The sequence below is a fragment of the Mytilus galloprovincialis genome, chromosome 11, assembly GCF_965363235.1.
Source record: "Mytilus galloprovincialis chromosome 11, xbMytGall1.hap1.1, whole genome shotgun sequence".
Taxonomy (NCBI): Eukaryota; Metazoa; Mollusca; class Bivalvia; order Mytilida; family Mytilidae; genus Mytilus; species Mytilus galloprovincialis.
The window spans coordinates 41,137,779-41,209,867 of NC_134848.1; the positions used below are offsets into that span (position 1 = coordinate 41,137,779).

General features: G+C 32.4%; 1 protein-coding gene across 1 annotated transcript; it reads right to left on the reverse strand.

Moving 5' to 3' along the window:
• Positions 1-25,329: 25,329 nt before the first annotated feature.
• LOC143051143 (uncharacterized) lies at positions 25,330-35,963 on the reverse strand. Its single transcript, XM_076224151.1, has 3 exons — positions 35,880-35,963; positions 32,461-32,546; positions 25,330-25,938 (listed from the first exon to the last, which is right to left on the reverse strand). Exons 1-3 carry the CDS (start codon positions 35,941-35,943, stop codon positions 25,651-25,653), a joined length of 438 nt encoding a protein of 145 aa, XP_076080266.1. The 5' UTR covers positions 35,944-35,963; the 3' UTR covers positions 25,330-25,650.
• Between the last annotated feature and the right edge of the window lie 36,126 nt (positions 35,964-72,089).

A 72,089-nucleotide genomic window follows, 5' to 3' on the forward strand; every position in this document is an offset into this window, starting at 1 on the left:
TGACCTTGACCTAATTTTCTAAGTAAGGACCTAGGGACTTCGAATAAAAAGGTTCCAGAGTTATACGGTTACACGTTTATGAGTTAGAAAAACATACCGACAAATTCATTTGGTAAAGGAAGATAACTCCTATAAAATTCAAAATGTACAAAAAAATAGGTAAAAATAATTTGTCGATATCTTATACAGTTTTTCGATATAAGTGAAAATTAGCCAAAATCAAAATTCAAAATATGACCTTGACCTTTGACCATGACAGAATTTGAATTTTTTGGGATTACGGACCTCAAATCAAAAATCGAAGGTCTCTATCACTTTTTGTTTACAAGATAGAAATGCATATCACTTATATCAAATGCATAAGGAGAAATAACTTTGATATAAAGCGTCCATATTGCTTCGGTGATTTGTTAATGTATCTAATTTTTAAAACATATAAATTCCGAGTGCTTTTTCATGAAAAAAAGTGCAAAATAGCTTCTTTCGGTTTATTCAAGGTCACGTCCGGTTGTCATATTTCAAGGTCATAAGTCATTGAACCTTTTGTTAAAAGTCATATGGATTGATAATGAAGTAATAACCAATTAACCTAAGCTTATAATTGAACATTTCTTAAACAATATAAGATGCCATTGGATTGTTTCAAATGTAAGATATCTTCATTACAATAAAGCAAACATTTTGCACTTGTTCTTTTATATATACCTTTCAAAGTGTTTGAGGAAATGCAAAAATAAGCAAAGTCAAAATTTCGAACTTGACCTTGACCTGTACCTTGACCTCATTCTCTAAGTTAGGACCTAGGGACCTCAAATAAAAAGGTTCCAGGGTTATACGGTTTAAAGTGTATGAGTTAAAAAAACAGACCGACTTTATTTTGTAAAGGTAGATAACTCATATGAAATGTCGCTTCGATCTAAATTAGCCAAAAATTCCTGAGGATTTAACGAACAATTAAAAAAACTAATTTTGTCGATATCTTTTTTTTTGTTACAAAAGAGCTGCACACTTTTGATAAACAGGGAATAGGGAGATAACTCTTACAAAGAAAATTGTTCGTCTTATCAGGGTGAAATTTAAAAGCGTATAACTGTACGATATAATATAAAAAAATTCTAAGCGACATACTGGGAAACAAAAATTTCAGAATGTGGCGGAAAAAAACAAAAAAATAATAATAATAATTAAAAACTAATTGTTCAGAGAACAATTGAAGGTCCAATACTAACAATGACCACTGCCCTTTCCTCGATCTTTCACTATATCACTAACGGAAAGCTTAATACTAGAATTTATGATAAAAGAGATGATTTTTCATTTCCTATCGTTAATTATCCATTGTTAGATGGTGACGTTCCCTTGTCACCATCTTATGGTGTTTATATATCTCAACTTGTACGATTCGTTCGTGTGTGTAACAGTGTTTTAGATTTTAAGGAGAGAAATTTATGTATTACTGAACAACTATTACACCAGGGTTATCGATATCACAAACTAGTCAAAACATTTACTAAATTTTATCATCGGTATAAGGACATCATTCGTAAATATAGCTCAACATGCAGACATCTTATACGTTCAGGTATTTCACATCCAATTTTGTATAGAAATATTCGTTATAAAGCACAAAAATGTCAGTATTCACCTCAGAAACTAACATAACCTTTAAATAGACTTATCAAGAAGGGATATAGTTACGATACTGGTGTCAGGTCATTAAAGATTGCATATTTTGGCGTTAATATTGATTCACTTATAGGGTCTTTGTATCGGAACTAAACACATTTATTCAAAAACCAGTTGTTGGCATGACACGGGTTATGTTCTTCTCATATATGTTATGATGGTTAGCTACTAAACCCCTAACGGGAAGGATTATACCTGATATTCATATGATGAAATCATAATCTTCCAATCAGTTTAATTGAAGTCTGAAGCTGGCATGTCAGTTAACTGCTTGTAGTCTGTTGGTATTTATGTATTATTGTCATTTTGTTTATTTTCTTTGGTTACATCTTCTGACATCAGACTCGGACTTCTCTTGAATTGTATTTTAAATGTGCATATTGTTATGCATTTACTTTTCTACATTGGCTAGAGGTATAGGGGGAGGGTTGAGATCTCATAAACATGTTTAACCCCGCCGCATTTTTGCGCCTGTCCCAAGTCAGGAGCCTCTGGCCTTTGTTAGTCTTGTATAATATTAATTTTGGTTTCTTGTGTACAATTTGGAAATTAGTATTGCGTTCATTATATTTTGAACTAGTATATATTTGTTTATGGGCCAGCTGAAGGACGCCTCCGGGTGCGGGAATTTCTCGCTACATTGAAGACCTTCTGCTATTGTTTTTTTCTGTGGTCGGGTTGTTGTCTCTTTGACACATTCCCCATTTCCATTTTCAATTTTATTTCCGCAACAATTGAAATAAATTTTGAACAGAAGCTTATCCATTTTACTCAAAGTTGAAAATGACATCCAATCATAAGTTTTTTCATACTGATGGGATACATTAGTGGTTTATATATACTTTTGAGTGAAATAAGAGAGATAATTTGCTACTTCCGGTTAAGTGAATGTCACTTCCAGTTGCATACGAAAGTCTCTAGTGATAAGAAAATGTATCACAATTACATTAATATGGCTTCCGAGTACTTTTGCTTGAAAAAGGAGAAAAAGAGTCTACATCCTGTTTTCTAAAGGTTAGTTCCGGTTGTCATTTTTCAAGGTCATATGTTTCAAAGCCCTTTTGTAAAAGTTCTTCTGGCTATATAATGAACCATGTTGAAGATATATTCAATTATCTTAAAATTAGACATGTCAGGGGCACTAACTCCTATAAGATTCCTTTGGATTGTTTCATATCAAATTGTACATGTCTTCATTACAATAAGGCAAACATTTTTTACTTGTTCTTTTGTATTTTTAAAAGTGTTTGAGAAATGCAAAAATAAAGAAAAGTCAAAATTTAGAACTTGACCTTGACCTCATTTTCTAAGCTAGGACTCAGGGACCTCAATTAAGGTGTAATACCACCATTGATTTGTCCCTATTAGTCTTTGTTAAATTGGCACTTTTAAAAAAAATTGTACAGTATTTACCTTTATTTCAACCAAAGAAATACTTTGCATGTGTAAAGTTCAATCCTTTCCAGTGATACAGGGAAAATTTCACACTACATTTCATTGCATATAAGAAAGTAACCACCGCCGAAAGTAAACAACCCAATTTTTACACTGTTATTTACTGGTTACCTGCTTTGGTAACTATATAACCTTAACGTTCCAAAATATTTTATAAGACCATCAAATAAGAAAAGAATGATGCTTTCAGACATCCAACATACATATTTACGACTCAGACAAATTTAAGTGCATTGAAATGCAGGGTGAATTTTCTACAACTGTCAAATTCAAGGGAATATTTTTTTAGGCCTACTTTCGTATGCAACCGGATGTGACGTACCATGATTTAGTGGTATTACACCTTAAAAAGGTTCCAGTTTTATACGGTTAAAGGTTAAGGAGTTAAAAAACATAACGACTTGTTTTTTGTAAAGGTAGATAACTCCTATTAATTTTCTTTGTATCGCTTCGATTCATATTACTGGTAGGCAAAAAATCCTGAGGATGTAACGAACAATTTGGTTAAAGAATTTTGACGATATCTTATTTTGTTACGAAGGAGATGCACTTAATAATTAAAAACCAATTGTTCAGAGGACAATAGCAGGTCTTTAGTTTTTTCATTATGATGTGATCAATAATGGTTTAATTATTCTTTTGAGTGAAAAAAGGGAGATAGTATGCAACTTCCAGTGAATTAAAGTCACTTCCGGTCTCATATGATAGGTTCTTTCACATTGATTCCAAAAATATATAGTTTCTCTGTTGTTTTGTATGTAGAACGGGAGATGATTAGCCACTTCCGGTTGGTCGGAGTTTATTTCTATTATTGAGTGAGAAGTCTATGTATGTATATGACAAAACATTTGGATTCTGAGTACTTTTATATGAAAAAATTGCAAAAAATGCTATTTCCAGTTTTCTTAAGTTCACTTCCGGTTGTCATTTTTGAAGGTCATATGTCATCTAACCTTTTGTACAAGAATAAATGGCTTTATAATGATCTAAGTTGAAGTAATAATCAAATAACCTTAAGGATGTTCGTTACTCTGTTAAAAAATAACAAGCTTTTTAAAAGACTATTATAAATTGATAGTATATAAAAAAAGAAACTAAAAAAGTAGAAAAAATGGAGGGTCCGTGTGCTCGTTTTCGAGATATAAGCCATTGAAAATTTGGCGGGAAATTATTCTCTCTAGATTTTTCATTTATTTAACATTTGCACCTTATTTGTTTCAAACACTATGAAAAATAACAAGAATTTTGTAAAATTTTGAAATATGGCTTTTTTAACTTTATGTAATACAATTATAAAAAGAAAAGTAGGGGTTAGTGGGCAACATTTTTTTAATAACAATACATGGACAAAACCAGAGGATTCTGAAAATCTGGCAAAAAGTCAAAAAGTGGAGGAGCAAACATCCTTAAATTAAAACATTTCAGGGCACTTACTCCTATAAAATACCATTAAATTATACCAGACCAAATGTAGCATATCTTCATTACAATAAAGCAGACATTTTGCACTTGTTCTTGTATATGTATCTTTTAAACTGTCGGAGAAAATGTAAGAGCAAGCATAAGTTACAATTAAGAATTTGACCTCGACCTTTGATCTTGACCTCATTTTCTAAGTCAGAACCTAGAGGCATCATAAAAAAATATTCTAGGCTTATACGGTCAATGGTTTATGAATTAAAAAAGCAAATGGACAAATTTATTCCGTAAAAGCAGATAACTCCTATAAAATTTCATGGAATCGCTTCAATCCAAATAAGTCAGAAATTCCCGTGGATGTAACGAACAATTTTTTGAAAGAATTTTATTGATATATTTTTTTGTTACGAAGGAGATGCACACAGATGATTAACAGTGAATAGGGAGATAACTCTTACAAAGAAAACGGTTCGGGTTAGCAGGGTGAAATTTAAAAGCGCATAAACTCTACGACACGATAAGAGAAATATCTAAGCGACATATTGCGAAACAGACATTTATCGCAAGAATGAAATATGGCAGAAAAAAAATTACAACCCAATTGCTCAGAGAACAATTTATGGCCTTTCCACAAAGAAATTTTGAAAAGAAGCTAGTTTCTTCAGACTGATGCAATAAATAATGGTTTTGATATTCTTGACAGTGAGGTATAGGAGATCATATGCTACTTCCGGTTAAATAAATGTTACTTTTGGTCTCGTGTGATAGCTTGTTTCACATTGATTCTAAAAATATATAGTTTCTATATACTTTTGCCTTTAAGCCGGGATATTATTGACCACTTCAGGTTTACAGAAAGTCACTTGTAGTCTTTAGTGACAAGTAAATGTATCTAAATTACAAAATATATGGATTCTGAGTACTTAAATATGAAAAAAGTGCAAAAAAAGGTACTTTCGGTTTTCTCAAGATCACTTCCGGTTGTCATTGTTTAAGGTCGTATGTCACCTAATCTTTTGTACAAGGTCATATGGCTTTATAATGAACTGAGTTGAATTAATTGTATCAGACCTAATGTAACATACCTCCATTACAACAAAGCAAACATTTTGATCTTTAAAAAGAATTTTGTCGATACCTTTTTTTGTTACGAAGGAGATGCACTCTGATGATAAACAGTGAGTGGGGAGATAACTCTTACAAAAAAAAAAAGGTTCGGCTTAGCAGGGTGAAATTTAAAAGCGCATAGACTATACGATACAATGAGAAATATTCAAGCGACATATTGCAAAACAAATATTTATTGCAATAACAAAATTTGGCAGAAGAAGAAAAAAATAAATTAAAAACCAATTGTTCAGAGAACAATTGCAGGTCTTTCCATATCAAAGAAATGTTGAAAAGAAGCTAGGCTACTCATACTGATAAGATGAATAAATGGTTTAAAATTTTTCTTTAGTTAAATAAGGGAGATAATTAGCTACTTCCGGTGAAGTAAATGCCACTTCCGGTCTCATTTGTTGGCTTGGTTCACACTGATTCCGAAAATATATAGTTTCTTTGTACTTTTGCCTTTAAATCAGGAGATATTTTGCGACTTTCGGTTGATCGAAAGTCATTTCTAGTCCTTAGTGATAAGTTAATGTTTCTAATTTACAAAACATATAAATTCCGAGTGAAAAAGTTCTAAAATGGCTATTTCCGGTTTGTTCAAGGTCACTTCTAATATATCATCCAGAATATACCTTCTTTCTAAAATAAAGAAGTTTTTAGATATAAATGCAAGGAAAACATATTACAATGGGTATATTCTTCCCTTAATTGACTACTGCTGTATTATTTGGGGTGAATGTAAAAATGAAGGGAAAACAAGAATTTTAAAACTCCAAAAAAGAGCAGCAAGATTAATTCTAGATGCAGATCCTTTATCCCCCTCAGCCCCCTTATTTAAAAAACTTGGGTGGATGACAGTTGACAATAGAATAAATTACCACAAATATTTACTTCTATATAAATGTATGCGTATGGAAGCACCAATGTACCTAGTTCAAAAGTTTAAACTGAAATCAGATAATAATCCTTACTCCTTAAGAGGTGTCACTCAAGGTAATCTGATAGTTCCTAAGCCAAAAGCTGAACTATTTAAGAAATCCTTTGCTTATTCTGGATCAGTATTATGGAATGGACTACCACACAAAATGCGTAAGGCTCAAAACACTTTTACTTTTAAGCAAAGTATCAAGAAGTACCTAACACAATCCTGATAAGAAATATTTGCTACAATCATGACAATGCATTTGTAATGTATATTTTTTTTTTATTTTCATTTGATTTTTTTGACTACATGTATACTTCTTAAACAGCATTATATCTTATGTTAATAACAATACATTGAACTACATGACTGTAAATTAACTATGTGTAAATATCTGTTTTGATTGTATTGTAATTTGTATGTGAGGGCCTCAGGGAAGATTAGTTGATTGTAACTAACTGAGTTTACCCTCTTTAAATAAAGAATTTATTACTTCGGGCTGTTATTTTTCAAGGTCAAATGTCACCTTAAGTTTAATAAAATGTGTGCATCTCTTTGGTAACAAAAAAATATATCGACAACATTGTTCTTTTAAATTGATCTTTACATCCTCGGGAATTTTTTACTATTTTGGATCGAAGCGATTTGATAAAAAATTATAGGAGTTATCTACCTTTTCAAAATTATCATATGGCTTGATAATGAACCAAGTTGAAGTAATAATTAATAAACCGTATAATTGAACATTTCAGGAACAGTAACTCATATAAGATGCCATAGGATTGTTTCAAACCAAATGTAACAAATCTTCATAACAGTAAAGCAAACAGGTTGCACTTGTTCTTTTATATATATCTTTACAAGTGTTTGAGAAAATGACAAAATAAGCAAAAGTCAAAATTTAGAACTTGACTTTGACTTTTGACCTTGACCTCATTTTCTAAGTTAGGACCTAGGGACCTCAAATAAACTGGTTCCAGGGTTATACAGTGAAAACATAAAGACAATTTGATTTTGAAAAGGTAGATAACTCCTATAATTTTTTATCAAATCGCTTCGATCCAAATTAGTAAAAAATTCCCGAGGATGTAAAGAACAATTTAAAAGAACAATTTTGTCGATATTTTTTTTTTGTTACCAAAGAGATGCACACATTTTATAAACAGTGAATATGGAGATAACTCTTACAAAGAAAAAGGTTTATCTTAGCAGGATGACATTTAAAAGCGCATAAACTGTACGATACAATATAAGAAATATCTAAGCAAAAGAAAAATTTCAGAATGTGACGGAAAAATTAAAATAATAATTAAAAACCAATTGTTCAGAGAACAATTGAAGGTCTTTCCACCAAAAACAATGTATTTTAATATGAAAGTTGTAAAATAAAGTTAAAATGCCATTCAACTCGTCAAATGATAGGATGTTGAACGCTGATTCCAAAGATATATGGTTTCTATACAATACTTTTTAAATAAGGGAGATAATCTGTTACTTCCGGTTTGAAAAATGTTACTTCCGATAATATTTGAATATTTATTTGACACTGATTACAAAAATATCTGGTTCTATATACTTTTATATTAATAAAGTACAAAACAATGCTACTTCCGGTTTATTCAAGGTCACTTCCGGTTGTTTATTTCAAGGTTAAATATTTTGAAACCTATTGCCAAAAGTCTCATGGCTTTATTATGTATACATATGAGGGAAAAGCAAAGGTCAAAATTTAGAACATCAAATGAAGCTATGACCTTGAGATCAATTTCAAGGTCACAAACCAAGGATCTCAAATCAAAAGACTATAGGTGTTAATTATATTTGGTTAAAGAGTTATATCACCATACGCGTATTTTTTAAATACAAAAGGGGAGAAAACTCCCTTTTACGTTCAATTACCCTTGCGGTAAAAATCAATATGTTACACCATGTCGCAACTAACAATTTAGTAAAAATAATTTGTTGATATCTTACACAGTTTTTGGAAATAAGTGAAAATAAGCAAAATTCAAAAATTCAAATATGACCTTGACCTTTGACCTCGACCTAATTTTCAGTTTTTTTGGACCAAGGACCTCATATCAAAAAATCCTAGGTCTCTATCATTTATGGTTAACAAGATAGAAATGCATATCACTTATATCAAATGCATAAGGGGTAATAACTCACATAAGGAGCGTTCATATCTCTTCGGTCAAAATACAACAAATCATGCAAAGGATATATTACAAGCAATTTTATAGAATAAATTTGTCGTAATCTTTTACGGTTGCAAAGAAGTAGTGGACACAAGGAAAACAGTGTTTGGGAGATAACTCCTACAAAGAAAAGTATTCGGTTACTCAAGGTAAAATTCAAAGGCGCATACACTGTTCGATATCATATACCAAATATCTAAGCTACATATTGCAAAACAAATATTTATCGCAAGAACAATTGCAAAATTAGGCGGAAGAAAAAAAAAATATAATCAGATGAAAAACAATAGTTCTTTCCACAGAAAAGTGTAAAGAACTAATAATCAGAAAAATATACAATAGGTCTTTCCACAGAAAAGTGGAAAGACCAATAAAATATCACCAAAGCATATCTATGGTTTTTACATCAAAGGTCATGACACCTTCATACCGAAGGGTAAGCTGAAGATGGTCCATATTCTTTAAACAGAATTATATAATGGTTCATCGACTATTTGCATTGCTAGATGTGGGTCATTGAGACCTTTCTCCTCAAGTTTAACTGAAAAAGGCAGGGAGGAATGTAAATGTCAAGGCTAGGGAAAAAGTTGTATATTTTCATAGTTTCATTTCCGCCTTGCTTATAATAATCCTACAAAATAATACTAATGTTAATATGGGTCCCGTTTGTGAATATTATAAGGGTTTAAGTAGGGCATTTGCTTATCATGGCCCTGTCTCCCTAAGCACATGAACATACAAAGGCAGCTTGTGTTTTCAGTGAGGGGTCATTAACTTTTTATAAGGGGGCACTGACATTCATAATAGGGGCCAGCTACAGTCATGCTTCAGTGATTTCCTGTATAATCAACCATTATTTTTCACGTTCAAAAGGGGGTGGATAGGTCCAATACCCCTGTATTCGCCTACGATTTTATATAAAAAATTAGGAGATGGAGTATGATTTCCAGTGAGACAATTATCTACCGAAATCTAAATACAGTTGATGTATCAATCAAAGGCAACCTTAAAAATGAGAAAACCCAATACTATATAGTCAGCTGTATAATGCATAAAAAATGTTTGAATACATTATTTTTGTTATTTTTAGAATGTTTCTAGATTCTTGTTTCTTGATATTCGAAATTATTCATGACCCATCCGCTGCTTTCAAATTGTACGACACTGTAAAAGAGGGACGAAAGATTCCCGAGGGACAGACAATCTCAGAAATCGAAAATAAACTGACAACGTCATGGCTTATAATGAAAAAGACAAACAGTCAAACAATAGTACATATGACACAACATGAAACAACATAGAAAGAATAAGCAACACGAATCCCACGAAAAACTAAGGGTGATATACGTTGCTCCGGAAGGGTAAGCAGATCCTGCCCCACACGTGGAACCTGTCGTGTGACTCATGTCATAACAAATCCAGTTAGACATTTTCAAAGCATTTTTCCTTTTTGAATAATAATTATTACCATTGCTATTTAAATTTCAAATTAGTACGTATAACACCGTCATAGTACAACAACACGATTTTTAAATAACATTCTAAAATATGTTTCAAATAACTAATACTGTTATTGATTGAGTGTCATGACTAGAGGCATTTTTTTACATCCAACGCTGACAAGATGTGTTTAATGAAAATATAATGCAAGAGATGTAGGTCAGTCTCATTATATTTTGTATATCCATCAGATATTGGTATGTATCGCATATGACGTATGTCTGTCTTTTGTTAAGTTCTTAAGATATTATTTTGTATGGAAGCTTTACCTCCTTCATCACATATTCTTTTCAATTGTCAACATGTAACAATATGCTTTGAAAAACCGGTTAAGTAGCAATTAAAAAAAATGGTCAATATTTATTTTATTTAAAACGTTTCGGATCTACAATCTACAATATTATTATTATTTTGGTGTAATCAGGGGGGTACATAATTTTACACCGTTGTTGAACATCATACACCCCGAGGCGCAGATAACGAATTTATTTCTAGTGAACAATTACTTTGCTCATTGCAAAATTGCAAAATGCTAATAAAAAATTTCTAGTGTAACATTTATTCATTGTCGATGTTGCTGCGTATTGTCGATTTCTTTTTTTTCCTTTGTTTTGGGGAAATTCAGAAGAAATGAAAAATGTTTCTTTTGAATTTTCAGGAGGGGGGAGGGGGCTGGGGCGGTGATATTATTATTTTTATTTTACAACTCGATGAGAAAAAAAAAACACCAAAAAATAGTACACACAACACATCATCATGATCATAGAACACTAAAGATAGATGGGTACGATACCCACGACCATCTAGAGGTTTCGTTAGGTGCTCCCTTATGTTTGCAGATCCGGTTACTCTTGTTTCTCCCGTTGATTATGTAATTACTAACTAGGTGATAAGTCTAATTCGGAATACTACACAAGGAAAGAAGGGTATCAATTATGGCCTCTTCATCTATCCAAAATGCATAATCACAACAACAAAAAAATAACTCCGAGGAAAATTCAAAACGGAAAGTACTTAATCAAGTGTCAAAATCAAATGATAAAACACATCAAACGAATGGACAACAACTGTCAAATTTCTTACCTGGAACAGGCATTTTAAAATATTTAAAATGGTGGATTGAACCTGGTTTTATAGCGCTTAACCTCTCTCTTGTGTGACAGTTCAATCAAATTTCATATTTTTTACAACGATGCGTGAAAAAACCCAGAGATTTTCAATACACTATTCCGATAGATATATAAATGCTAAAGGAATAAATTACTCTGCCAAAACAATATTAAGCCATAACCAGCAAGAAAAACGGCAACGAATTTCCATATTTTTTCAATAATTAGAGAAGATTGCATGAAATGTTGAAGGAATAATTTGCCATTTTTCACAAAACAACTGGAGATACCAACACTGCCTATTTCCTAAATTGGCCGAAAAAAGAGTCAAATCCTGTTTACAATTCCTTCGGTTGCCGATGATACAAACTGTGGATTCCTGTTTACATTTAAAACCAACTGTCCGGGAAACAGGAGGCTGAAAATGCACTGTTTTACCAGAAAAAATAGTATCATAATACTTATTATTCTTTTATATGATAATGAATGAAAAGGAACATCTTTCTAGACTGTAGTATAACATGAGTTAATGAATAATATTAATATAAAATCATAACATAACATAATCGAATGCACCTCTCAACCAGCGTAATATAACATTATAGCATAATAGAATGCACCCCTAAACCATCAATATATGAAATTATAACATAATCAAGTGCACCTCTAAATTATGGATCTTGATCTATCTGTTTTACTCGTCGTGATGCTTATGTTATTTTTCCAATGCAATACTTAAAATTGACAGATACTGTTTTACTAGAGTCGAGTTCAAGGTGTGTGTATCCATTATATGGATAACATGTAGAACCTCAACCCACCCATGATTGTTTCAGATGAACAAGAAATGACAGCTTAAAAATTAGGTTGCAAACGAATACCCTCTCTATAAAGATGCCATGATTTCAGTACATGTACACAAATCTTTTGTAAAACTACACTTCAGGCAGTAAATTATTTTTTAGGATAATATGAGACATTCAACTTGTGAGTAAGTTGTGATCAATGTTAAGCATCTGTTCACAACCTGCATAAAACGTTGATTATTATTATATTATAAAAATATTACTTTATTCTCGATGATTACAGAAAATATGGAAATTTGAAGAGGAGCTAAATTATTATTTAACAATCTATCTTCAGTAGATAGTTTGGAGACTGATTGGACAAAATGTTGTTTGTGTCAGGAAGTCGCAACAGACTTACTGACATCGTCACATGAAGGATATAAAATACTGATCAAAAATGTTCCTTCCTTTCCTTTTAGATACACGGTGATAGAACTACGGAGAGGGTAACGAAAGCACAATGAAAAAGGCAAATGCCAAGTACCATAATTTGAGCTGAATAAAGTTCAATAGTACAAAACTCGAGAGACCTCAGAATCGCCATTTGTCACCGATGCCATCTGGAAGTTCTATTAAATGCAAGTCTCCTTAACTTTTTAGATGTACTCCTCGATCTAAAGACTTACAGCCAGATCCAGTTGCAAATGTGCGTAAATTTATCATTTGTGATACAGAGTCGCCTTCATCTGTCTTCAGATAGGCATTGCCAAATCAACTGAAACTACGACAAGTGGATTGTGCAACAGTTCTTCATGATACACAACTATTGTCAAAGCTGAATAGTGGTGATGTTATGGCACAAGAGATGAAGAGTCATCCGTTTTTTCTCGCAGATGTATACAACAGAGAGAGATCAAAGAAGAGACAAACATAGATCGAAAGCCGTTGAGCACAGGAAGAAAATATAATGAAAGAAACGGCATTAGCTGAGCTAGTTGCATACATCTTTGAAACTCAAATAAACTCTGAAGTTTCCGATTGAAACTCTACCCGCATGCAGGACAATTTTTTTCAGAAGATGCCAGAACTAGAAGCACACACAAAAGGCATATATATATTGTTATCTCTTCGTCTGATGTGTTTAAGCACTTTATATTGCCACTTGATTAGTATGTTTGTCTAAATATTTGACTATGAAAGTTGGTTGAAAACGAAACTTTACGACGAAATAGATGATTTCGGCTACCCAATTGTGAAGTTTTTGGAAGCTGAAATCATCGCTTCGTAAATTGTACGGATGTCATAACGAGTTGGTTCAACGTTATGGAATATCTTTTATATAGATGATATCAGATATGTTACTTATATCGTAACTACAAACCCGTTCCCTTTTCACGAATGTGACCTACCGAATTAGACTTTTTATTTGTATTTTGTGACTTTTTACCGATTGTGTCTATTTGTTTTGTTCACGCATCATTATCAATATTATTAAATTGCCTGCTCCAAGTCAGGAATATGACATTTGTTGTCTATTCGTTAGATGTGTTTTGGCATTTGATTTTGCCATGGGATTATGGACTTTCCGATTGAAATTTCCTCAGAGTTCAGGGTTGAGTTCAATATCGTAGCAGCTACGAAGCGGCTACGTAGCTGCTATCAATATCTATGTAACAACTTGTCTATAGCTACACGTTCAATAGTCAAAATCTACGTAGCACTACGTAGCTGCTACGATATTGAACGCGGCCCTGTTGTTTGTGATTTTTACTTATTTGTGGTACTTATCTATCCCAAATTTTTGTATTTGGTTTTGATGTTATATTTGTTATTCTCGTGGTGTTTTGTCTGTTGCTTGGTCTGTTTCTGTGTGTGTTGCGTTTCGGTGTTGTGTCGTTGTTCTCCTCTTATATTTAATGCGTTTCCCTCGGTTTTAGTTTGTTACCCCGATTTTGTTTTTTGTCCATGGATTTATGAGTTTTGAACAGCGGTATACTACTGTTGCCTTTATTTGAAAACAATAAAGAACCAGCTATCGCGTCTTCTTGTGTTTGGCACCATGTATAAGACGAGGACGACCGAAATGATTCGCTGACAGTTAGCTACTAAGAATTCTCGATTCTGAATCCTTAGTCTCTGAAGATATCGATGATAGCATACCCCCTCCTTTGTTACAGTTGGTGAAAATGATAGAGAAAGGGCCTGGTATTAAATCCTAGTTCGACAACGTTTCTACAAAGTCTGACTTAGCTCTGGCCTAACTTTTAATGTTTAATGATCAGCTAAAAGGTTACAGTACAACACAGGGATTCAGCTAATCGCAAAACACCATTTTGTGTGTATCTCGGACCGTTACTTTTTTCAAAACTAGGAAGAGACAGTTAATGTATCCAGGTTTAATCCACCATTTTCTACATTTGAAAATGCCTGTACCAAGTCAGGAATATGACAGCTTTTTTCCATTCGTTTTTGATGCGTTTTGTTATTTGATTTTGCCATGTGATTATGGACTTTCCCAATTGATCTTCCTCTAAGTTCAGTATTTTTGTGATTTTACTTTTTATTTCAACATGAATTGTGTATCGCTTACGACAGGGTATTGAAAACATCAACTCAACTTGGTGAAGCTGTTGATGAACGTTATTTAAATGAAGGTGTGGTTTGCCCACCTTTATTAAAAGGCAAAGTGTTCACCACAGCTGCAGTCGAATGTTGTACCAATTGGGATATATATACCCCGTGAAATCATCTATTTTGTCGTAAAGTTTTGTTTTCAACCGTAAGTGTTACAAAGATGGATGGACCTGTACAACATTGTGTTCCTGTAGCTGGTTAAACGTAATGCATCGGAAAAGATGGTAGATTATTACATTGATCAATCCTCCTGCATGTCATACATAATTACCGATATATCATTCTAATTGCATATCCTAACCACTATTATTTCACTCGATTGTATAAACTTTTAAGATCCTAAAAAAAAGTGGTGATTTATTTTTACAATTACCTTCTGTTCGACTTATTTTCATGTCATTTTATTGAATTTCAAATAGTTGAAAATGATTAGGGTATGTTTTTAATCTCCCATATTGAGCAAGGTAATGTCAATTTTTAATTCAAGATGGCCGCCATGAAAAAAAATCAAAAACATGTTGGTTACCCCTCTAATATGATAAAGTACACTTTAATAAACGTCTGTGCCAAATCCTATGCTTGTATCACCATTTGCATGATTTTGTCATGATTTTGATTTTATTTGATCTTTTGGTACTTAGCCGCCACACTAGTTCGGGGAGATCATGTACTTCCGGAACACAGCAGTCTACTGTATTGCATAGCTTCGTCGGGACTCATTCATATCGAGTTCTCGGGACTTTTTTTCCGATTTTTTTCACGTTATGTTTCTTAGCGCTGTCTGGTCTGAAATGGGAGCAATGATTAGCACTGTGTGAACGCCGCTTTAAAAGAAACCCATATAATAAAATTAATGATTGAACAGCGGGTTTTTTTCAAGCAATTTTTCCACAAACTTTGAGTTTTATATAGCATGTGTTCTTTGAAGAAAGTTAAACAATATTCTATACTATTCTTACAAAGAATACAGACAAGAATTATGCATTATTTTACCTGCATCGAATATTCTATCTCTGATCATTAAGTACGAATGTTTGGACACATATAAAGGGTTTTCGCCTTTGGCATTTAAAAATGGTGTTGTGATTGACTAAATTTCTTCAATCAAATGTTTGAGAAAGACTTAGGAAATAATTTAGGAATGCATGATATATTTAATACTTGTATTGTTTTGGCTTTTTACCTTTCAGTAATTGTGATAACCATTGATGAACAATTTGTTTCCTTTGACGTGTTTTTGAACTCACTATTGGCATCCCCATGGGAATCAAATGTGCCCCTCTTCTTGCCGACTTGTTCCTCGATTCATATGAGGCTGAATTTATACAAGAACTTTTTAAGGAGAAAGAAAAGCAGTAAACAATATCCTTAACCTCATCCTCCGCTATATAGATGATGTTATCTCAGTAAATAATTCAAAATTTGAAGACCACGTTGAACGTATCTATTTCATCAAACTAGAAACTAGTACAACGGATATAATATATAATATCTTGACTTAAATCTAAACATTGACAATGTGGGTCTGTTGAATGCAAAATGATTCCATAAAAGTGATGATTTCATCTTCCAAGTTGTGAATTGTTCATTTATATGTAAAAACCTTCCAGCAGCACCTGCATACATTCGTGACATTAAAATAAGTCCTTCGAAAATCGTACGGACGCTACAATGAGTTAGTTGACCGTTATGAAATATATGATTTACAGATGATAACGAATATGATCATTTTATCGTAACAACATTCCTATTTCCTTTTTTCGAATGTGACCTGCCGAATTAGATCTACATGTATTTCGAGTTTGTATTAATCTGTGCATTACGACTGGTGCCACGTGTGGAACAGGATTTGCTCACCCCTACCGAGCACCGGATACACCACAGTTTTTGGTTTAATTCGGTTCTTTATTATTCTGTAGGTTGTGTTTTGTACTAGTGCTTATCTGTTTGTCTTTTTTTGTCTATTTAAGCCATGAAGTTGTCAGTTTATTTTGTATTTCTAGGTTTGAATATCCCTTTAGTATGTTTCGCATTTCCGAAAAAGAAAAAAAATGTCTTAAACTTTCCTTTGCCAACAAAAGTCTCTATGGCGTCAACTTATGCAATATCCTCATAAACTAGTTCAGTAGAAAATACTTCCTTATTTTTAAAATTTAGTCTGCACCAATAATTTCTCATACACTTTATACCAAACCCATGGCAGTGTTCAATAACAAACACATAACCCGACATCAACAGTGTCAATTTCAATTCCCTGCGAAATTTGTTATCCAAAGGTCCGAAATATCGTAAGCCTAAATCCATCAATTGGAAATAAAACTTCAAAATACTGATGAATTCAGTCGAGAATTATTCCAGGTAATAGACTAAACGCGAGAATGTAGAGGTAGATACTCTTTCCAAATGGAGTTAGACTATAAGGCCGTTGATACAAATCCGATTTGAGAAACTTAATGAGTGTATCAATACCCAAGCTATGTCAATTAAATAGACCCAACTGATGCAAAACACCTGTACATCCTATCCCCATGTTGTTGTCCCAACATATAAAGCCCCAAACAACATTGTTTTTGTGTTTAAATATCATTACATAAACTGCTTCATATAAGAATCAGGTATTGATCATTCACTTGGAAACTCAACACTTACCCTCACGACACTTACCAAACAGTAAATCCTGGATAATCATAGGTCTGTTCTATGTTCTTTTGGAATTTCAACCACAGATAAAGAACTGGATCTTCTATCACTGTATTTGATACCTAAACTACACAAGTGTCCTTACAAACAGCGGTATATTTCTGGGTCTTCCAAGTTCTCCACGAAACCTTTTTCTTGGTTATTAACATCCATATAATCGGCAATCAAAGATGGGCTTCAAAGTTATTGTAACTATTCTAGAGGTGGCGTGAATCAGATGTGGATACTTAAAACTTCCAAAGATCTTTTATAGAGTACATACAATATAAAACACTCTCATCTTGCAGTATTACAATATTTGACTTTTCTAGACTATACTCAGGTAAACCTCATTCCAAACTAACAGATACATTGAAAGAGTTGGTATTACTTTGTTTCATTAAAAACAAAAAATTGTCTTGGAAAGGGATACTTCCTACTTTATAAAAAAATCACTCTGAGTGAAACAAAAAATTCTCTCAATCTAGTGGAAGATATTAACAACCAAAATCGAGGGAATTGTGCAAATGATGATACAAGCATGACAATTAACAAAAAGCATCATTATTATATACTCTTTAAGAAATAACTCCTGGCCATAAAAAGAAAAAAAAATTTCAAGATGGCCACGGCCATTTTCTAAAATGGCTGTTTTCTTAAGTTTGAAAATACTGACTTTTTTTGGAAAACTTTTCTTTGTACTTCTTTAAGTAAAAAATAATTACCTGGTTAGATGAATACCTTCCTTACATCACATATTTATTATAAAATAATATTTGACATATCCAGTATTTGCGCATGCGCGAAAATGTAACAAAATTCTTTCAAAAACATTTGAACTATTTAACATATATTTAGTGTTTTTGGATTTCTAATGATATTATGAATTGGTTTAATAACATTTTTCAAGGTTATGATACACATGTGTTTGGCACTTTTGCGCATGTGCAAACTATTTATAGACATCAAGAGCGATTTGTATGCACTACCAAGCATTTCTCAGGTATTCGATGGTTAAGGCGAAAATGTGGTTAATCCCGGGGCAACATCAATTTTAACTGCAGATCAGCCACTTTTGGAAATGCCTAATCAAATTCAGTGGGAATGGCCTGATTTGTAAGGAAAAGATAAGTGTATCGTCATGTTTGGTGGATTGCACATTGAAATGACATGTTATAAAACTCTGGATGATATATTGCGTGATAGGGGCTGGACATTTCGTCTTACTGAAGCCAATATTGCAACATCAAGAACAGCAGATGTATTTTTAAATGTACCTAGAACTAGACAGGCGTATCAGACAACCGCATATATTTTGCTTGAATTGTTAATTTCGGATTATGAAAGCTAGCTCAACTGATAATATATAATTGTCATGATTATGTCATGACTTTGTGGCGTTCAATGATTTAAAAGACTGGTGTAAGGAATTAGAATCATCCCGACCACAGTTTAATTCCTGGCGTTCAATTATGAATTAAGAACTTCTTCTGATTTTGGTATTATGCTCATTTCATGAGTGAGATCCCGTACTTTTCAAAAAGTCCATATAAAGCACAAAAGCGTATTGTTTTATGTCTTGATCGTGTAAATTATGCTAGATCGTTACCGACCGTCTCCGAGATATGACTTCCCTTCCCAAACATCATCCACAGGTGGCAATGGAATTTGAAAATGAAAGACCAGCAAATGTCTTTCTTATAACACAATTGATCATGCACAAAAACAGAATAATGCAATTGTGAAGGGCGATGTTGGTGCTATAGGATTATTCGAAGATCCCTTTTAGACAAATTGATGGTAGCAGGACCAGGAGTCAGTATACTAGAAGATGAATTGAAAGATCTGGTGGTTTGGGTCATTCTACAACAGACGAACGACATACTGAAGACTCTACGAAAACACAAAAAGATTTCTTTCAACAGATTTAAAGGCGTTGTAAAGTGATGACGAGTCGTCAGATTTGTAACAACAAAATACTCCATTTAGGAAACTGTTGATTCGGGAACAGGTAAGATATGCAAATAAACTTCAAGATATTGATCCAAGCAAAACGAAGATCTTTTGAAGCAAATGCAAAACGAAGGAGAACCTACTTTTTATAACCAAATAAAAAAGAACAACTTCCTATTTTGGCCACAAAATTAAACTGGAAATGTCTTTGTCAAAAGCTTGAGAACCTTAAAAGGGATTTCAATATCTTTTCTAGACATTTCATTTCTTGTCATAGTAGGCAATTTTACTTTGAATATTTCTTTATCCATAAAAACTAGACTGCTCCTCTGTCTGTATCTCAGGATGTTACTTGAAATAGTGGTATTAAATCGCTGCAAATAGATTTACTTGAAACATTCTGCGATTTGCTGATCCAAATTCGGACGCATTTGTCGTTGGTGGAGCAGCAATGGTTAACCCCAGGGCACTAAGTTGGCTGAAGTATGACGCGAGGCACTATGTGAATTGTTTGCCAGGAAGCAGCGGCATTGTGATGCAATTCCGCCTACAAGAGGTTCTTTTCCAGAGTACATCAAAAGATGAGTATATCAATGAGGAGTTGTATGGGCTCAGCCTGATTCATGTATTCTACAGGTACATGTACCAAGTCATGAACACTTGGGTTGGATGAAAGAATGAATGACAGTTGAAAACCAAAATGGACTTCTTTGACTGCTGTTGTTTCCTCGTTTCAGGAAATTTTTTAAAATGCGGAGGCGAAAATACAGCTATGTTAGTAACTGTAGATGCTACCGTTCTGGCCTCCTTGTACGGGTTGTTGTACAGGCAACTATCAGATAATTAAAAGATAAGCAACTGTCTTTCTAACCAAACTAAGCATTTAAAATTAACAAAGAGTGTTATCACTTGTTAATTTGATGGAAATAATAAAAATATTTTCTACGTATTTGCCGCCCTTTTTTAACCAGAAGTCACCATTTTTTTTTTTTGGAGAAGACGTTACTAAGTTGAAAAACTTGTGTCTAATCCACTTGTCTCTTTTTGGAACAATAAAATATGTTTAAACTAAACCATTTTTTTCCTTTATGTGTTGTTTTGTCGTACTTAGGAACTGTTTTTTAACGTTTAGTCATAATTTACATTGGATTAAACCTATCACACATCTTTCAAGGTTTTACATCACTTGTGAAGTTGCTAGATAGTATAAAAATTGAAATTTTTGACCTTTTGGCCGGCATTCTGAAACCGGAAGTCACCTTTAGTTTCATTAATGTATTGTCTAGTCCTAATTTAGGAACTGTCATTTACTTTTTATCAAATCTAAAATTGGATTTTACATATAATACACCTTTCAAAGGATTAACGAATTATTGCCAATTTGTAATGACGCCATTTCCGAAACGTGTGGTGGCCATTTTGAAAAAAATGATTTTTTTTTGCTGGCCAGCAGCGGATTTTTCTTTAGTATCATTTAGTCAACCTTTATACCAAATTTCATGCTTGTATCACGATTTGCACAATTATGTCCATAATATCTCCCACTAATCCGACATAATCAAGATGCTTGATTTCTTGATTGACACTGTATTTGTTACGTTTGGAGGATGTGTTTTTAACAGACTATCGGAATTCCAATGGGAACCAATTGTGCTCCTCTTCTTGCCGACTTGTTTGTTTGTTATTATGAGGCGGACTTCATACAGGAACTTATTAGAAAGGAAGATAAGAAGTTATTAATATCATTCAACTTTACGTTCCGATATATTGATGATGTAATCTCACTACATTATACAAAATTCGGTGACTGTGCCGAACGAATCTATCCAATTGTACTAGAGATACAGGATACTACAAACATATTTGAGTCTGCCTCGTATCTTGACTAACATCTAGGTATTGACAATGATAGTCGTAACTACAACACCCTTCCCTTTTCATAATGTGACCTACCGAGTAAGATTTTTTATAATAACATTAGCAACACGACCGGAGCCACACGTGGAGCAGGATCTGCTTACCTTTCTGTACTATAATTTGTATGTTTGTCTTTTCATTTTAAGCCATGGCGATTGTCAATTTTTGGGTTTGATTATACCCTTGTTATCTTCCGTCCCTCTTTGTCAAGAATTGCAATTACTCGCAATTTGCACCTTTGTGCTTAATTGACCAGTTGACACAATTTGTAATGAATATCTGTAGTTTTAAATCCGAAACATTGTGTAAAGAGAGAGCCACGCTCTTTGCACGTTAAGAACCCTTGCAACAACTCTGCGCAGTTTGCCCGTTTCTGTCCCTATCCAATATACCTTCATTCCCCAGTGGCAGTCCAAATTTTCCCGATCGTTATACCATATGGCCTCTATTATAACAACACCTACATATTGTATGTATTGTTAACTTGTCCTCGTCCTGAATGTGAATGCAATATTTGCCACTAGACGTTAAGCAAACAACAATCAATCAATATTGTAGTTTTATTTTTAGTATTTTCATTTTATATCTCGTTTCAAAATTGTCAATATATATTTCAGCTTTGATGGGTATTAAGTATGATGATAAATGTACTCGTTTTTCGACCAACAAATTTATAGATTTTTAAAAATTAATGTTAACTTCCGTTCTCCAAACAACACAATTATAATATTTAAACCTACTGAATTTCAAATCCTTTTGTCCAAGGTTACTGACACTTTTCCTACAATGTTTTATGTTAATATTGTATATGAATTGTGTCACAGATCAAACCTAATCGCTCAGAGTATGTTCACTAGTTTTTATCTAAAATTCATTTTGTCGAGTTGAGCGATTTTCATTGATATTAAAAGTAAGTCGTTTTATGTCATAATATCACACTACTGCCCGAGGGTTGGAGCGAAGGTTGACGCCTACTATTACCTTCAAACCCGCTGCATTTGTGTGCATCTGTTCAGAGTCAGGAGCCTAATGCTCAGTAGTTGTCTTTTGATGGTTCAAAAGTGTTTCTCGTTTCTCGAATTTATATGTTTCTGTTTGAATTGATTACACTAGGCATTTTGGGCCCCTTGGTAGCTTGCTGTTCGATGTCAGCCAATGTATCATGTTAAATAACGTTCTTGAATTTTAATTGTTAACCTTTTATACATTGTGTTTTGGATGGGGAGTTGTCTCATTGGTACTCATACCACATCTTCCTATTAATAGTAACTAGTACATTATCTGATCAAAGATTGCATTACCACAAATTGCTTACAACCTTTGCTGTATTTTTCCATAAATATAAAGATTTGGTTTTGAAGCTTCATTGAACCTTTATTCTAACGGGATAAAATATACTCATTTCTATTAGAATATTGTATACCAAGCCCGGAAATTTGTAAACGATGCGAAAAAAGTAATCGACCCTTCCAGTTAAGTTTCTAATGAAGGTTACCAATTCAACACTGTTCTTATATCTTTGAACATTTTTTTTAGATGGTATTAATATTGATTTTGATTTTCGTTAAATTAAGATCAACTAAATATTATTTGTATGTAAATATGCACAGTAAAATGGCTCTAAAATCTGTCGATACCTGTAGCTATGCATTAATCAAGATCATCATTAAAAGTGGATGTGTACTAGTAGATATTCAAGCATGATATGCATGATTATTGTCATTAGCTGAATGTAAAATGAAGTCGATACGATATTAAGAGATGAACAAGCTGGCTTCAGAGAAGAAAAATGATGTGTAGACCCAATAGCCACATTGAGAATTATTATCGAACAAACATTAGAATGGCAGGCGACTCTTCTCCCAAATTTGTGGATTTCCTGAGAGCATTGACCATCAGGTCCTTTGGAACATTTTATTGTATTCAACAAAAAATTATCAAAATCAAAAACTGCTATAACGACCAATTTTCCTGTCAGGTGGTACACTGTGAAACTATGACCGAACCATTCCCCGTTACAACTGGGGTACGTCAAGTTTGTATGGTCTCTCTGCTCCTTTACCTTATTGTAGTTGACTAAGTTGTTAATTCAGCCTACAAAGACATTGGATGGACTCTGAAAACACGTCTTGTCTTGAATACAATTTGCTGATGACATTTGTACACTATCACAATATCAGACCAAAAGTCTTAAAACAGTAGCAAAACAAACAGGCCGATACATCAACCTAAATAAAACCAAATAAATGAGGCTAAATACAAACCAGCAAGATTGTCTTAAGATTGACGACTCTACTGTTAAAGGTGTACAACAATTCATTTACCTTGGAAGTAGTGTCAATATATCAGAAGGCACAGCCAATGACGTATCGGCGAGAAAGAGGAAGCACAGCAGTTATTTTCCGTACATTATCCTATTTGGAGGAATAATGCTTTAAGAACTAGCTGAAAATTAAGGATATTTACCACCAATGCCAACTATGTACTATGCGGATTGGAAACCTGGAGAGACACAACTACAACTATCAAATGAATGTAGGACAAAAAGGCAAACTTTAATCAACTAACTTTTACCAAGGCTTATAAATTATTTCATCAACTTGAAAATCAATAGATGAAATAAAAAGAAAATATTTCAAAACATTTCTCTTAAATATTCTGAAATCGGGCTTGGACGTCTCTGGTATACATATTTGTGTAAGAGTCAGATACAGGTCTCCTCCGGATGCGGGAGTTTCTCGCTGCAATGAAGACCCATAAGTGGCCTTTGGCTGTTGACTGCTCTATGGTCGGGTTGTTGTCTCTATGACACTATCCTCATTTTAATTCTGAATTTTAAAGGATTGTCAAAAAATGATTTGTGGCTTTATGTCCAGTGACTTTTTCTCATTTTTCTCAAATTTGGAACTGTGTGTCCTGTGACTTTTGTCATGTGACTTTCTGTCCGTTTACCTATAAATTGAATCCAAACTTTTACAAAAAAATGTTTCCGAAACATTTTGAACATTAGATGGCCACTCAAAATATCCAACAATGATTTCGTGACAAACAAAAGCCAACAACTCAGATAATAAGAACAAGAAAATGGAAGTGGTTCAGGCATACCCTCAGAATAAAAGACACAAACATTACCAAGCAAGCCCTAGAAGGGAATCCCCTACCAAATCGAAAAAGTTGGAGTTAAAAAAAAATCTTGTTGGAGAGGACTGAGCAACTGAGCTGACCAAATTTTGGAAGACCTGGACAAAAAACGAACATCAATGGCCATGGCCAGGAAGAAATTGAGAGGAACTGTAGTTGTCCTATTCTCCCCTCCCCTTTGGACGAAGTGGATTAAGTCAATTTATGTCAGTTATTGGCTTTGAACTAGCTGCCAGGAATTCTGAGTACTCTCGAGTTTGGTGTATGGATGTATAAATACCTGTCCATGTCTACACTGTGTTTTGTTAGATGTATTTCTATGTATATCCATATGATGAATGATTCTTCACTAGATGATTTGTATAATTTTTTCTATGTTGTACTTTAAAACCACTGTCTCAGCTTAGCGGATCATTGACCCCTTCAAACTCATTTGAACCCCACTACAAACGTGTGTGCATTTCCTAGATCAGGAGCCTACAACCCAGTGTTTGTCGTTTTTTTTGTGTAACATATTTTTTTCCATTTATTTTTTACATAAAGGCCGTTAGTTTTTGCATTTTTTTACATTTGTATGGTGTTTAATGTCTTATATAGTTGACTATGAGGTATTGGTTTTGCGCATTGTCCATAGCTGTATGGTAACCTAAGTTGTTATTATGCCATTTGGTCTCTTATTGAGAGTTGTCGCATTGGCAATCATTTCACATCTCATTTTTATGCATATATATTATGATCGTAGGGTAATATCAAATCGGATAATAATATGTAATAGTAAATATTCAACGGCGTAAAAACAACACATGTTTGTCGGTAGATTATATTCTTGATAAAAATGCACAAAGTCAATTTTTTTTTTATATCTTTGATAACAAAATGTGTGAAATATTCATTATGCTGATGTCTATTTGGTTGTAACAACTTTAAGCACAGCTACTAAGATTAACAAAAACATTGCAAGTACTTCTTTTTTATATTTGTTTTTAATCCATTTTTGATTTTCTGGAATAAACTCTGGTTTACAGCTTTCAAAAACTTTTTGTATAGCTGCATTTTCATTCAAGAATTTTCTGGTCTTCTCCTCTGTTTCTTCTGCTGTTGTCCCATTTTTGTTCACCATATATATTTTCCTTGTCTTAAATCGTTCTTTTAATTTTGGTAAATAATCTGGAAGATTGTAAATTCTCATTTTCGCTGTGGGTCTTCCCCGTGTAGGCACAGAACAGTAAATGGAATTTGTTATGTTTCAGCAACATATTTTCATACTCCTTATCTTTTTTTAATATTCTAACGTCCAGATCTTCTTTCACACGCCACATTTTTGATAGTACTAATATTTCTACGTTTCTTTCGTGTGCAATCAACCTTTTCACTTTTTTGGTTGCATCGTCATCCCCAACCAAAGCGTATATTTTGTCTCCATCCTTAAATAGGTAAAATATTATGTTACTCATAATCGAATATACTACTAGATAGTGAACTCTTGTAGTGGAAGTTGAATCATAGTAGAATCAAAATATAACTACTTATTATTTATAAATAGCATAATCGATGAAAGGTTATATTTGTTACATGCAAATTCAAAATACAATCAAATATTTTGTAAGATGCAGGTAGTTTATTCACCAATTTGTTTCAAGCATTTTTATGTTGCCTTCCAATTTAAAGACACTGCTAAATTTTACAATTCAGTAAAATATATATACAATGCCATGTAAAATGTGTTATATATGAAACGAGACAGTCGGTCAAATATACAACACACTCTTTTCATTTTGACAAACAAAAAAGACTATAATTTTTTTTGCGTCTACCCTCTGAAATATAACAGATGATGATTTTGAAGCAAAAAAAGCTTTAAAAGGTACGACTGTCAACAATTAGCATATAATAGTTCAAAGACCACACGTTGCAATCTTTGCACACTAAAACTGATTGCACTTGTCTTTTTTTGTATATTTTGTAATGATATAATATCGTGATTTTTTATTTTCCTCTTTGGTTTTTCCTTAAATTAGTATTAACTATAGTTTGTTTGATTGATTTTTTTTTGCTTATACCAAAATATTTTCTTTCTACTGAAATCTTTTCTCAATAAAATTGATCGTTAATTGCTGATTAAAAACAGATTGATTGCTTGATTGTCGGATACTTAACGTCCAGTGGCAAAAATTTCATGCATATTCAGAACGAGAACAAGTTAACAATAAATACAATAGATAGGTCATAATAGAAACCATGATGGTGGGGGGGGGGGGGAATTTGGACTGTCATTTGAAAATGAGGGTATTTTGGATATGGACAGAAATTTTGCATAGCAAAAGACCACCTACGGACGCACCAAAGAGTTGTTGCAAGGGTTCTTAACGTGCAAAGAGCGTGACACTCTAAATACACGAGGCATTGTATTTAACGTCTCCATTCTGACCAGGCGTGACTGCGAACTTGGTACATCCCACACAGCCAAACGGACGCCCCACTTCGGCAAATGTTTTACTGCCGGTCGGGAGCAGACCAAGTGATCATATTGCTATTCCCAAGTAACCCTTGTGGTCGATAAAAAAAAATACCAACAACAACAAAATATGCTCAAAATCACGACCCTTTGAAAACCATCATATTTAGAATGTTGTTTTATAAAAAAAAGTCGACGAGGAAGTGGTTCAGTTTGCGAAAGAAAAAATTAAAAGCGGATGAAAAGTACAGCAACTGACTACAAAAAACACCGAAAACAAACATACAGATTAAGCGACCAGATAGCCAAAATCAAATTTGTCTTATTGTAGATCCTCTGTTAAGTCCCTTATGTGCTGTTGTTCATTAGTAGTACTAATCCATTGTCCGCGTCGCTAGGTAAACTCAATTTGCGACAGTAAAATCTACGTTTGACGAAGGCCAAGCTTAAAATACAATACAGTTATCTCCTAAATTTAAGCGATTTCTCTAATTTAGTTCTTTTTTTAATTCGATATTACCTTTATTTCTTCTATTAGTTCAACAGAAAAAAAGGATATTAACAAAAATGTATGCCTCTTTCGCAGGCAGATTGTGAGCGTAAATGAACGGTGACCCCATTTTTTTATTTCATTTTTCTATTAGGTATAAGATAAAGTTCATTTATAGAAAAATATAGGTCAACGATCAGTTAAAAAAGATATTTTAATTTTAATGCCAAAATTCATTTTTGCACCAAAGGGAGATAATTTGGAGCTTTTTCAATGATATCTACATTTTAAAAGTCACCTTGGGCCAACACGTATTGATTTTTTGGAATGATTTTTGTACCATATTATAAAGTAACAACTTCTTAAGGTAATTAATAAAATTTGTAATGAAAAATAAATGTTTGATTTTTTTCTGAAAATTTTATATCCGCGAGCCTCCTTAAGTTATATTCAATGATGTCATAATTGAGAAAAATAATTTCGGTTACTGCAATTTATCCATGATAGTGCTCATTAGGCCGGTGACCAACGTCAGTATTATGAAATTTTAATCGTCAAAAATGGTAAACGGCTGTATCATATATCATTCGATTCGAAAATATGTGTTCTTGCAGATTATGTTGGTCGTCAAAAGCAAATATGGTGCAGTTTTTAAGAAATCAATATCAAAGGTCAAATGTCGTTTTCTAGGAAAAACAGAATTGAATATTTTATTCTAATTTAAACTTTTACAGTAGAATGATCAAAACCTTGAAGTCATTTTCTTCCTTTATCAATTTTTTAACCAAAAAGGTGGAAACCCATTATTAAATGAGATTTTTGAGTAAACGTATGCGACTTTACAAAAAGGGGTGTAGTTTTCAGTTTAAAACGATGTATTTTGTTCAAGTTATAAGAACAACGACCGTCAAAACTTTACAAAATTTATAGAAAATTATGAACAAATATGTATTTGTTAATAAAACCATTCGGTACATGAACTGGCAACAACAATTATTTCAAAACAAACTTATAATTAAGTTTCAAGAATGTCATGACGATTTCTATGAAATGAAATGTATTTATAAGAATATAAATCATTATTAAATAGATTAACGACGTTAAAAAGAAATGACAGAACCGCCTTTTTTTCGTGTAAAAAATGGAGAACGTTATGGTAGACTATTTCAATCCCAAACTTAGTGACGCAAGATAATATTTTTTTTTCTATTAAGGACAGTTTAACATACCACTAAATATACGTAGCTTTAATCAGAATTTCATACCTCAATGATTTTTGTAATGTGGGAACGTTATTGCGATGTTCTGACCCTTAGCTGTAATACACATGTTCCTACATGGAAGGCTTCGCAAATCTCGAGTCAGTATAGGTTCCAAATGTTTAAAAAAAACGACATTATTCTTAAGCCACAGATCCTATGATAATATTGCGAATATGAATGCTAAACTTCGGACATTAAACCTATGTGCCTTGGAGTAGAGTGGTGGTAAAAGTTTTGTGTAGCACATCATTTTCATATAGCACCATTGGACATTAAATTCAAAACATTTTGTCATTACAAAAATGCACTTTGGCCGTGTTAGTCTATAAATGGGGGATTATATAACAACTGTTAGATCAGTGCACCTATAGGACAAATGTCAAATGAACCCTGGACGGGAAAGGAATAGTGTTTTTTTTTCTTCTGACGATTGCAGATATCTCTTAACAAAGGTAAAATAGCAATCTCCAATCGACAGTATACAATTGCCACGATCACATGACTGTAGTCTGTGGAGTGTGTCCGTTGTCGTGACCATTCTGCCCTAGAGTCAGGTCTACATGATTGATTTGATATCTTAACTTAGATTATCCGATAAATTATTCGTGATATGGTGATTTAAAAACTTGTTTTGTGTCTATATCAAGGGCAGCAGTCTTTTTGTGCCAATTACTGTTTTTCAAGGGTATCGCCGCTCTTCCTCATAATTCAGTTCATGTCGCATAATTTAAATTTCTACGTTCGACACTCATGCAGTTGTCAAAACTGGAACAGAATCTGCTAAACCTTTCTTTCGGGGGTACACCAAATAATCCCTACCGGTTTTCAATTGGTATTGATCTTTAGTTTTGTAAAATAATGTTTGTCATTACGTCGTTCTTCGACTTTTGGCATGACGTTTTGATATTGTTGCCAACTAATAAGTTTGTATCCATTTGAAAACTGGGCCTGTTTTAAATAGTCAGGTGTACACCCCTATTCATGAAGTCTCTACTGACTCGTCATGTACAAGCAGAAAGTATCAATTGAAATATGATGGAGCTGAGGATATGGTACTATTGAGATATAGAGAAATTGACTATTGGAAAATGAAAATCGTGCTTTACAAATTATTATTGTTTGAATTTAATCTGTGTCAATATCAAAGTAATTTATGTCAAGATATGAAGCAAACATGTTTATTTCTGTAGTATCCTTTATCACTAGCCAACTGGGTGATATGAAATGTAATTACAGACCGACTCATTTATCGGTAAGAGACCGGAAATCTCCAGTTTACATCTGAATTTGAAATCAAGAACTAACTACATGTTTTTTTTAGGTCTGTGAAACAAAATGTTCTGCATTTTCATTTGCAGTGGAAACTATAAACACTGTTATATCAATTAGACTTATGCATCATTGATATTACAAAAAACAATTTCCAAGCAAATATATAATGATTGGTCGACCTAAGGTCACAATCATTCGCGCACTTTCTGGTAAATTTCATCATTTCACCTATCAACTGTGTCCAAATATATCTGTTTACTGTACGTGGTGAACACTATGTCCACCTCTGCATTTAACAAAATGACAGTACTAGTATATAAGGGGTTAAGCTAATTGTTTGATCCTTTTAAATGTTATAGACAAGTTTCAACGGACTTTCTGGTTTTGTCATCTTTTGGGGATTTTGTCGGATTCCTATTTCTTAAATAAACAACTGCAAAACTTATTTTGCCTCTTATATAAATAAAACTATATCATTACAACCTATAACGGACACCCAAATGAATCAACCAAAACTATAAAACATCTACAAAAACAAGAAATATCAAAAGTCCAAAATATTTGATGAAAACTATGTCTTCAGCTCAATCTTAGACAGGACACAACTTTCCGGAATTGTTGTAAGTTAATGTTTGAAAAGAATAGATTTTTGAAAGTTTAAAAAATATCGTTTTTTACAATCTTATCTCATAAAAATTTGTGTACATGAATAGAAAAATTGCAGTGTTATTACTTTGTAGTCTTTACGATGTAATCCATTCATCACCGCTTTATTATATGATATTGGAATCAGGTGAACACACAAATCTTTTCCGTTTACAGAAATGTTTACCTTCATAATTTGTTATCAAAAGACTTTTACAATTATCTTTTTCGCCGAATGCAAAGAACATTATGTGTGATGTTTGAATAAAACAGAAAAGAAAGATATGTGAGGGCAGCGTTTGAATAAAAAGCCAAACTGCATGTCACAAATGATCTGCATTTGAAGTCAAATTTGCTTGCAAAAAGCTCAAATAAAAAAAAAACTGCACCATACGACCTTTTGACGACCAATCTTTAATTGAAGTAAAATCATTTTTCTAGGACTGTGCCAATTTTTAGCCGTATACCCTGATGTGAAATTAAACTCTTTTAATAATTGACTTTTTTCCTATTCCGTCACCGCACTACATTTGACACAGCTATTGAATTACGATATATCGTGATGGTGTCCGTAAACGTAGTTGTTAAGGTAACCAAAAACATACTTATTACTATTTTTTGATATATAGTTAATATCATATTTGAAACATTTAATATCATGGTCATAATAAGATTAGATTTGGTTTTGAAATCAAAAATCCTAACGCCTTGGGATGAAAAATTGTTTTACATGTGACATTGTTATTGTGTATGTAAAACAGTAAATGTCTAAAAATTGGGGATTAAAAATTGCTGAAAGAATATTTTTTTTGGGTACCCAACTCCCACAAAAATTGTATGGGGAAAACCCTTGACAATATGTATAAAAGGTAAGTCATTACAGATAACTGCGCTTTAACTTTTTCTATCTTAAAATATTTAGGTGAAAACTATTCCTTGAGAATATAATTAAAGCACATTTGATCGAAGATTTGACAAAAAATCAACGTATAAAAGACGGGAAAAAGAATAAGGACATTTAATCACCTAAACCTCTTGTCGACATATCATTGATACGTTACAAAATTACTTGTAATCTTTAAAAAAAATTCGCTAGGATGACAGTGCTAGACGTATATATGACTGTTCTTATTATGTTTGCTACTATACCTTCTCATGAACTAACTAAGCTAATAAGACAGCTTTTTGTAAATTATGATAGGGGATCTTTTCGTCACCAATTTGTAACTTAGGTTTTACCTCCTAAAAATAAACAGATGATTGATTGATTGTTGGTTACCTAACGCCCAGTGGCAAATATGTCATGCATATTCAGGACGAGAACAAGTTCACAATAAATACAATTGGTAGGTCTTGTCATAATAGAGGCCATCTTGGATGAAAGACGGTGAAATTTTGACTGCCACTGGAAAATTAGGGTTTATTGGATAGGGACAGAAATGTTGCCTTCCAACAGGCCACCTACGGACCCCTATACAAGTTGTTGCAAGGGTTCCTAACTTGCAAAAAACCTGGCACTCTCTTTACACAAGGCATCGGATTTAGCGTTCCCAATCTGACTGGACGTGACTGCGAACTTGATACATCCCGCACAGACAAACATACGTTTTACTGTCGGACGGAAGAAGACAAAGTGACCGTTTTTCTATATAAACAGATGTAGATTTTTGTTAATGTGTTATTCAAATAGGTTTACATATAATTTCTATTTTATATGAAAACAGCAATATAATGTAATTATTGCTGAACATGTTTAAATACATAAAAAAGTCGACAGTAATTGAAACTGACGAAGTAGTGTCTGCTTTAATAAAGCTATTACCTCATCTTGTAAAACCTTGAAAAGACAAAAAGATACAATAGAGAGGCATACCACTGAAATTCTATCCAATAGTTGGTCTTTTTTTTCTACAAAAGAAGTTAGAAAACTAAGTTGTTATTAGCATGTGTGCCATCGAAGCAAATATTTCAAGTAGTCAAAGACGATGTGTCCCACAAAGTTTACGTTTTTTTAACGTGATTAATACATTACGCTCGATTACCTTTCGAATAAAACGACTAGTTAACCAATTAAATACGTGACTGTGAAATAGACAAAGTTCCGGTAGATGTTTTGTAATTGAAATCTCATTAGGAATCGGTAAATACGATGCGATGTGTCAGTGTCCCAACTAAAGTTTTGACATGTGTTTAATGTATTCAAGATCTTTAAATAACAGAGTTATCGTCTCAACTGTAAAAATACTGACTGTTTCATATCTCTGTGTATGACACATTAAGCTTGTAAACAATTCCAAGGCCGATGAAAATATATAGTTTCACATGTTAACCTTGTCGACCCAACCGGTCATGTTTTTAGGTTTCCTTCAGTTTTCATTATATTGCCTTTGTATCTTAATCGATTTATGAAATTTGCATATTGCTAAACTAATGTAAGCTCTTGTTGATGCATGCCATCTCATTTTAATCACATTGGAAAGAAAGTGATAGATAATTTATAGTTACAAGAGGAATTTGGGTAGACTTCCTGCTTTTTATGTTTACGGAGGGCCCAAAGAGCCAGTTTGATGTTCAACATTTATAGTACTAACCTACTAGTGACGGCTTAAATGACAGTGAAACCCCTCAGGTCTTTCAATGTCTATACAATTCGAGAAAACTATAGAATCTGTATATTTAAAGGTTGTAACAAAATTAATCCCAAGTACAATGTCATCTTCGGTATCTACGGAGGGCTTAGATTGTCACTTTTCAGCTAAAGTTTGTTCAAACTTCTTGAACAGTGCAATGGCGACACTCCCTGATATCTCAATCTTCCTAATAATATGCAGACAGTTATACATTTTTAATATCCAACTTGCATTTTTGGCCCTTTATAAACATAGTAGACAGAAAGTCGACCCTAATTACTTCCACTCACGTTTGTGTCTACATATTACCTAGCTTTCTGCATATATACAGAGTAATAATTTCGTCAAATTTCATGGACATTTAAATGCCAGTCTGTTTATGTTGTTTATAAGTGTTTTTCGTTTGTCGTTCTTTTCGTTTCGTTTGAATGGTTTTACACTAATTTTTTTGGGGGGGAACCCTTTACAGCTTGCTGTTCGGTGTGCACCAAGGCTACTTGTTAAAGACCTTACCTGGTTTATTTTTATAAACTGTTTTTGGATGGAGAGTTGTCTCATTAAAAGTCATACCCAAATTCCTATGTCTATTATATTCGAGGACAACGAGAGTTTACGACAGCTTGAAGGAAAACATAATTCCTACGTATCTGTTCACTGCTCTTAACTATGAAAATCATGCTTTTGATGTTATCAAATATTTTAATGTTTTATGATTTTTGAACTGAATTTGATTATCGAACCGACTGTTAGCAGTCTGTTGGATATGAATATCGAATATATAAAAACGAACCGGCCACTAACTTTACACACATTGATAATTACACGAAAAAAACAATCACATGAAATACTAACTATTTAAACAAATGTCCAATAACCTCAGTCTTTATATGTGATAATAACATACTTAGTTTGTGGCAAAAACAAATAAACAAAAACATACATTTAAACACAAAGCAAAAACATTTATATAAGAACTGAACATATTCAATTTTTTTTGAAGGATTTTGCCCTCAGTTCTAATGACTATTTCATAAAGAGCCAACATAATAAACATTTTCCATGATAAATGGGTTTAGCATTTATTTCAAGTGATTGTTCTTGTTTATGAGACCTAAATATTGGAAGATTAACAATTTTTAAATAGATCATTTCTTAGTTTTTTGGTTAATATTAAAATCAAGAAGGAAGCGTTTTTCATCGTGTAACAAGTGTCACAGTTTACACATTCTATCCTTTTTATGAACTTTAAGATATAAACTATTTTTCTAAAGTACAGTCACAATTTATTAACTTAGTGAAACATTTGAGTTTACTTTTTTCAAAATATTATATTTTCAAAAGTGCTATATCTTTATTTAAATCGAGTTTTAATCAAGGACTTTAAAGAGTTTACAACATTATTAAAAATGATGTTAATTAACATTCCATAAAGATGTCACAATCTTAAGAAGTGTACTTAATTTGTTTTGGAGAAAAATTGTGCATGTTAACTGACAAAAAATTAGCCAAACTGAAGATGACATAATTTGGTATACAATGGGTTCAACATACAAAACATATGTTTTCATAAGATTCACTTAATTCATTGATCAGGCAATTTTTTATTATCATTTTTAATGATGGTTTATCAAATTTTGATGATACACTTAAGAGATAACTGTATTGTATTTAAAGCTTTAAGGACGTCCATCGGTAGTTTTACTGTCGCAAATTTAGTTTACCTGGCGACGCGGAGCGGAGACAGGTAAACGGGTATTTGCGACAGTAAAACTACCGATGGACGTCCGCAAAGCTTCAAATACAATACAGTTATCTCTATTCTAAAGCAAAACAAGTTTATAATTAAATTTCAATCATTATTTCAGTGTAAAATGTTCATTAAAGAAAATTCCGCGAAAAGATGTTATGTTCTTTGGTCCCTACACTAGGTGACGTCATAGGTATGCTTCCGGCGTCAAACATAAACACCGGCCGTGTTTTTTGTTAATTATTATAGAAATAACATGTCAATACATTCCGAAATTCAAAATGTCGGCTTCCTTAGTTACAGACAAGGAGATAGAGAATTTTACGCTTGCTGTTATCCAATCAGAACAATTGTTACAAAATAATTGCATTAGAATAATGCATTGAATGTATGACATAAAGTTACTAAACAAACCAATTGTACTAGCTTATCTGCACAAGTTGGGCATTTTTAAAACTAAAGTCTCTGTAGTGGTGACAAACACAAAATTTGAAAGAAAAACAATGAAAAGAAAAAAATGTGTTATCAACATTTATTTTGAAAGGATTGACAATGAACATTGCATTTTATTGTTAGGAAAACAGGCCTGTTAATTAATGCATTCGTGGTGCCTATAAACATATCCTTTGCTTGATTATAATTCAATAATTTCTGATTTAAGAATGATTAATTATCAATTAACTACAATGTACATGATGTACAATTGTGTTTTTTTTAACTTAAAACATATACTATTGCAGGGTGATGTGTTTTGTTTTCACATAGTTATCAATAGCTTATCTTGAGTTTTTATGTTTTGTCGTTGTGGCTTTCTGTCTGATTACCCATATATGTCTTAATATCATGGAACATTGACATACTTACCTATGTTGGTATACTTTCGTAGAGAAAAACCAATATATCGTTTCAGAACTGTCATGCCCAACATTGTTGATTTGGCACAAAAACTTGGCAAAACCACTGCAATTACAGAAACAAAGTGATGATCTCGTACGCATGTAACCTATTATAGTAAGCAAATAAGATTATTAACATATTGATATGAATTCATTTACATGCAAGGAGCCATCCTTTTTCTGCAAGAACTTAAATATAAATCTTTTTTATATGATTTTGGTTTGACGTAACACCCGCGTTTTATTTTTCGAAAATAAATGAGAATGACAGTTTATTGATAGATGTGCGTTATTCTTCTTGTTGCATTTGTGTGCTACCAAAAGATGGATTTTTAAAAATAAACGTAAACATGTTATAAACGCACTCTTATATTATTTTCTGTGACCGTATCTTACATTAATTCGCATATTTTTTGTTCTTCCCTCGCCGGGAATCGAACCCATGCTACTGAGATATCATGACACCAAATCGCCTGCACTATAGCCGTCCCGCTAGACCACACGACCACCTGGGCTTCAAAAACATGACGCTTTCAGTGGTCGGGTGTTACTTTTCCTCGTCAGTTTTAATCTAGCGTCGTACTACAGTACATGATATATAAAACATGGAAGTGTGATTGTTACAGATCAGCTCAATTATCTATAGTTAAGGGTCCTACAAATAAATGCAATATACAGTCATAGAAAATAATTATATCGATAAGTACGTCTGAGTCAGTGACAAATCAACAATAGATTTATCAATCGGATCACCAGCAATGATGGTGATACATGGCTGTGTTCATTATGTATATACAACTCGTCTAAACATCAACCCAACAATGTTAGATCTGTAAATTTGATTTCGCAAATTTTTTGTTCTTCCCTCGCCGAGATTCGAACCCCGATTCAATTGTTGGGTTGGTGTTAAGACGAGTTGTATAATTATATATACATAATGTACACAGCCATGTAGCACCATCATTGCTGGTGATCCAATGGATGAATCTGTTGTAGAGTTGTCACTGACTCAGACGTACTTATACATATAACTATTTTCTGTGAATGTATCTTGCAATAATTTGTAGGATCCTTTACTATAGATAATTGAGCTGATCTGTAACAATGAAATTTTTATGTCTTATATATCATGTACTGTAGTACGAAGCTAGATTAAAACTGACGAGGAAAGGTAACACCCGACCACTGAAAGCTTCATTTATGTGAAGCCCAGGTGGTCGTGTGGTCTAGCGGGACGGCTACAGTGCAGGCGAGTTGGTGTCACGATATCTCAGTTGCATGGGTTCGATTCCCGGAGAGGGAAGAACAAAAACTTTGCGAAAGCAAATTTACAGATCTAACATTGTTGGGTTGATGTTTAGACGAGTTGTATATACATAATGTACACAGCCATGTATCACCATCATTGCTGGTGATCCGATGGATAAATCTGTTGTAGAGTTGTCACTGACTCAGACGTACTTATAAATATAATTATTTTTTGTGACTGTATCTTGCATTAATTTGTAGAATCCTTTACTATAGATAATTGAACTGATCTGTGACAATAACATCTCAATGCCTTATATATCATTTACTGTAGTACGACGCTAGATTAAAACTGACGAAGAAAGGTAACACACGGCCACCGAAAGCTTTATTATTGAAAAGCCCAGGTGGTAGTGTGGTCTAGCGGGACGGCTACAGTGCAGGCGATTTGGTGTCACGATATCTCAGTAGCATGGGTTCGAATCCTGGCGAGGGAAGAACACAAATTTGCGAAAGCACATTTACAGATCTAACATTGTTGGGTCGATGTTTAGACGAGTTGTATATATCAACCCAACAATGTTTGATCTGTAAATTTGCTTTCGCAAATTTGTTGTTGTTCCCTCGCCGGGATTCGAACCCAATCTGCCACTATTTGATTATTTAAATATATGGATAGTTTTGTTTGATATTGTTACATAAAGGTTGTTGATATAAACGAGTTATTGTTATCATTAGTATTTTTGTGCAAACCAATGGAAATAGGTTCTTAAAATTGAACACTCAAACACTTTAATATTAAATTAAGAAGATGTGGAATGATTGCAAATGAGACAACACTTGTCTAAATTCTACAAATAAAGATAGTCGGTAAGATAAATTCGTGACATAGTAATCGTCATTTTGAATGTGATTTACATGTATTGATATTTATTTTCCTGTTACATATACGATTTCGTGCTCCCTTCGTTTCAGTTCTTATCATATTTAACATTTACTCTATCAAATGACCAACTAATAAAATATTATGATAGTCTATTGAATAACATCAACGTACCTCATAATGAGGGTGGGTTTGGGTTTTGGGTTTTGGGTAGAGGTGGAGGTATGAGATAGAATTATATCCTTATTATCTCTTTTAAAGAATGTCCGACTTTATTGTAGTCGGTAAAATAGGATGCTAAATTTTGCAAATCTTTATAAAAATAATATTTTTCGACAGTATATAAGTCAGAGAATGCATGTTTTAAGGTTTTTCTGGTTGTAAAATACACCTCAAGATGTCAGGATTGACCAACAGAAAGAACTCCTTATGGTATGTCTTTCATTTGATCAATCCTGACACACTTCTATGTGTTCTACGACAAGGAAAACTTTAAAATATGCTTATATATCACATAAAGGAAACAGTAGTATACCACTCATTGAAATACATCAATCGATCGAGAGAAAACAATCCAAGTTACAAACTAAAACTTAGGTAAACAAGTCAACTATTAGAGGAAAATAACAAAACAACAAAAAAAACCAAAATAATAATAAAGATACAGGCTTTTAATTTTGTTGAATGAATGTCAGAAGTCACAGGACAAGAAGTGTACACTTCACATGATTAAAATATAATAATTCTTAATTAACTTGCATCTTCATAAAAACTTGAATTGGTTAATTATAATTTTTTTTCTGGGTTAACCCTTCGATTAACCATTTTTTTCGAAACTACTTTGGTAACCTATACTGTTATCTATTCATGCACGTTACACATGCATGCAAATATTTCGGGATCTTCTTTTTCTTATAATGCAAATATATAAATGCCTGGGTGGCAGATAGGTCAAAGTAATGACTACTGTAATCAAAAGCCAGTCAATACTGCGGTTGTGAGTTCGAACCCCACTCGTTTGGGTACACTCGTACTCGTGGCCAATCTTAATTGACTAGGATTGTCAGTTTTCCTATCGAAGGACGGTGCTTTTCTCCGGGCACTCTGACTTCGTCCAGCAATAAAAAATTAACAAAAGCATAAAAGCGATGCTTAAAAGTGGCATTAAAACACCAAAATCAAATCAAAATCTAATACATATATAAAAAAAATATATAATGCATTGTAAAGCTTCCAAAATGTTTAACATTAAATATTAAAATAAATTCCGCGAAATTCGATGAGTGATTTAGCGAATTTACTTCATGGCAAAACACGACGACTATTTCGTTACTTGTACGCTTCAATTTCGGATAATAGCTCATTAAAATGAAGTTATTATGGTACAGTGAAGATCACTTCTAACCTCTCATTCGAATTGTCAGAATAATCTGTCATAGAACTGTTTTAACCTGTTCTAGGGTAGAAATGTCTAAAAATGGTCTAGGTAGAACTGTCCAAATCAGTTCTAACCATAGAACTGTCAACAGACCTGAGTAAATCAGTCAGGACTGTAGAACAGTTCTAAACGACGTCACAGCAGAACGGGCACTTTATAATTTGGACGAAAAAAATTTTTATTTCCAATTACTTTACTATATAATAGAAGATTTTCTATATTTTTTACTGATCAAACGTTACATGTACAAATATCGAAGTGGATAGAAAGGTTATCAAACTCATCGGAGAAATATTTTTACAAGATTGAATATATGTAACATCATTGTTCACTTTACTTCGTTCCCTTTTTTTAACAGTCTCTTCCTAAAGATAACTCTGCATTTAGTTCATTGAATTTTAATCGTAATTTACCTTGCTTGCCTTGGATTTACATTTTTGATTTGATAAATGTTCAAAAGTAAATTCTACAGTGGATAAATTATGGAATTGTAATAACAAAAGTGTTGTATAACGTAAAAAAACTTTGTACATTTGCCATGTTTGCACCATCTCGTCAATTTAGCCAGACTTATCCATAACCATTATAAATAATATCTGGGAGTCTGGAACGTCAGAAAAAAATACTCGATCTGAACATGAATGAAAGATTTGTCCATGTACGTTAAGCTACAAACAAAACCAATCATTTTTCTTTGCCTTCTTCAAATTATATTAACAGTATACTATTCCGAGAAGAGAACTTCTCATACATGTACTTTTCATTTTAAAATAAAGTCTATGAATCAGTCATGTGAGTGCTGGATGATGCCATTAAATTGTTTTTGTTTAAAAATACAAACAATCACGACCTACTGAATTAAAAAGTCACTTTAGTGACGGTTCATTATTATTGATACAGAGGGGAACATGGCACGCTGAATTGATGTGGACAAATTTTTAAGATATGATATACATTGTGTTCCAAAGTTGGTTTCATCTTAATCATACGATCAGTCCTGACATACAAATATTGTTGGTTTACAATAAGGCCATATATATTTACATGATAAAGTGTAAATATGTTCAGTTTTGGTTGATTCGGTGAAATAACTTTGTTAAACGACTCAGTCTGATATATCGAAACTACTGAAATTTGTTTACGATTCAATATTTTGAATAAAAAGAGGACCTGCCTATACTCGAAATTGATGTGGAATTTTTTTGTGGAGTCAATATATTCCAATATTGCTGTCATTTAAATTATACAATTCATTGTGATATGTAACTATAAGTGGTTTACTATGCGGCTATATTTAAATTAAGATTAACATAACAAAGTGTCACATATCATATGGTCAGTTGTTTTGGTTGATGCTGTCAAATATGGTCAGCTTGGTTGATGGGGACACATAATTTTGTTATATGAGTCAGTCTGAGATATCAAAACTACTGAAATTATTTTATAATTTAAAATTTTGAATAAAAAGAGGACATGCTGGTACTATAAACTGATGCGAGCATATTTTTGTAGTCATTTTTTCCAATATTGCTTTCATTTATATTAAACAATCCATCCTGATATAAAAATATAAGTGATTTACTTTGCGGCTATTAAGATTTACATCATGTACATAATAAAGTGCAAATATGGTCAGAGGTATGAAAACTACTGATACAATGTATTTGTTTATGATGCAATATTTGGAATAAAAAAAGGACATGCTGGCACTCTTAATTGATGCAAACGAAATTAGGTAGCATTGTGTTTCCATATTTCTATCATTTGTATTATACAATCCATCCTTACATAAAAATATTACAGATTTACTTTGCGACTATAAGAGTTACATACAAAAAGAGCAAATATGGTCAGTTTTGGTTGATGCGGTCAGATATGGTCAGTTTTGGTTGATGCTGTCAAATATGGTCAGTTTTGATTGATGCAAACATATAATGTTGTTACATGAGTCAGTCTGAGGTATGAAAACTACTGATATTTGTTTCTGATGCGATATTTTGAATAAACATGGGAAATGCTGGCACTCTCAATTGATGCTCGGGGGAAAATGAGGTCATTGATTTCCAATATTGCAGATATTTGTATACTGCAGTCTCTCTTGACCCAAAATTATAACTGAATAACGGTGCAGAGATATAGATTAACATAAAAAAAAGACAAATATGGTCATTTTTAGTTGATGCGGTCAAAAGATGTTATTACGCTCAGTCTGAAGTATGAAAACTACTGAATAAAAAGAGGACAACCTGGCACTGTAAATTGATATGACCAAACTTTTGACCTAAAATTATAACTGAATTACTGTGCACTAATATAAATTAGTAGTAAGAAAGAGCAAATAATGTCAGTTTAGGTTGATACTGTCAATTTTTTTTGTTAAACAGGTCCGTCAGAGGTATGAAAACTACTCGTTAACAGATATAAGATTTGTTTACGATTCAATATTATGAATAAAAAGAGGACATGCTAGTACTATAAATTGAGTCCAAACAAAATTTTGAAGTCATTTTTTCCCAATATAATTGTTGCATTTTTACAATACATCCTTGCCTAAAAATATAACTGGATTACTGCAGTGTGCGGCTAAAATTTTATAGATTTACATGATGAAGAGAAAATATGCTCAGTTTAAGTTTAATTTAAAAACATATTTATTTATCAAAGTGGATCCGGATTGGGAAACAAGTTTTTACATTTGGTTAATGAGGTCAGATGATTGTGTTATGTGAGACGAGCCATCTTCACTCCCAGAATGACAAATGTAACACAATTCAAATCATAATGCCCCCCCCCTCCCCCCGCATATTATACTAACGGCCTAATTTATGAACAAAAAGGAACGAAAAACAAATAATTTATGTAACACATCAACAAAATAAAATCACAGAATGACAGGCTCCTGACTTAAAACAGGGACATACATGCAGAATATGGCGGGATCAAACATGTTCTCTTGATTAAAATCTGAAATAAAACTGGCAAAATAGCAAAACTCTATATAATATTAATCGCTATTTTGCCGAAGCCTCTATATTTAGACAAAGAGTTCTTAAAACTTATAAATCAATTCTAGACGTAGAATTTATAAATTAATTCTAGCCGTAGAATTCGTAATTAATTCTAACCAAAAAGATTCCGTCAGTTCTAGGTAGAACTGTCCAAATCAGTTCGAGGTAGAACTGTCCAAATCAGTTCTAGGTAGAACTGACCAAATCAGTACTAGGTTAGAACTGTTCTACGGTTAACACTGACTAAAAGGTGCCAGGCTGACAGTTCTGCGTACTGTCCTAGAACACTTCTCCTGACAGATTCTGACAGATTGAATGAGATGTTAGAAGTGATCTCCACTGTAAGTGCTATTTCATTTTAGATTATAATGCATTTATCAAACATTAATGGATATTAAAAAGTCAATATGGTTACTCCTTAGTTATGGCCCGTTTGATGGTAATTATAGAAGTCACCACGCACAAAAAGTTTTAAGTAAAAATCGAAAATATTTGACCCAAGAATAATAAAATTAAACACATTTTATCATAGGTTATTGGTGTGTTAAACGGGATTTTTACTCTACAACTTAAAAAATCAAAGCGCTGTAAGCACTGTAGGCAATTAACCAAAAACCAAGGCAAATATATTTATGAAAACTGTGTCAATGTTGCTTCAATTTAAAAAAATTAAAAGAACAAACACTTTAACAATCATATATAATTGAACATTTATGTTCATTCAATGAATTGATCATTAAGGCAAAAAATTCACATTTTATCAAGGTTTTCAAAAGCAACGCATATATCAAGTATGTTTTTTGTCGTGGTCATGAGTCTGCAGTGGTACAAATTCGCAATGATTGCTGTTCTTCTAGTTAATAGTTAGTGTTCGTATTAGTTGACTGTTAGTAGTTCAAGTTGACTTAAGTACAAGCTTGTACAAGTAAGAATGGACTTGCTTCCCTGGAAAGAAAACTGAGTTTGTGTTCTACAGTACAAAAGTTATAAGACACAAATCAGACAAATGTTTACTACTACATGGATCAAGGGTGAGGTCTGACTAACCTGTCCATATTAAATGTAAATGACTCCCACCTTCACCCCAAGTCCATGAAGTCTAAGTTTGAAATAAAATGACAGGTGTTAGGTCTAGCAAAGTGATATGCATATGTGACACCTATGAGATTGACCTTGTATGTCATTCAATCTTTTTGAAATGACAAACAGGAATGAATATGGTTTAGGAGTTGGTATCTCAATCTTTTACAAGTTCTCAAAACACACACTAGAGGGTGTGGGGTGACCCTAGGGACTACCCCTATTTTTCATTCATACATGAATATATATGGTTTAGGGGTGGGGATCCCGATCGTTATCAAGTTCTCAAACAGGAGGAGTCTGGGACCCACAGTGACTCCCCCTATATTTCATTTCATTTATTATATTGTCCCATACATGAATATATATGGTTTAGGGGTGGGGATCTCAACCGTTGTTTCAAAGTTCCCAAACAGTAGGGGTGGGGTGATCCCAGGGACTCCCCCTTTATTTCATTAGATTGATTATATTGTCCCATACATGAAAAAATATGGTTTCGGGGTGGGGATCTAGACTGTTTCCAAGTTCTAAAGCAGGAGGTGGTGGGATGACATTAAGGACCTCACCTAAGTTTCATTTGATTAGTCATATAGTCCCATACATGAATGCATATAGTTGAGAGGTGGCGAACTCATCCGTTTCAAAGCTATGAAACAGGAGGGGGTAGAGTGCCCCAAAGGACTCCACATACATATCATAGGATTTGCTTACATTCAGGTATCATATAATTTAGTTGTACTATTTGTGTAAAATAAGAAACTTCTAGCTACTAAAGTATTTTAACTGACTCATCAAAATTGAGAAAAAAATACCCATTGAAATTGCAGTAATATGTTTAAACTTTAAAAGCAACTTACTTACTTTACCAACATTTATCACTGATAAAGAAAATGTATACTGTCACCAGTTCCATATATATTGTTATATATAATGTTCCTAGCTGTTACATTGTATTGGATTTTTACATTAAAATTTGTCAAAAAGTAAGTCCTCCGATGTGTTCTTTGTGTTATAATCATTGGAACCATTAATGACTTATTATTATCATGGCAAATTACATTCTGATAATTTCACTCCAGCGAATAGTGTCCCACTTTAGCTAAAGAATATCATTTTACAGGGCCATCATGCTGTATAGTCCTGCGTAGAAGATACTTACAAATGTAATTTGTAATTCAAACTGAAATTCTAGATATACAAAAATACAAATAAATAATCTTAAGGATGTACACCTCTGAGGAGTCAAAAAATTCTATAATTAGACTTTTGTTCTTGACCTGTTTTTAGGGTTTATATGACTGTAAAAAATGATATGGTGGTGCACTATGTTTTTGCAGTCCTTAGAAAGTACCTAATTTTCATGATTTCCCAATTTCATCAGTTTTTGACAAATTTTGGGCTATTATCCTGAAAAAAAATCACAGTTCTACAATCAAACTTTTTTTTCATAATTTCAATAAAGATGAGGTGGACCAATCTGAATAAATTTAACTAAAAAAAAAACAATAAGTTGGTGTTTATATAAGAAAGTTTTGTCATATTTTGATTATTTTTTGTGGCAAATTTACCATGCTGTGAATTTTGTAAATTTGTGATTTTTCTCTGTTTTAAGAACAACATGCAAATAATCTCAAGTTTTTTGTTATAAATGATTGAAAAATACATGGTCATTTTTACAAATTTCCTGTTAACAAAACTTTGAATTTTTCAAAAACTAAGGATTTTCTTATCCCAGGCATAGATTACCTTAGCCGTATATGGCACAACTTTTTGGAATTTTGGATCCTCAATGCTCTTCAACTTTTTACTTGTTTGGCTTAATAAATATTTTGATATGAGCGTCATTGGTGAGTCTTATGGAGACGAAACGCGCGTCTGGCGTACTAAATTATAATCCTGGTACCTTTGATAACTACATAACTAAGTAAAAGAAAAGACAAAAGTGATATGGGAGGTACATCTGTCTGGTAAATTAAATTTTTTGTACCTCTCACCTGTTTTCTCAAATTTTTGACATAATAGACTGCCTAAATTAGTAATAAAATTTGAACATTTTATTTCTCAAAAACAACTGATTGTAAATGCCCATTTTTTCATCGAGTTTAATTCCATTATGATAGTTATTAAATTCATTGCTATTTTGCTATTTTATCACATATTTTGCAAATAATTCAAGAACGAGATTTCAACGGGACTAAAACGTCTAAAAAATACATCCTTAATGCGTAAATTAAAACTATGACTCTAACAGATTTCAAACTATAGTAGCAGCTTAACTATTTATACCACTGGGTCGATGCCACTGCTGGTGGACGTTTCGTCCCCGAGGGTATCACGAGCCCAGTAGTCAACACTTCGGTGTTGACATGAATATCAATAATGTGGTAATTTTAATAAATTTCCTGTTTACAAATTTTGAATTTTTTGAAAAAACTAAGGATTTTCTTATCCCAGGCATAGCCGTATTTGGCACAATTTTTTTGAATTTTGGATCCTCAATGCTCTTCAACTTTGTACTTGTTTGGCTTAATAAATATTTTAATTTGAGCGTCACTAATGAGTCTTATGTAGACGAAACGTGCGTCTGGCGTACTAAATTATAATCCTGGTACCTTTGATAACTATTTATAAACGATATGTGTTATTTATTTTTGATATGCTATTGGAATGAAACACATTCATTTTGCTCTGGAAATCATTACATTCTGTGTAAACACTAGCATGTTTGTGCTGCTAACGTCGCAGTTCTGGTCCGACTCTTTGAATTCGTAGTAAACTATATATTTGGCTTCTTTGTTATATCACCATTGGCCAATTGGTGTGTTTGTTAAACTACTAGTTTGCTTGACTAAAATATTACAATTTGAGGCCACAAATGAATAACTAAAGAATGTACTTGTAGGCAGTTCATATTCATAGAAGTTTATATGTGCAACGAAGACCAATTACATTATGTGAATAACAATTGTTTATACGTACAATGTAAGTAGAGTCTGAGGTTTTGCTTCTGTTGAATGAGGTTACTTAAACATTTATGTCTACTTAGAAACGACGTCCATGGATTAAAACCCGCAATAAACGAAGCACGTGTCTTCAACATAAGTGGGGTATACGACAAAGCAGGTATACCTGGATCGTCTAGAACGACATTTTAGTCATGCATTGTTTACATCACCGCGGGCAGTCACCATTTTGCGAAAAATATGATTGTGGTGATTCAAAATATTGAATTCTAAAAAAATTATGTCGATAGAAAAAGAATGGTTCGACTTCGTTAATTTTTTTTTAGTATTGTGTCAAGTTTGTAAGATTCTTCCCTTGATCTGACAATACTCGAATTTCACCTTAAAATCGTCACGCGTTTCAATTTGCCAGAAACTCAATAATCAGCTGACTGCATTTTGTTTAGCAAAAACAATAGTGGACTACAAAGTTGTTAATTGGATTATTGTATGACAGAGTCTTTTAAAATAGTGCCATTGCTCATACAAAGGATTGATTTTTCTCGTATGAAACTAATTGTTCTGAAAAAACAATCAGCGCACCTTTTTTAGCATAATTTTCGTTCCAATTTTTCCTCTGAACGGTATGTTGCGTCGAACTTACGGTTTTATTTTTTGTCCAAGAAAACTTTAACTAAAAACAACGATTAAATGGGTGTTTTCCCCCTCTGAAGTGTACATACAGCAGTTGTTTTTTCTTTTCCATATGGTTTTTTATTCCCATATTCTATCAAATATATGTTTATTCCTTACAGATTCAATATTGAGAATAGAAACAAACATTATGCTTCGCAACGGAAATAAATGATGATTAAATTGCAAACGAATACAAAACAATAAGTAATCTTATTGAACAAATCAAATAAAATTTAATGCCGACTGGCTTTTGATGAACACTTTTTAGATAGAAGTTCAGTTCAATTGTGATTCACTAAATTATTATTAACCACTTAACTACGTAACAAGTGCATATCAATTGTTAGAAGATGGGTTTATAACGCTATCTTTAGTATGAATTTAGTAATTTTGGACGAAAGTACATTCTCATTTGGTGTAACAAAATACCACACTAATTTATAGTATCATTTTTCGAATTCCATATCGAGCATTGAAACCAATAATTGAGCTCAATATAATGAAGTTTATGCAACTGTCAAACAAGTGAGATGTTTATTTAGCTAGTGTAATACCAGTGTTTAAACCACCATTTTTTACAGGAGAACATATCTGTACCAAGTCAGGAATATGACAGTTATTTTATGTGCTTGAGCTTTTGATTTTGCCATTTGATTACGAAATTTCCGAATTGAATTGTCCTGGAATTTTATAAATATAGAAATATGTGGTAGGCGTGCCAATGAGACAACTCTCCACCCAAGTCACAATTTATAAAGGTAAACCATTATAGGTCAATGCATGGTCTTTTACACCGAGTCTAGGCTCACACCGAACAGCAAGCTATAAAGGGCCCCCCATCGACTAGTGTAAAACCATTTAAACGTGAAAACCAGCGGTTTTATCTATATTTAAAACGAGAAACGAGAAAAACTTAAGAAACACATAAACAAACGACAACTACTGAACATTCCTGACTTAGAACATTGATATTGATATTAAACTGGTATCTTCTTGGAAAACACTTTATACCAAATATCATCAGTCAATGTCCAAAAATAAAACAGCTTGGAGAAAAGTGTATTCAAATGAGAATCAAATAAAAAAAAAAGAAGTAGAAGAATACTTGTAAACCATCCAATGCTGCGTAAGCTTGGAAGCCGGGGAAACATGATAAAAAGAAGTTTGTTTACGATTACATTAACATTTTTAGCCATGGCGTTGTCAGTTTGTTTTAGATTTATGAGTTTGACTGTCCCTTTGGTATCTTTCGTCCCTCTTTTAAATAGTTTTTAATCTGTTATTATGATGTGACGATTACGATAAATTATTTTATTTGTTTTTGGTGTCGATTGATTCATGAAATATTATGAAAAATTCATAATCTGTGTTTATTTTGCATTATGTATTTTTTACGTTTTGTATTTGTGATTTCATTATATGTTTATTTTTTTATTGATTGCATATTGTTTTCTGATCCCCGCAAATACTTCATGCGAATTTATGACGGGAAATTATGTACAGAATTATTTTCCGACAAGAAATACGAAGTGACACACGTATTCGTTAAAAAAGAGCGACTGGAAGGGTGGATAAATTACAAAACAAATTACAACAACATGATCAAAAATTTACTCAAAATACACACAAGTTTTGTTTTATCTTTAATACTGTAACACTTACAAAATTGAAAAAAATAGAATTGTCACATGGTGTCTTTCATGTCGTATGAATTACAATGCATGTTATTATTTACAGTTCTGTAATTCATTTTCGCCATCCGTAATGATAACCTAAAATATTAATTCGGCATGCCATACTTGATAGAAATGCGGTGATGAAAGAAGGCACTTTTCGCAAAAAATTAAGTATACGGAGATTAGTACATTCTAGGACGACGAATTAGTCATTTGCTCATTTAAAAAAAAAATACGTGTGTCTGAAATATAAAATTGTAGTTTAATTTAAAAGTTGATCAGATCGATCTGTTGAATAAAGAAGTTATATTCAAACTCGACGTATCCATTTAAATTCATACTATAATACATACAGGGATATTCTGTGTTTCTTTCTAGTAGATATCAAATTAACGTCAGATGGAAACTAGCTATTACGTGTAAACAGTGGGAAAAAGAGTCTGTTGTCAGATCTAGTCAATATCGGAAATCATCTTGTCGGCAGTTTGTTCAAATATTTCGACGATGCAAAAAACGACGATTTGTGTCACCGTTTTAATTTTTTAACTATATTAGTACCTACAGCCCATTAGAATATTTGAACTACATCAACATTTATATTAAAGGAATACCAGGTGATCGTGAGCAGTAGTCATGCTCATAGCATAAAATGCAGAAAATGGTTAGGAAACTACTATTTATCTGCTCTTTTCCAAAATCATGAGGTGTTTACAGCAACAAAGAATGAACAATATCAGACGAAGTAAACAAATCTTATGATGTTTACAAACATGTAGGTTTTAAACTTACAAAATATAGTACTATAATTTATAGCATTACTTTTAATATAAACGAAAAGTGGGGCCCTGTATATGCTTGTAGGTAGGTTTTAAAGAGAAGTGTATCAGAATATTTATTTGCAGTATTTTTTTGTGCTTTCGGTTACCTCAAGGTATTTCTATAAGGTTTTGATTTTTCAAGAAGTTCTGCCTCGGATATCACTCTAGAGACACAAATTGTATAAAGCAGTTTCATATGATTTTGATTGTGTATTCATTCATATGATTTACATGCACTTGTTTTAGGGAATGAGAAAAAATATTGACGAACACCACAGCGATGTGTTTTCATACAACAAGCACGTGTATCCATTTGTACCAATTATAACATTAACTTTAACATATTGTAACATTAATCACACTAGACAATATATGTTAATACAAAATATAATGAGGCAACATAACTGATTTAAAAGTACAATATGTACAACATGTTACTAATAATAGTTTAGACAACATAAACCCAACCTTAAAGAGCAATAATCCAAAATATCTTAAGCCGTTTGCATCTAAGGACATTTTATCATCTACAAGGTCTACACTTTCAATAGACTTTTAAAGTAACAGTACTAATGATTTAATTTTTAAACAACATACCATTAAATTAAATATAAATGTAAAAATCTAGGCGAATAAACTATTTCATTTTAAGTAAAGAAACTATAACTACTATTTACAGTTTATGATCGAAAATTAGGAACTAGTATAACTCTTACCTTCTAAAACATTAACTAACCCGACAGTAAATCAAACGTCTTTCACAGGATAGTTATGTTACCTGTGTTGTGTTTCATGATATGTATTTTTGGTTTAAACAGATAGTCTATTGTAGAATAACAAAGATAGCTATAATAGAGCTTTCTTACACATTGACAAAAGGTACGTATGCTTGACGAATCATACGTAAGACTCGTTTTAGGGATCCTTATTTTGACATATTTAAAAAACTTCAGACAATAATCTTGCATGCAACGACACTTATTAAATTGGAATTATCTTGAGATATATTTAGGATTTCAGGACGTACGATAGGTTAGAATATGATTATTTATACCACCAGGTCGGAGGAGATAACACTACAACATATTCTAAATATAGAGTAGTCAGACGAAAAAAATGCCCCTAGAAGACTAAAAACCGGCCCTTCCCCCACTCTTCACTATAACAATGTTGCACTGTTTAACATAAGAAAATGTATAAGCAAATACATTGTCTTCTTCCCTAACAGAAACACAAATACTTCCTTGATTCAAAATGTGCAACGCTCAAAATAATAAAATGAAAATGAAGAAAAAAAGACGATCTTCATACTATGCCATATGCTGGTGCTCGATTCATAACTTTTGAATCATAGCCTCTCCCCTGATAATATTCATTGCCCCCCTCCTAAATGTAAAATTGAAAAAGGAAATGGGATATGTGTCAAAACGACAACAACCCGACCATAGAGCAGACAACATATGATATATATGATACACCGGAGCAATGAAACGGATTTTTTAGCGTATAACTGCGTTTTGCCTATAGTCCTGAACATTCATAAAATATTAGCCACTGGACGATAAGTGACAACTTTGCGACTATCTTCCGAACATGTGTACTTTTAAATCGTCATTATAAAATCCACAATATATATAGTGCAAAATTGTAGATTTATCAACTTGATATATTAAGTCTTTTTTTCTAGAGTTATTCAACATACTTTTTAAAAACATTGTATCATCATTTTTTACCATATCTCGATATTCCACTTTGACAATTTGCTGAAAGTGTACTGTAACAAATAAAAGTGAATTTGAATCTTGTCGTTAAATTTAGTTTAATGTATTTCAATAATGTCATCGAAATGTTAATTGTGAAACTCGTGCTTAAAAAATTCCAGCGGCAATGTGTGTACTCGTGGTTTACGTAAATAACGTATCGGACGTAAGTGTATTTGACACTATTTTTCTCTGTTTGATAATAAAAAAAAAATGATTATTTGCGATATTATTTTTTTTTTAAATAAACTTGATTTAGAAAAGAATGCTGCTTTACTGGATAAAACGAAGACTATTTTAACTGTTATTGTACAAATGATATACGTGCTCCCTTTACATTCGTTCGTATATTTCGTGAATTTGTAAGACGTTTGTATGCCCCATTTACGATAAATTAAAATGCAATGCACTTCAAGATAAAACAATTCTCTATACATTTATTACTTTGGGGTACCGTACAGGATATTTTGTTAATAGTGTCAACAAAGGTAGAACATGCTACTCAGAGAAAAAGTATGCTTTAGTTCTTGACATCATAATTATTGAATTTGGAGGTAGACATTTTTTTTCAAATTGGTTGCTTACCTATACACCGTGCCGACCTCTTTTTATTTTCATTTGAGTTGTCTTTTTCTACACACACTTGTCATATACATTATTGATGTTCTTTCATTTAACCATATAAAACTGTTCTTATTGAGTTCCATTAACCTATCAAGAACTACAACAATAGAAACGGCTACCTTCGCCTCATTTTAGACGTAGTTCTCCCTTTGATTTGACATAAACGGTCATCTCAGTACCAGAATATACACCAAACGAGACAATTTTGATTTTGAAATTTTCAATTTTCTCCAAGGAGTAACAATATACCAACTTCACTTGCATATGAGATTTATCGGTTTTAACCCGTTCGGTATTTAAGAGCTTACAAATGCTACTCAGACTTTATTAAACTGCACTAATGACTGAGCAGACTGTTGATTGACCAGTGATTTGTCAAAGAACGTATCGTCTTTTTCTAAAAAAAAATCTCGTCGAAAAATAACAAGACCTTGTTCATAAATAAACCGCAACAACTTCACAAATAATGCACGATGGTCTTGAATTATATATGTGGTACTGACGTTGTTTATCATCTTAACTACATGTAATAATGTTATTTAATTTGTCCTTGTAAATTGTTACATTTGCTGTTAAGTCAGTTTTTTTTATAAAATCCGGTTGACTTGGCTCGGTATATCCCGTCAATAAGGTATTGTGCTATGGTAAATTTTTGTATTTTGCGTATGTGCTGTGTCTATAAGACTTGATTGGTTTTCTTTGTTGATATATTTCTTCGTTTTATAGTGATTAAGATTTAAACACATCATTTATTGTTATACCCCTATTTTTAACAATTTAATTTATTATGTTTGTTTGTTTTGTTCACATAATGTGGTACATATAATGGAATCTTAAGCGAATGTCATACAAGTGAGAAGATTAGTTTGCTATAAAACAAAGTTTTATCCTCAATTTTATACACAAGGAAATTCCTGTACCAAGTCAGACATATGACGGTTGGTTTCCATTCGTTTGGTTTGTTTGGTGTGTTTTTGATTTCGCGTTTGATGAGAGACATTTTGGAGTTCTATATTTTTACTTCATACATTAAGAAAGATTTGTTTGCTGTGAATTTTTTCATCAAACCATTTTTGACATGAGGTCTTTTTATGAATATTGAATTGGTTATTGAATATTAAACTCCAGCTATGAGAAATGGTCAATGAAGGAAACAATGCACTTTGTCATTATTTCCTCGTTCTGTTTCAAACATTTTCATTTTGTATACACATAGTTTTTTTTATTATTGATATTCAACTGATGTACACAATTAAAGTCTGACAGGCTTCAAACGTAGTGTGAATGAGGACTTTATTGGACCAAAATATTAACGAAAACTTAAAAGTTATACTATTTGAATTTTTCCAAACTCGACCAATGTACAAGGTATTCAGAAAAATAAACAAAGTTCACATCGGACGTGTTGCCATGGCGGTAAGCCATGACAACATTTGTGTATTTTAAAAAATGTCTTGATTTTTCTTGTTTTTGAAGTTTTAAGTTTAATTTAGAGTGGAAAAGTATGTGCGCAGCCAAGTACAACTTAATATTTTATGAGATTATTTCAATAGTCAGACTAAAGCTTCTTCTTAATTTTGTTTTGATGTTTCTTGGCGCACGATGTTTCCATTATGGAAATAACGATGCAAAACTTCATGTATATTCTGTATTTTTCATCATTTTAGAGAAAACAGTACATACTATGACGTGATTGTGACGTCATCAGATAAAAATCCGTATGTTTGTCATTTACATTTCTTGACCCTATGCATTTCCAAACATTTTTTGCAAATTTGAAATAGTTGTCCAACAGTTTTATTTTCTTTAGCCAAAAACTGACTGTAATGCCCCTACTCCTTTTTATATCTGATTATTAAAAACATCCGAATTGATTGACAGGCTCATATTTGGAATAAATGTTAGTTTCAAATAAGGATAATTCACAAATTTGAATTAAAACCTTCTCTCGTAGGAATTGATCAAAACCAATGTAGTATATAATGTTATTCATAAATGCGTATTTACTGTGACTTTAAGAAATCAATTTTATAAAATCTAAGAAACATCTTTTTTATGTAGGAATTAAAATGACATTCGGACATGATTCCCTGTATACCAAAAAAACAATGACTGCCATTTTCAAAATTACAGTAAAAATGTACATGATGTATAAACAATCACAACGAAGCTATTAAACCAAGAGTTCCACATGGTAAAGTTGAAATAATCTCTTAGTAAATTAAAATGACGCTACCAAGATTTGGTAGACCGATATGGAATTACCGTTTCACATATGATGTCAGATACGTTCCTTATGTCGTAACTACAATCCTCTTTCCTCTTCACTAATTTCACATATCAAATTATAATATTAACCGGGTTTGTAAGAACATGAGCAACACGGAGGGTGCTACATGTGGAGCAGGATCTGCTTATCCGCCCGGAGCACCTTAGGTTCGTGTTGCTTAGCTTTAAGTTTTCTATGTTGTGTGTTGTGAACTATAATTTGTCCAATTGTCTTATTTTTCTTTTTTAGCCATGGCGTTGTCTTTTTTTTACCTATAATTCTGACTATCCTTCTTGTATTTTTCGCCCGCTTATACACATACGAAACTTTATATAGTCATGAATACACAATATCCCAAAGTATTTTTGTTTTAATATTGAGGAACTTATGTTATATTTTACTGCTTTTATTTCCTTTTTTATTAATGTTGAAATTCCGTGTATATTTCAATAAATTTAGCAAATAAATACACTAACTAGAATAGTTTTCAAGTAACATAAAAAACAACAGTTGCGCCCAACATCACTTAGCAGGGACCCTTGCGTAAAAGCACAACATGTGAGCGAACTATAAAATGGGCTGAAAAGCTTTTATATATCATTTTAGTGATCAATACGTTTTGTAATATTCCTATATAAGGTTCGGACATTAGCATCAACAGAAAATGTACTAAATACAGATAAAGAAACAGATATTTTAGAAATGCGATGAAACAGCGTAACCGATGAACTGGTTTATCCAAAACAAGAAATTCTTAATTCTTCACGAATAGTTACCACTGGCGAAATTTTGAAACATTCGACACGAATTTATTACCCTCTCGGACTGTTAAAGTTACAATTAGAAATAAAATACTTTTACAAAAATTATGTAAAAATGAATTTGACTGGGACAGAATAGTTGATGAAGACATATGTATTTTATGGATGGATTTTGCCAATGACGTTGAACAAGTAACACATGAGGTATTTAGTAGATAGTTATTTTCCGAAACTAGTTGTATCTCAAAAGAAAATAATTACCATGTATTTGTTGATGCTAGAACAAAGGCGTATGGAGCAGTAGCATACTTGTGTAAGGGAAGTGATAGCACACTCGTGATGGCAAAGACAAAGGTAATACCGCTAAAAGAACTTACGTTACCGCAACTTGAATTAATTGCCGCCGTTATAGGGGCACGTTTAGTAACTGGTTGTTTTCAATCTTCAAAATTAATTGCAGGATGAGGACAAGCTCGCATTACACCGGTTTGAGCCATGTACAAATGCAAGTGATATTTAAAGACACTTCACAGTAATTAGATATAGGAAGATGTGGTGTGAGTGCCAATAAGACAACTCTCCATACAAATAACAATTTAAAAAAGTAAACCATTATAGCATATATCTTTAAGGAATTAACTAAACAAGTCAAACTTAGTCTTTCTGTAAAAAAAAACAAATTATAAGAAGCCAAAAAAGATTTAAGAATTAAAAAATCGCCACACTGATTTAAAAAAAAGAAATTGAAGTAGATACAAACAACTATTATCGAACATCATGAGTTGTTTGTTGACGCAACGCGCGCAAACCATACAAAACGAGTACTCATGGGCTTTATGCTGAGTTTTTTTTGCTGAGAGAGAAACATTCGATATTGTTTCCAAAATCAATCATTTAATACTTTCATGGACAGGCAAAATTTTGTGAACAAATATGTCATCCACAATACAATGTGTGATGGCGAACACAGCGATTCAATGATTGTTGTATATTTTGTTCGACATGACGGTATTAAGTTGTCATACTATTTAAACAGATACGACTTATTTTAGTTTTAATTTTAAAAAAAAATAAATTGTAGTTTACACTTCAGTATTATTTTGTTTGTAATGCCAGTGATGATTTAGAAATGGCTAATACTATATTTTCTATATACCTTGATAAGTCTACGATACATGGTCATAAGTGTACGTAACTGTGCAATGTTAACCCGTCTTCTTTATCAGCAGTTACGCTGCGTTTACATTGCATATTTACATAAATCTATGCATTGCGAAATTATTCACGGTACAAGTTACTGATAAGTGTCGAATTACTATTTTAGAGTGTTGAAATATATGTTACATGTATGCTAAAATGTTAAATATACCTCGCATACATGAAGTCAGGTTTTTTTTCTTTTTGCATACGTGTAACGCTCAGGCTGATAACTCGTTAAAGCCTTATACAACGTCACGTAGACGATATGGTATGATGTTACTAGTCGTGTTCGGCTGAAAGAGGGTAGCCTTGATAGGTTCGTGTTCCGGTAGTTTATGATAAAAAAAATATACCCGCCATTCGTCTAAGGCTAATATTTGGGTCATATGAATGTACCAGAGCCGATATAAAAAGGCCATGTATTAATCTGTAAGATATGTTTTTGACGGTCAAAATCTCAAAGAAACAACAAGCATATATCAGTTTTTGATAAATATTTTATCCAAACGTATCAACTAGTAATGTTCATTCACCGTCGCTGTCAACGAATAAACGTTAAATCATCAATCTTGTTATCGAAAAGACAGGGAGTAGTTTTGATTAAATGTGATGGAATTCGTTGTTTTGCAATTAGAAAAAAACACACAGCTTATTATTATCCGAAAATGGAGAGAAAAAAATCAAACTATTTGTGTATATGTTTTGATGATTACACTGTTTATTCATTGAAGGAAGTGCTTTCGACTATGTCTTTTTCTTGCTTTTGTTGTCATGGATACACAAATGCCGCTATGATGGCGGCAGCCCCCAAAGTGAATGACGCACCAGCTGTCCATGCATGAGGATCTTTATAAAGCGGATCATTAGTCTTACTACATTTATTTCTGACACCTACAAAAAAATATAGCAAATGTTTATAAATATCATAAAAAGAATTAACAGATGTTTTTATGAAGTGATGTTACTTCTAAAAGTGTATTAAATAAAAACACATAAAATGATTCATCCTGCAAACCAATCATTCAATCCTTACTGTTATTAATGCCATGGATCATAATGTTGCAGTAACTTTGATTTGCATTATGCTTAAATATGATGTCTGAAATCTTCCTACTTCTTTGTGTATTGTTTTCAATGCATTCAATCAATTTGTAAATCGTAATTAAACCACGGGTTTTAACCTGAGCGGTAGCAAGGGGTGCAATATCCGCGCAAAGGGACATGCCGCGGTAAATTCATATAATATTCAAGTTTCCTTCAATTATTTCGATTCTAATAGGACAAATACGGCAATTCATTCGGATAGAAGCACTCTAGGTGGAGGCAAATATTTGCCATTCCCATAAAAAACCGCTCTTTTAAATTGGTGTATATGTAAACCATTTGATGTCATATTTGAAAAAGTGATATGCTTTCTAATGATCTTATATTATCCCGTGTTCTGATAAAGTGATACAATCAATAATGCTGAGTAAGATAAAAAAAAAAAAACAACAGTCAAACAATAAGATTTTTTAAACAGGCATACATGTAGATAGAATATCTCTACAGAGAAATTCAATTTAAGTATGTTGGACGTACAAGGAAATTACATCGGTAAATTGAAAGATAAGCATTATGAACGAATCAGTGTCAACACTTACCACACGCAACTGCTATCCATAAGAAATCCTGCCAGAAGTGCGAATTATATATTCACGTATACAAGTTCAAAAATTAGAAACTCTAGTAAAAACCACTACATAATATTTAGATATATAATATCATAATATCATACCTGGAAACTTATAGTTCCCAATATTTTTCTTTACAATGCTCTGAATTGTTCCTAGAAAATATATTTTATATCATATCATCATTTACAACAGAACATTTAATTGATTATGAATGAATGTTGCACCATCATAAAGCTTACATAATTTAAATATAAATAGTTTTAAAGTCAGGGGGATTTGTGTTTACTATGATCAACCTTTTGAAACTGTATTTAAGATAATAATCTTATCTTCAACTTTCAGCCATACTTTTAAGCCATAGTACTGTAAGTTGATTTTCAACTGATGAGTTTGAATGTCTATTTGGTACCTTTTGACTTTCTGTTGGGAGAAGCTCACACGAATTTGTTCTTCAATTGATTAAAATATTTGCAAAGATATTAAAAATATGTTTCTATTTAACATTGGTAACTAAGTAATATTGAATAAATATCTTACCACTTCTTAAAATTCTCGCTCCGGTTAACCGGGCAATTTGAATGCTCATTATTGCTCTCGTATACTGAAGTGAATAAACAAATATTGAGTTAAAAAGATTTTGATTAATTAAAAAAAAAAAAATATTGATTGTAACAACATTTATTAGAAAAATGCCTCCCACACTAAAAATAATTTTAAAAGACAACATTGAAAATTTCAGAATACATTTAGTAAAAATTAAATATTTACAGAAATTTAAACATATATCTAATCGTTTTATCTTTCAATGTTGATGCAATAAAATGTTATATTGAAAGGTAAATAGATACAAAATCATAAAGGATAGATCTATGTTCTATCAAAAAAGTAACCTTAATATAAAGCTTACCTTCTTTTGCTTTGAACAACAATATATGTATGTCGTTCTCAACGAAAACTGTATGACTTATATAATTGAATTGTGCGCAGTCGTTATGAATGACATTAGTTCGGCAACCGGAAGAATGACGCAATACTAAACATGTTTTATTGTTATAATTTAAATGAAACAATACGTCATGCAGTGTGTACTATGACTAAATGATTTAAATAGTGTTATTTCATCTGTGTAGAAGGAAAAATCACATACGTATTAACATTTTTGTATAATCGAAGGGTATATCATAATATAAACTGTTTCCTTGAAAATTAAGTTATCCAAAATATTTACAAATACGAATTGAGATACCAACCTTTATTTTTATTTCTCACTTCATAAGAATTTTCTGTTTATAATAACATACAATGTCGTACATTGACTTCACAATAATCTGGTTACGAACAACGACTACATTACTTGGAAAGTCATTAATGTGAAAATGTAATACTAGATTAATTGAAAATTTATATTATGTGGTTTATTGGTTCAGTTGTCTTGGACATTTTTAATATTGATTGTGCTACATTTCCCATGGTACTGATATCTCTGATAATCTGAATTAACTTTAATCGTAGGCTACTGATCAAGCAAAATTAACCAAACAAGTTGAAAATGAATTTATCAAAAACCAAACAACCTGCCACCACATATTGAGGACTACATTTTCAATACTTCTATTTTCATATGCAAAACCCACTAAAATCAACAACTCAAGATACTTCTTAAAAAACGGGTTATTACCTGTCAACTCGATTTGACTAAACATTCTCATATTCATCCCACCTCCAGCTAAAAAAATAAAATTGAAATCACATCATTCCTGATTCAGGCGAAAAATTGCCAGCGATAGTTTGTTTTTAGATAAAAAGATTTAGTATAATTGACAGTCAGACAACTTTCCACAAGATTCCACAAGACAACAAATGACATAAAAATTTACAACTATAGGGTCAACTTACGGTTTTTAACAATGATCAAAACCAATGTCACATAGCCAGCTATACACGTCCCCGAAATGACGAATGTAAAAAAATTCAAACGATAACTAGCGGCCTAGTTTATATACAAAAACATTCGAACCGTTGATGTAATTACTGGTAATGTTAAGCTTAATCACTTAGTGATTATCGGAAATGACGTCCGTTGTCATATGTTCCCCTTGAATAAAAAGGCATACGCTTTGTTTTGGGTATTGCAAGATCAAATCAACATGTCGAACTAAGAATACACATTAAGCTTCATACTTGTGGTTAATTTTCACTTTCTTTTTTAGATTGGACGACGATTTCATGTTCTATGATGGTGAATATGCGGTTTAAATTGCATGTTGAATAGTGGTTTGATTTGTTCACATATTGTTGTCAATATTGTGGAATTTTATGTAACTCTCAAAAAAGTGAGACATGTCAATAAGCTACAAAACCAGGTTATATCCTCAATTTTCTACATAAGAAAACTCATAAACTTGCTCAAGAATATGTCAGTTGTTATCCATTCGTTTGAAGTGTTTGAGCTTTTGATTTTTCCCAATTTTTAAATAAAGGACTTTCCGTTTTAAATTTTCCTTTTAGTTTGATGATTGCAACTTTGATTGTGTTGATACGTTTTAGTATGTATTAGACATGACTATTCTCTCAATCCATATTAGGCCAGAATATTTTAGGAATAATATTTCTCCGACGTTCAAAACCAAAAGACCGTCTTTAAGTAACACTTAGTTTAAAAAAATCGAATTTGAACTGTGCTGGTCATAATTCATGCAGAAGTGGGTACAAAATAAGATAATAAATGTCATCATTTGACTGTTCATGATGAGATCCAACCAACAGCACATTAAAATGCCTAGCACTGTAGCAGAAGATCCTTATTCGTCGTTAGAACCAAAAATATAGGCAATTCCAACCCTCACATTTCGTCGCAATTCACAATTAGGAAAAAACTTAAAATTGACACTGATATTTTTTGAACACCCTCTTTCTTTTCCTTTCTAACAATAAGGCTTTATATTTGTGTTGTGGATGTATATATTTATATCCTAGCGAACAAAAGAAACGATGCACGACTTTTTTTTCAAATTAAAGATGAAGTTTTCCGTTTGTTATGACCAATATTGAAGGTAGTTATACTTAATGACCTTGGCAATATAAATCCGTTTAAAACAAAAATATTTGTTTTTGCTTTCATGACGTTATTTGGCAAAATTTATTTGTTTGGACAAAATTTACATAAAACGATAATTTTAAAAACAGAAGCTCCAAATAGTGATGCAAAGCTCTTATTGAAAGGTAAACACAATGTCTCCCATCAATTATTTTTTTTTCAAAATTCGTACAGTTTCTTCGTTTATTTATAATGCAAATTTCGTCCCTACAAGAAATCGTTAAAATGTATTCAATACCAAATGATTTACTATAGACATGATATACAGTATATGAAAATAAAAATTAATAACACGGTAACAATCTTAAAACTAATCCGAACGGTTCAAAATTGTTGTTTTCATATCTAAAGCAATGATTTGCGACGAAAACAATTTTTATTTTGTTTTGCATTTTTTGAGATTTCAAAAAACACTTTTTTTTTTATTTTTTTTTAGAAAAACGATATTTCAACCCATTAGTTACGACATGAACATAACTTGATAAGCATAATGAATATTTCTAGACACATTTGAAAATTCTTTTAATACTTTGAAAATTGTGTATCGATTTTTTATCCAACTTTTCCCTATGATCGTTTACATAGAATTTAGTTACTTTACGACAGGTTTTGATACTCATTATCATATGTGTATACATTGCAAATGAAAGCTATATACAATAATGTATCTCATTTTGTTTTATATCTAACACTTATTTATAAATTTTATTCAAAAGTCGTGTATCGTTTCTTCCTACATTTGAAAATGACTGTACCAAGTCAGGAATATGACAGTTCTTGTCCATTCGTTTTCGATGCGTTTTGTTATTTGATTTTGCCATGTGATAATGGACTTTCCCAATTGATCTTTCTCAAGTTCAGTATTTTTGTGATTTTACTTTTTTCTTTTGTTGACTAGTATGAAAGAGAATCTTCCATAGATTTATTTCCAAAAGTTTTAATGGTGAAAACTCTTTTTGGTGTAGCCATGTCAAAGTGTAAATTTTACTTTTTTAGATGAAATCTCCAAAACAATACCTTCTTTGATTGTTTTTTCTTGTTTAAAACATAAATTAACCCTACAAAATTCCTTCAATAACGGCGATCTATAGTCATTTGAATCCGCTTATCAAGAATTAGTTGATTCGATAGCAAAATAATAGCAAATATCAATACTGCATATCTAACACCGGATATTATAAGGATATTATTATCGATATCGTGATAATTTATAATAGAAAAAATTTAAAATTCCCCTTCCACAACGACTTTAGAACATGTCAGTGAATTATTAGGTGAGTGGTTATGATTTTGTATTTTTCTTTAAACCCGCTACCTGAAACATAGGACAATTAAAATTTTCAAAAATGCATGATATAGAAATAATTTAACTTAATTTATTTCATAACTTTTGATGTTGCATATGTTTGACATTCAGTAGTTATAATGTTGAAATGTTATAGCAAATAAAGAACCTGTTTCTAAAGGACATAACGGATTAGTAACAGGGAAAACAATACCTAAAAATAACTTAAAGAAGAGGAAACCCTAATAATTACATTTTTGTCGACATTGTCTGACAAAACTCCTGACGGGTTGATTGACCCACATCTTGATTAACAGGGACGATTCTTGTGGTTGTCTTTTGTGACCGTTAATAAGAATCTGTAAGTTATGATAAAACAACACATAAATGAAGAAAAATAGTGACTTCCGGTTCCAAAATGGCGGCAAATACGTAGAAAATATTTTTATAATTTCCATCAACTTAACAAGTGTTAACACTCTTTGTTAATTTTAAATGCCTAGTTTGGTTAGAAAGATCGGTTGCTTATTTTATAATTATCTGATAGTTGCCTATACAACAACCCGTACAAGGAAGTCCAGAGCGGTAGCATCTTCAGTTACCAACACAGCTGAATTGTCGCCTCCGCATTTAAAAATTTTCTGACACGAGAATGTAATGGCAGTCAAAGAAGTCCATTTTGGTTTCCAACTGTCATTGATTCTTTCATTCAACTTATCCAGTGTTCATGACTTGGAACACGGACCGTACCTGTCGAATACATGAATCAGACTGAGCCCAAACAACTCCTCCTTGATATACTTCTCTTTTCATGTGCTCTGGAAAAGGCCTTCTTGTAGGCGGAATTGCATCACAATGCCGCTGCTTCCTGGCAAACAATTCACATCGTGCCTCGCTTCATACTTAAGCCTAAAACAAAACGTCCTTTACATCTGGAAAACCTTCCATTGTTAGCCAAGCTGACCTTTTGCCACATCCACTAAATGCATGGACGGAAGAAAGAGCATCTACAACGCAAACGCATTTGATATGTCAAGTGTAGGAAGCCATCAAAAGTCGTTATTCCTTCCATAACCTATCCACAAGTGGTTCTACCTAATTTTGCGATTGCTGCAATTTTTGATACTATTACATCTGTGTCAGTACTACCTAAAATTACATTTTACAACACTTTTCATAATCATGCCGATCATGGACAAACTTTCGTGTATCTGCTTCTTCATGATCACACGGGATAGATAGGAAGTATCTTTATTGAAATTGCAAAGAATATTTTCACCATGAGTAAGATACACATTTTTAATAGTCTCTTAAAAAGCAATTTTGTCAGCAAGCAACTTGAACAATTTCGTTTTGTTGTCATCTTCACAGAGAAAACTACTCCATACCATTGGTGTTCTACCAGAACTAACACCTTTCCATCTAGCACAAGAACCTCATATCTCCAAGATGATTCGGTAACGATCGAGCATAATTTTACACGATCAAGACCTAAAACAATACTCTATCATGCTTTATATGGACTGTTTGAAAAGTACGAAATCTCACCCATGAAATGAACATAATACCAAAATCAGAAGAAGTTCTTAATTTATAATTGAATGCCAGGAATTAAACTGTGGTCGAGATGACTCTATTTCCTTACACCAGTCTTTTAAATCATTGAACGTCACAGAGTCATGACATAATTATACATTCTGAGTTGAGCTTTGATAATCTGAAATTAACAATTTTAAAGCAAAATACATGCAGTTGTCTGATTCGCCTGTCTAGTCCTAGGTACATTTGAACATACATAAAAAGAATCTGCCGTTCTTGGTGTTGCAATATTGGCTTCAGTAAGACAACATGTCTATCCCCTATCACGCAATATATCATCCATCGTTTTATAAAAAGTCATTTCAATGTGCAATCCACCAAACATAACGATACACTTATATTTTTCTTACAAATCAGGCCATTCGCACTGAATTTGTTTAGGCATTTCCAAAAATGGCTGATCTGCTGTTACAATTGATGTTTCTCTAGGATTAACCACATTTTCGCCTTAACCATCGAATACCTGAGAATGGCCTGGTAGTGCATACAAATCGCTCTTGGTGTCTATAAATAGTTTGCACATGCGCAAAACTGTGAAACACATGTGCATCATAGCCTTGAAAAATGTTATTAAACCAATTCATAATATCATTAGAAATCCAAAAACACTCGATATATAGTAAATAGTTCAAATGTTTTTTTTTAAAGAATTGTGTTACATTTTCGCGCATACGCAAATACTGGATATGTCAAATATTCATTTTTAATAAAAATGTGATGTAAGGAAGGTAGATACCAAACCTGGTAATTGGTTTTTACTACAAGAAGTTAAAAGAAAAGTGTTCCAGAAAAAGCAGTATTTTCAAACTAAAGAAAACAGCCATTTGAGAGAATGGCCGTGGCCATCTTGAAAACAATGTTTTTTTTAATGGCCAGCAGTTATTTCTTACAAAGTATATAATAATGATGCTTTGTGGTAATTTTCATGCTTGTATCATCATTTGCACAATTCCCTCGATTTTGCTTGCTAATATCTTCCACTATATTACTTCTTTGATAAATTCTACAATAATATTTTATGAATTAGCTTTACACTAAAAATAAATTCAAAAAGACACATACATACAGATACGCTAAGGTTCGATCATAAAGGTGAGAGTTTACTGGTGCGTCTTAGATTTTGATTTACCGTTTACGTTGTCTAGTCTTTTTATTGCCGAGTATGACCTATACTCGAACATAAATGGAAATGAAGAATGTGTCAAAGAGACAACAACCCGACCATGGAAAAGACAACAGCAGAAGGTCACCAACAGGTCTTCAATGTAGCGAGAAATTCCCGCACCCGGAGGCGTCTTTCAACTGGCCCCTCAACAAATATATGTAAGCCTCAAATCTATGTACGGCCTCAAATCTATGTCCTTTCCGCAAAACTATGTCCTTTTTAATATTGCGTCATAGACATTCCAAATCTATGTACCTTATTGTCTCAAATCTATGTCCTGTATTGTCTCACATTTATGTCTTATTTACTCAAATCTATGGCCATTTGTGGCTCAAATCTATGTCCTTTAATCGACGTAAAACATAACAAAACGTCATCAAGTAAACAATGAAAAGTTAACAATAACAGGTGTACGGCCTTCAACACGGAGCATTAACTCACACCGAACAAACATAGTACAAGTGGTTTATATGACAAAAGCAAGGTAGGTATATATCTCCCAATTGATACGATATTCCCGTGCTTGCATTTCCTATCATGATTTTCTTGATAGAGGGTTACTGCTCACAACGAAACTATTAAACCAAGAGTTCCAAATGGTGAAGTTGAAGTCATCCCTTCGTAAATTTTACGGACGCCATCACGAGTTGGTTGACCGTTATGGAATAATCGTTTCACAAATGATATCGGATATGTTCCTTACGTCGTAACTACAATCCCCTTCCCTTTCATGAATGTGACCTACCGAATTAGACTATTTACCGGATTTGTAATTACATTAGCAACACGACGGGTGCAGGATCTGCTTACCCTTCCGGAGCACCTGAGATCACCCCTAGTTTTTGGTGGGGTTCGTGTTGTTTATTCTTTAGTTTTCTATGTTGTGTCATGTGTCCTATTGTTTTTCTGTTTGTCTTTTTCATTTTTAGCCATGGCGTTGTCAGTTTGTTTTAGATTTATGAGTTTGACTGTCCCTTTGGTATCTTTAGTCCCCCTTTTTTTTTACATTTTAACTATTACTACACATGATTTAAAATTGCTTAATGTTTTGTCTTTAAAACTGGAGGAAAATCTGTTATGAATAGTGGACTGATGGAATATTTAAAAAAACGTCAACTAGAGATTTATCCTCTTGAAATGTTTTCTGACAATTATCAGGATATCTTTACTTCTACTATTGTGGAATATTTACAATTCAAAACAAATCAAGCCGTGTACAAAGGGACTGCAGTGTTTACATCTGGTTTCTGGAGAGAAGGAATATGCCTAAACATAAAGAATGATTCTTCTCGGGGAATTATTTTCGTTATTAAAGACATTATTACAAGTTTTACATTTGAACTAAATAGATATCAGCTAAGACCAAACAATTGAAATAGGATCTTTTGTGATTCACAAATATTTTAATTAAAAATATAAAGAACGTTTTATTTTTTAGCAATTTAGAATGGTTTTTTTTATACTAGTTTTCAAGGAAAAAAATAAATAAAGTGGTGTAAATGTCGATGCAGGGTTAAACATGTTTATGAGATCTCAAGCCTTCCCTATACTTCTAGCCAATGTAGAAAGGTAAACGCAGAACAATACGCACATTTAAATTCAGTTCAAGAGAAGTCCGAGTCTAATGTCAGAAGATGTAACCCAAAAAAAAATAAACAAAATGACAATAATGCATTAATAACAACAGACTACTAGCAGTTAACTGACAAGCCAGCTCCAGCCTTTAATTAAACTGATTGAAAGATTATGATTTCATCATATGAATATCAGGCACAAATCTTCCCGTTAGGGGTTTCGTATCATACCATCATAGCATATATGAGAAGAACATAACCCCTGTCATGCCAACAACGACTATTTTTATTCTGAGTGTGAATTCGCATTGCTAATAGACGTGTCTCGGTATTTATTATCCAAACATCAGGTATTAAGTTATACAGTTTTGTTTGTATTTCTTATCGGATATAGTTAAATGTCTAGTCGTTTGTAATACTGCTATAGATAATGCATATTGTAATGTATTAATAGTCGAAGAACACACCGTGGTCTGTCAGGATTCATCAATTCTTACACCCGAGGTATGTTATACGACAGAAAATACCTTAAAATATGCATACTATTTTTACCGATTACACAAAAGTGGGCTATTCCTTTCTAATGCGTTAACGTTTAAATACGCCCTACGGCTCACTTAAAATGTGAAATTGAACTCACTAATTAATCTAAATATAAATCTTAGAAATTTTAATCAATACACAATAAATATTACTGTAACTGCATGAAGTAAGACACAAATGAATTGTTACCATTCTCTAACGTTGTATGAAAAATACAAGACATTTTGTAAGTAATTTACTGTACCAACTTAGTTAAGGGAAAGGTGGTGCCATATTATTGTTTTTTAATAGCAATACATCAATTTTTAACGGATAATCAGTATATAATTTTATACTCTCACCACACCCGACCCTATTGTGAGGTTCGTGAACGTTATTCCATAGAATATAAGATTATCTTATTAGTTAATCATTTGATAGATTAAAAGTTTACATAATCATTTTTAGAAAGATAAGAACTGACACAAAGGGAGCACGAAATAGTGATACATGTACATTTAACACGATCACGAATATCAATACATGTAGATCCCAGTATGATTTTCCATTCAGTGTGTATCGTCCTGTTCATGCATGAAATATTTGCCACTGCACGTTTGGCAACCAACAATCAATCAACTTATTCAGTTTGAATCAATAAGATTTTCAAAAGTTTACACACGAATATATTAAATCTGGCTTTATTTTAATTTGCTTTGAAAGTTTTACATTAAAATGTATCTTACATATATAACAATGTTCCATGTATTGTAGGGATATATTAACAAACCTTCATGTTATTTGTCTCTAAAAAAATGCGGGTAATGACGATTGTATTTTTACACCTTAGATTGAACTTTACAAAAACAGTCCTAAATAGGCAACAAAAACAATCAGACGATTAAATTTTGAAGTAAATCATTTATCAAGGAAAATAATGACCTCACAGATAGGTCATTATTTTATGACTTGGAACAAATTCAATTGAAACATGGTATCGTTTTGGTAGATTTTTCGAAAAAATGACCTGCCGTTCTGTAAGAAAATAAATCTATATAGGTATATAAACTTTTTAAATTATGTATTTGAATGTAAAAGTAAAGATTATTAATCACCCAGTTCATATTTATTTGTTTAACAGTTTGATTTGGAAAAAAAAAATATCGATATAGCTTGATAACACAATTAATTACCTAATAACTAACACAATTCTATAAAAATATGCAGGTAATTGTTATAAAATACATCAAATTACAAAGTTCCAAACCTGATCTTGAACAGTATGAAAAATGTTTAAGAATTGTTCCTGTGACGTAACTGTTGCTGCGTTCAATCAGTCGTGTGAAAGACAGTTTGTGGTTCTGTTGTGCTGTTTTGTGTGCTGTCCTATTTTGTTTTACCGGTTCGTTTGTATTCTGTGGTTTGCATGTCGAAATGTACTACTGTATTATTTTTTTTGGCGTATTGGTCTGTCCTGAATGTTTTTGCATTTATTTGTACTGAGTGTTACATTTGACATTGTTATAAAAGTGCAAGGTTTTGGCTAGCAAAACAACCAGGTGTAATCCAGCATTGTTTCTTGTATCAATTCAAGAAAATGTCAGTTCTGATCTTTTATTTTTTTTTTCTGTGTATATTGCATAGTCGTTACATAGTTGATGTGTTTCCCTTTGGTTCAGTTTGTAACCCAGATTTGTTTTTGTCTCAATCGATTGCGACAGCGCGGTATACTACTGTTGCCCTTTATTTTTCATTTTAATATAGTTAACGTATATGTGTTAAAAACCGTAAAAATTCAAAAACACTTTTTATTCGAATTATTTACTTTCATTAATAGCAAAATATAAATTCCAATCACTTCAAATAGCGGATTTTCTATATATTTTTGTTTCAAAATATACAGACTTGTACAAATATCGGTTCACGAAAATATTTCCACTCTGACGACAACGTGTTAGAAATGCTTGTGAACCGTTTTTAAAAAACTTAAAAATGTATCTGATCGTGTCAACTTATCACTTACTTCAGTTATGTTTTCTTAATCGTATCCTCTCACGGATGTAACTGTAAGTCTTGTAGGTTTTACAGTCCACATTGATAAATAACCATATTGTACTTATATAATATGATTAATCATCAATCATTTAAACATGTGTAATATTTCAATATGTCAATCGAAAATGTACCGTTTATCATTTTGGTGTACCTTAGTATGTGTTATATCAGGCCAGTATATCTAGGATACGATGACAATCTGCATAAACGCGCGTTTACTACACACTGTAAAGGTGCATTTATTTTAATGAAAATTGAAAACGCGAATATTTTCATGATAACGCGGAAGTAAACAGGAAAGTGAAAGTTAACTAGACTTTTTTTAAAATTTTAATAGATATGATATAAATGTGTATCGATTTCATTAAATTATTTTGTTCAATTTAAAAATTGTCTTCGAGGTAATCAATATGACGAATAAATTTTCCGGTATATTGATTGCTATTTTTAATAATAAAAAAAAAATGAAATTTTTTAGAACTTACACAACTTGTCTTTCAGCCAGAGGTAAACTATTCGGGAAACGGGATAAGTATACATATTTTTTAAACAAATTATACGGCTTACTTCATTACTTCATTTTTGATCTTATATTGCGTAGACCTACATCTAAATTTGCAACCTTCATATTACAAGGCTTTGTTTTACATAAAATAAAAAGCCAACTAAAAAATAGCGAAATGCAAACATCTACCTAAATGTTATTAAAGAGGGAGGAAAAATACATAGGGACAGTCAAACTCATAGATGGAAAATAAATTGACAACGCCATGGCTAAAAATGAAAAAGACAAACAGACAAACAATATTACACATGACACAACATAGGAAACTAAAGAATAAGCAACATGAACACCACAAAATATAAGGGGTGATCTCATGTGCTCCGGAAAGGTTAGCAGATCTTTATTAATATATATTTAATACTCAATCGGGGCGTTTACATGAAGTCTACATGTAATGTCTGGTCTTCTCCAAACTGTCATACACATGATGCTAAATAACTATAATTATATTTAATAGATTAAACACTAACATTATATTCTATTTTTTAAATTTTAATGAAAATGTATTATGTGTTTTAATTTGAATCTAATCTTAGACAACCAATTAATGAAGTAAAATACAATATCCCATTTGTGTTCATTTTCAAATGTGTCATTCGCTTTGAACAAAGTCATTGTGAATTTTCTGTTGTCTTCATTTCCGGTAAATTTCAAATTGTGCCCTAGAAATAGTTCAGATTCTGGTTCACACTTGCATATAGTAATTGTCATACTGTTTTCCTCATTAACTGGTATTACAAAAAAAGGTTGTGCAAGAACATATTCTGAAACAATTATCGCTTCACCTTTGCCGTTCGTACTTATATAACTACGTTTTCCATCTGTATTAGGGTTTCCGGAAATAAGTAAGCTGCCATCATTATCAAACGTCTGAGACTTCTCGAAGATCCATTTTTTTTCTTCATTATTTTGCAGATGATATTCGTAGACAAGAGTTTTCTGTTCTGCCCGAAGAAAGGGTTCAAATTTAACTCCCGATTCTGGTCGAATATAGAATTTGTTTTCTTTACTGGGGTTTACCAGATATTTCATAATATCTGATAATCGATTATCCATCATGACACTTTGCAATCTCAAATTGTTTTCTAAATATTCAAACTGCACAGAACAGAGTTGAGAGTTTTCATTTGCTCCGTGGAACAGAAGAAACCCCTTTAACTGTAGAATTGCGACTTTTGTTATATGGTTCACTAAAATGTCGTTACAAGTCTTTGCAGACATTGGGTTTTCGTTCATATTGTTGCAAACTCTGTTATACCAAATTTCGATTAAACCTTTTTTTGTAAAATCCACTGTGTGTCCTACTAGTCCGTGGTGGATGACAGACAGATTACGTAGAACACCATTATTTGGATTTAGTATTCCATATCGCAACCGTTTTATTTCACAGATTTTATTGTCGTTGGTGTTTTTATTTGATAAAATTGTTCGAAAGAGTTGAAACTTGTGGCATACGTTCATTTCAGCTTTGAAAATTCTGCTTTCCATGTCTTCCCAGTGTGTCTCTTCTTTATTTTTCATTGGTGTATTTAATTTTATATCATCAAATTGTTGTTGTATATTTTGCAATTTTTCTAGAAGTGAATTTGCACTTGTCTCATCATCAAGTATTTTGTCTAGTTCTTTGTCAGTAAGCCATCCGATCCCTTCTTCTGCTTCCTTTGATCCTATGAATTTTCTTATTGATCTTGCAGTCAAAGGAGTCAATCCTCTCAGAACTTTGTTTATAGTTGCCATTTTACCTATAATATTTCAACATACTTTGTTAGTGAATAATGTTATGTAATCCAACAAGAAGATATGGTTAAATTTACCTTTTCGTACCTGCTTTTATAAAGTAAACTTGATAACCGGTTAGTTTGCACTAAGGATAATTAAAATATACCATGAACTTATACCTACTAAATAAACTAATATAACAGAAATGTTCAGACACAAGACTGTGCATGCTTCTCTTTCAGCTTTAAATAGTTATTTCCATATATATTGTATACGGAAATATTCTATATAACACTATGTTTTCTGCAATAAATCATCATCTCAGGCGTAACAGTCTCTTCCTTTTTGACTCAAACAATTTTACATATTTCCTAAGCTAGTGTTGGGTAGTCCGGGTTCGTTTACAAAACGAGGTTCCCTCCGTTATTATATAATTACATGTATATCTATGTATGTGTATGGATCTCAATTTAAATGTACAAAAATATATAACATTAAAAATTAACAAATATTACTAA

Bases quoted from the DNA above. Each gene is read 5' to 3' on its own strand.
- LOC143051143 (XM_076224151.1), bottom strand. From the start codon at position 35,943: ATGTTGGGCATGACAGTTCTGAAACGATATATTGGTTTTTCTCTACGA. The intron at 32,547-35,879 runs GTAAGTATGTCA...CTTCTTTTGTAG, and splicing joins ACGAAAGTATACCAACATAG to AAAAAAAAGACCAACTATTG. The intron at 25,939-32,460 runs GTAATAGCTTTA...TACCTATTTAAG, and splicing joins TCAAGGTTTTACAAGATGAG to GATGGAGACAAAATATACGC.